General features: G+C 37.4%; 1 protein-coding gene across 3 annotated transcripts; it reads right to left on the reverse strand.

Moving 5' to 3' along the window:
• Positions 1–22866: 22866 nt before the first annotated feature.
• LOC128492135 (monocarboxylate transporter 2-like) lies at positions 22867–47750 on the reverse strand. Of its 3 annotated transcripts, none has more exons than XM_053464592.1 (5): positions 47646–47750; positions 32083–32315; positions 28484–28627; positions 24308–25099; positions 22867–23524 (listed from the first exon to the last, which is right to left on the reverse strand). In XM_053464592.1, the coding sequence occupies exons 2-5, from the start codon at positions 32294–32296 to the stop codon at positions 23265–23267; spliced, it is 1410 nt and encodes a 469-aa protein (XP_053320567.1). In that variant the 5' UTR covers positions 32297–32315; positions 47646–47750; the 3' UTR covers positions 22867–23264. The 3 variants fall into 3 exon arrangements, with proteins under 3 accessions (XP_053320567.1, XP_053320566.1, XP_053320568.1); XM_053464591.1 differs by lacking the exon at positions 47646–47750 and adding an exon at positions 40487–40608; XM_053464593.1 differs by lacking the exon at positions 47646–47750 and adding an exon at positions 40333–40414.
• Between the last annotated feature and the right edge of the window lie 24339 nt (positions 47751–72089).

Raw genomic sequence — 72089 nt, forward strand, 5'->3', positions numbered from 1 at the left:
CCTTTCACTTCTGAAGTGAATGTGATGTCGTCACAAGGTGGGACCTCGGACCTTGATCTGGGCACCAAGAACCCTAGTTATGGCTCTGCCAAACAGAGAATAAATGTTAAAAATAATATTGCATTCAGTAGCCAATCAAGTGTAAAATGTTTCATATTGTTTTTCTCCTTTACCTTTGTGACTCCATTGTACCAGGGTTAAAGGGATTTGCTATGCAATCTTCATTTTTCCAATACAAAAATAGCTACAAACTTCTGGTACCTATTGTAACGCATTAAACTTGTTTTACATTGGTATGCTTCCTATCTGTCTATATATTGTATTTGTACAATTGAAAGCTGTAAAAATGACTTTATTTACTACTGTATTATAAGAGATTGGAACTCAATGAACCATTAAATAATGTTTGGTTATTTTCACACTAGTTAAAATGACAAATATGTACCTTATATGCAGATTAATTTGTTCTATGAGCATAGTATCTACACTGCTCCTGTAATAAGATTAAACACATTAATCCATGATGTAATTTCACTCACCACCTGTCACCATTTATAACCATGGGATTTGGTGTTCAGATTTAACATTTGCACAGATACTGCACATACATTTTAGTCAAGATATGTTTTAATTGAGTGCATGTCATACCCTCTCCCTTAAGTTTACAAAGTGAATGGACCTTTCCTCAATTGCGCGAAAACCAACCAAGCCACTAATTAATCCAACCTTCTTTATGTTTAGGTATAATTAAAACTGTACTGTTAGGATTAACAATTAATGGAAAGAAATTTGAAAATGTGAATGGGTTTTTTAGCATTATTATATTTTATAAAATTATTACTATTGCAGCAGAATGTTGCAGCATGAATGCTAGCCCCTAACCTGGTAAAGAAGACTAGCGTACACATACTCCTTGACTTAACTTTGGGATTTACCAGTGATATCCCATGAATATTAATTACAGTTTCCAGTTTAGGATGGGTCATCTAAAGTATATAGTTCTAATCAAGAGTAGGAAGGTTAAGTAGAAGGGTTGAACTTGATGGATTTAGGTCTTTTTTCAACCTTATGTACTATGTAACTATATGTAACTATGTATGTATGTAACTATGATAACCAAGGTGAGGGTTTCCTTGACAAATCTAATAAAAAGGGGGTTACACAATCATAACACAATCACTAAATAGTAAAAGAAAATATTTTTATTACTAAAAATAAATAAAGGCGTGTAAAGTACTTACATGGATATATAAGAAAACATGAGAATGACAGGAAAGCAGAGACTGTAAGAGAGATCCCCTACATTTCAATCAAACTAGTCTTTATCAAGGGTGATCAGGGGGTTTCCTTGGCAGCAATAAGGCCCTAGGAAAGCATAGTTTGACCTTTTTGTCTAACTATAAGGTGTGGGTTATGTCACTGCAGCACTGCCATTTTGGGTTATGTCCGCAGAGATGCGAACGAAAAAAGAAGATTAAGGATTAAAGATTATAGAAAGAAGATAGAAGATGAAGAAGATGCAGAAGTGGTCAGCAGTAGCGGAAGTGGTATGCAGAGTAGGTAGGGAAACATTTAGAGAGCGTGAGAGAGTGAATGTGGACCCATATTTCTTCTTTTGCTCCCTATACAAGCCCATTGCCAAAAAAGACATCAATACTTTCTTGAAGGTTGATGTGTCCTGTAAAGCTTCCCCATGTGTCCTGAAGATATGACTGCTCTGATGAAACATATGTCTGTATTTAAATTAATGTGTTATGTTGTGATAATTAGTGTTTACACATTTCATGTTGGCTCCTTTTATAAACAAGGCATGCAACAATGTATATATATATAAAGTGAACATGACATGAAATGTACTATTTCACAACCAATGGGCATCAAATATATTCCTTTTAAATTCTCAGTTGTGTAACACCAAAGAAAATTCATATCTCCAAGATTGCCCCCAAATATTTTTATGAATATGCTTTGAACAGATTTCATTTTCAGATTACCAAGGTTTTCTGGAAGATAGCCAATGTTCAATTCAATCTGTCATTTTATATCCTATCAAACTGTCTCATATTCATTAACCTCTGATGCAGAACTTTGTCAAATGCTTTCACAAAATCTAATTACAACGTATGGTGTTCATGGCATCCCTCCTGAGCTCTGCGGCAGCAATATCCTTTTAGAAATACAAGTAACAGAATACAGAAATTAATATTACTGCCCTTTAATTAAATTGAGATTTGTTTGCATTAGGATCTGTAGGAAACATCCCCCATGTCATACTAACTATTTCATGCAATACTAAAAATATATCCTACTGTATGTCTAGGTACAAATGAGATCTGTGAAAGTCCCAAGGCAATCTATAGTCATGTTGTACTACTCTCTGATAAAGAATAATGCAACACAAGCATCAAATCAGTGAAAATAAAAGCATAGAAATATGAAAAAGGAAAACACTTTTGATGAATACCAATAAAATTGTGATATATTTGAGAATTGTTTGACCATTCAATGTCCTGCTAGACATAAAAACCCTGTGCATTTTATTTGACTGATGTTGCTGAACATCAACTGAGCCTAGGCTTTTCTCCTTTGTTTATACACATATACTTTTGTGGACAGCTTTGTAATCTCTGGGCACTAATAAGACTACTGTCCCAGCAAAACAAATTTGCAAAAAACAAATGCAGTTAGGATGCCTAGATATGTGACTTGCTTCCAAACATTTTTTTTCATTTGGTAAGTTTATGAGTTTTATTTATAAACATAGCTTCCATAAGCAGCCAAACTTGTACTGAGAAAACCAATATGTTATTTGTAGGTGTCCACTAAGTAAGAAAAATAGTAATTCGGGTCGAACAAAGATATAGAGAAAGCAAAACAACATAAGTCCTTGAGAAGTTAATGAGGTTATGTGCTAAAGTATACTACTAGTCAAACTTCACGTAGTACATGCTTATTATAATTAAAATATTATTTAAAACATTATAATGTTATTTTCATTATTAATAATTGCGTCTACAGTTGATTATGACATAGAAGCAGAAAGCTGTGACAGTGGCAGGTGTTTTCATCCCTGTTATTCCAAAAATCCCAAGCCTTTGCTAATCATTGCTGGATGACCCATTAAAGTTATTCTTCTTATTATTTTTATTATTATTAATATAATAAGCATATATTATTCATATAGAACTACGTTTACAGAGCACTTCTTACAGTACATACAGTAAAAAGGTATGACAGAACTAGCACTGACAGATGAAAGATGAACCAATACATTTGGTAAAAAAGGGTCCTTTTAGCAAGCTTACAATCTAGAATCCTCCCCCCCCATGTTTTCCTCCCTTTGAATGTTAAGGGGTAGATAGTGTTTTTCAAAACCCAAACTGCTTGGATAGACCTCATCGTCCCCTACCTGAGGGACTTAAATATTGAGAGTTAGGTAGGCGTTATTTAACCCCTTAATGACAAAGCCTGTACATGTACAGGCTCAAAATGCATTGTTTTCAATGGGTTTAGGGACCGCCCATTGTCCTTAAGGGGTTAAAATGTAACTTTTTTGTGTCACATTACTCACTTAATAACACAGAACATTGTTTGAAGGGAGGGAAGGCATGGGACGGGGCCTTTTTCTTCCTAGAAAGAGATTTTTACGGGCACTTTTCCCTTACAAAAAATTACTGCAGTTTTTCTGAAGTAATACTGCAGTTTTTTGGACATGAAAAAACTGCAATACTGCACTTTTACTGCAGTATTACTGCACATTTACTGCAGTTATACTGCATTTGTACTTCACTGTTCTGCAGTTTTACTGCACTTTTTTTTTATATTGCAAACCTACAGTTGTACTTCAATGTATTGCAGCTTTATTGCAATTGTACTTTCGTACAAAGATAACGGCAGTACAACTGCAGTACAGTGAAGTACAAATGCAGTAAAACTGCAGTAAATGTGCAGTAATGCTGCAGTAAAAGTGCAGTATTGCAGTTTTTTCATGTCCAAAAAACTGCAGCATTACTTCAGAAAAACTGCAGTAATTTTTTTGTAAGGGTTACCACAATAATGGGCAGAAATTGTTACACCAACCAAGGACAATGAGATAAGGAAGGCCCAGAATTAGTATGGGCCATGTACAATTCTTTGAGAATATTACTAGTTATAAATTCCTGGAGAGGAGAGAATTTTATTAAAAAAGGTAGGGCAAAATAAGATGAGACTGATATATGATTTAAAAACCTTAAAACCTAAAGGCCTTAATAGCAACTTTGAATTATAATTAGGGTGCTCCACTATGGAATAGTATAATATGCACTTTTTTATATATATTTTAGCTACCGCATACCAATTATGTGCAATCACTTCTGTAAGTGCTCTGGCATTTTTCCATATTGATATTGTGTACAGGGATAGGCGAAGTGTCTGTTCAAGGACACCAGTGTGGATGGCAAGGCTTGTGAAGGTCCATAAAACGTTATTGAATTGTCCACCACAGACCCCAGTAAATGTCCACCATGAACAATGTTGGTGCCTACCCATGATTGTAAAGATACTATGACATTGGTGTTCCTTTTGTTGTTTTTAGATATCATGGAAGTTATTAATATTGTAATTATCTTTTATTTATTAAGTGGTAACAAATTACACAGCTCTGTACAATTTAAATATGGCAGTTAACACACACATAACAAATTAATAATACATTAAAAAATACATTAATACATACACATATATCAGAAATTGAGAACCCCGCCCATAAGCTTGCCATCTAGCCTTGTGGTAATTTTACACAGAGTTCCAGTCTGGAATGGTGGGCTTTTGAGAGCTCTGCTTGTGAGCTTACAATCTAAGGGAGTAGTGTGGGTAATTGAAACAAAAGGAGGGGTGAAGAGAGGGAGTAGTATTTCTCTTGTAGCAGTAATTAGGGCTACGTGGTTTCAGGAAGCAGAGGAGGATGTATAAATAAAATAAACAGAGGTGTGGGTTGGTGAGTGCTGGGTTTTAGATGGGTTTTAGAAGTTGGCTAGCACACAGCTTGGGCTGTAAAGGCTTTTAAAGATGAATTTATTTGCACAAGTCTGTTTGTGCAATAATATACACATGTCACACTGCTGTTATATTGTTTGGCATTCTACATAGACTTGGGCTCATCTAACATTTTTGTTTGAGGAAATCCCATTCATCCATCTGGGCTGCCATGGAAAGAAGAAATAAACATGTAGAAGTTGAATTAAAATGGCGGCGAATCAATGAACGAAGATTTTCATATTTTGTCTAAAATGAGGTACCTAAGACTATGTAAGCATTTACATGTGTGTTATGCATTTACTATAGAAGGGAACTTACACCACCCCAAAATATTCTAGTATTCATAAAATCAATTGTATTCATAATATTATTTTCTTCCACGCTTCATGAACCAAATTGCCTTTAGTACATTAAAAAACCCTTTTTTTGCAAATCAGTATTTCTGTAGATTAGTGTATTACTCTTAAAGGTGAATAATTAACAAATCATACTTTCTTATAAGTGTGCACATTGTGTCTACTCTTGAAGCGTAAACAAACATTCTTTACTCAATATGTTGCAGTGGCTGATACATATTTATTGTATTTACTGTTTTATAAACCATTCTATATGTAAATTTAAGAAAAACACATTAGAAGGTTAAATACATGTGCTGGTTTTATTGTTCATGTCATAATTCTTATTACATAGAGCAGTTCTAATAACTGCTAAGGAAGGACATGACAGAAATGCAGCTGTGAGCAAATCAATAGTTCAGAATGAATATGCTTTACATGCCGCATATATTCTTTTTTTATCACTGCAGTATCAAATTGAATTTGCTGTGTGAATATGCATGGGTGCTGAAGCATAGTAAAAAGAAAGTACACAATTTATCAGATAAAAATATTGGACTTCCTTTTCTAAAACATTTATTCTATGTAATTAATATGCAGTTATTTTACTGCAACTATTTTGTTAAATATTGCTGTATGCTGTACAATTCCAAAATATGACCAATATAATGCATTTTTGTTTAACATCAAAAAACAAAAATGTCATAATTATGGTGTATTCAAATAAAAAACATTCACATTGTCTGAGACTGCTTGTCAAAAAATAAACAGACAAATAAGGATAAGCAAAACCTTCCTACTGCAGCACTTTTCGGAGGCGTAAGACCACCTTGTCTGTTTTATCTGTTTTTAGATCTTTCATGGAATAAAAATAGAACCTTAATTAGATGAGCCAATGCTGAAAAGGTTTCTTGTGAGTGCATATATACACATAAATTGTGTTTTCATTTTGTTGGCCCCCTCGGTACAAGCGCCCCATTGTGGATATATATATATATATATATATATATATATATATATATATGTGTGTCATATTTTTTTCCATTAGCTAAAATGGCAATTTCCTGCCATATGAATACAGTGTCTCATTGTAAAGAAAGTGTATGCCAAATTTAAAGACTAGTTGCATTAAAAATGGCATTAACTATATACAGTATGGATGGGCTACCCAAGGATGCCCTCGGATATCTTGAGGCCTTGCATTTTCTTCACCGACTATCCCTCCTCTGTTCCACTCACAGGCCCACCCCTGCTCTTCGTGGTGCGCTATGCTGGGGTGGAGTGTAATGTGCTATAGCCCAGGGTGCTCTGTGTGGTTATAAGATGTCTGTGTCACGACTTACCTGTCCTCCGAGGTATCTGCTTTTAGCCACCACTGCTCCCCCTCATGGCAAATCGCGAATCCCTGCTCCACGCCCCCCGACTCATGGCAGCGAGCAAATTACTCACAGGAAGGGGAGCACCTGTCCAGGAGACTGACAGGGGGCATCCCTATTTAATTACTGCTGGGTGGATCTGAGTCCTCCTCTAGGGTCGTGGCTTTGTGTGGCACCGGATTTAAAGGTCCAAAATTCCTGCCATCACTTACCCTAGTGTGGTCATCGTGTTCAGATGTTTTTTGTGCATATCTCTCCTATTCTGTGAATTCCTGTGTACCGACTCTGGCTTGTTGTAACTTCCCTCTTTGCGTTTGGACCTCCACTTGTATGACTACCTTCTCCGTGTACCGAATTTGGCTTTCCTCCGACACCTCATTTAGCAAATCCAACCCTACTATGATTATCCACGCTTTTACAATTGACAGTGCATCATGACATTATATATATATATATATATATATGTTACATCAAAATTAAGCAATTTAATCAGAAAGATGTCGTGCATATATCCTAATATAAATTTTATTTATATTTTAAAAAAATGAGAACTGTGTTGCCGACTGAACAGTTAAATAAACTTCACCAAGTCTTTTGCCATTGATGACTGCAATTAGAGGTTGCTGGATTCAGAATCAGATGAAAACTTTAAGTGTGAAGTTTTCTTGGTAATGCTGCAGTCTCTCTTCATTACAGCTTCATCACGTTGTGAAATTGATCCCATTTCATTCACCTTAATGAAGTGTTACAGAAAAGTCACAGTAGAATTCCAATGCTGTCCAATGTCTCTGCAGTTTACCTTTGTTAAGGACTTTTAAATAGAGGTTTGACACACACCTGTGACAGTGTCTATACCATCAACATTTTCTGCTTAACAAAGTTTGCAGGCCACTAAAATAGGTTTTCATAGATACATACATAGATATACATATACACACACATGTATATATACACACACATATATATACACATATATATATATATATATATATACACATATACACATATATGTGTATATGTATATATATATATATATATATATATATATATATACACACTCTCCCAATGATTTGCAGCAACCCAAAGTATTCCTCCAATACTTACTCCAAATGGAGTACTCCAAACATGTGGAGAAAAGAATAGAACCAAAAGCTTGATAATAAAGTTTGAAAAAACATGCAACATATAAGGGTATGTAATTGTATCCACTCACAATTTCTTTAATAATTCAGGCTCATCATGGTTAAAACTGTGTATTTCCACAATTTTGTAGAGACTAATGACACAATGTCACCATCCACCATTTATGATAAAAAGTAAACACACAAGAGTGCCGGTGCATCAACAGTTAATATACAAATTCACTTGTAATGATAACAGACAGATAAAAGAGTCCTGAAATATCCAAAGAAATCAGCATAAGAATTCCCTAGCTTCCTCAGGGGGTAGTTCTTTCCTCGTACTTCATTATGAAGTGTTCCAAAACTCCACCATCAAAACATGGTGTTTTGTTTGTGTCCAATTTGGAAGAATAAAAAAGTGTCAAAAAGTAATGTTAAGAAGTAAAAGAGAAAGGGTATACAAAAAGTTATTGCTTTTCATACTTTAAATCCCTAACAGAAGCTATTTTATATACTCAAAAGAAAGCAGTTATATATGAAAATGTATACATTGCATTAATTTAACATGACACTAATTGGTGTGCCTATCCAATAACACCCTTTATCAAGATACTTTGTAAAAAAAATAATTAACAAAACTGTTTTAGGCAGAAGAAGGAACTATTGGTAAATGAGTAATGGAAAAGAAACTACTGTGCAACACACCAAGAATACTACCATTTGTTAAATATTTTAATGTTTCACAAATACCATATAGTCAAATTTAGGTTTCCTCGGTATGATTTAATGAAATTAAGACTAAGACTACATTTTATCTTATTCTTATAAAATAGTTTGCTGATGTTAGGTATTTGGCAGTCGGCTTACAGCCAATCTCATATTGCAAACATTTGTATGCAGAAAGTGGCCAGTTTTGAAGAACAAGTTTAACAACAGTGTTGTATACCATTGTCTGGGATCAATAACATTATATTAATATTTATTATTATTACTACTGAAATCTGCTATGCTTTCTTATGTTGATTGATAAAGCTAGAACCTGTTTATTTGATACATTGAGGAAAGCAAATTGGTACAGCACAACTGTCTAGTAATGAAATCTATTTATAGACCTGATTCAATAGCCATTCCACCTTTGATATATCATAATCATAATAAATGTATGTTTGAACGTTACTACATTTTCAAGGGAAATGGCAACAGTTTCTCATTTAGCAGTGAGAATATAATATGGTCTCCTTATTTAAATGCTGCAACGTTGAGTGTAAATATTTTAGTAGACAAAATAATTTTTGTCATCTTGGCACTAGCGTTCCTGACGCCTTCCTGAAACATTAATCAGCTCCAGACGAAATAAAAATCAATAGATCCCTGAAGCACAGGCTTGCAAAATAAAAAAAACGTTAAAAAAAGACTTTGCAGTGTGTTCCTTTTTTTTTTTTTTTTTTTTACAAAATGTACTTACATTCTGTTTGTTTATGCAGAGATTTTGAAGTTATATACAGTTTAATATAGTTCAATGCTTGTGTTTTCTATTTTCCCCACACTTGCAAACATTCCATTTCAATTTATGAGAAAATAGTTTCTACTTATATTAAGGTTTGTCAACATATGGGACATGACTGAAAAAATAAAAGAGGAAGGTAGAATAAAGAATGAAAAGATTAGTGATTAAGATTACAATGTGCAGAAGTAGAAGCTAGAGTTTTGTATGTACACACATTTGGTATATACATTCATATATATATATATATATATATATATATATATATATATATATATATATATTCTTGTAGTTAGAAAGCATACCCTCTATTTATTTACATATATCATATGATTGATATTATTATCATCATTATTATTATGTAGTAAGTGACATTCTATTACAGTGGGCAAAAATACAAAATTAGCTATAACATTAAAAATATATTTAATACAAAATTAACATTAACATACATACATACAAATGTACAAAAGGAGAAGATGGTGCTACTCTTTCTGTCTTATAATTTATTAATCGATTATGGGGGAATTGTTGGTCTGCTTTGGCATACATTATTTGATTGTAGTAAAGGATACATACAAAAGTAATTGATTTCTAAGCTGGAGGATAGACTGTATGCATCTCTGAACAGGCAATCACATGATTTGGCAAGTGACTTGATGTGAGGGATGAGGGAGACACCAAAGTCAATTGGACCAAACCAGAAAATGTGGACTTTAGGTTAGGTAGTAGAGTTCTAAAAAGTGATGGAATAATGGATGGAATAGACAATAAATGATCAGTAGATTACACTTGGACATATTAAGCTTCAGGTAGTTGGATGCCATCAAAGATCCAATTCCAGAAACAGGCAGCTTGTGAGGAGAGTTACAAGAGAAGGCATGGGATCCTGATAGGAAATTAGTATGTTCTCAGCATAAAGGTGGTATTGGAATCTAAAACAAGTGATTACTTTACCAAGAATGTAAAGCGGAGAGTAAAGTCTTCTGCTTGATTATTTTCAAAAACTGCAAGAGTGTAAGCGTAGAAAGAGATAGAGTGGAGAATAGTACCAGACATTTGTCCAAAATTGAGTCATGCAATATGACAATGATCCCAAGCACACCAGCATATCTACAACAAAGTGCCTGAAAAAAAAGAATCAAGGTGTTGGAATGGCCCAGTCAAAGTCCAGACCTCAACCCGATTAAAATGCTGTGGTGGGACCTTAAGAGAGCTGTGCATAAGCAAATGCCTGTAAACCTCAATTAACTAAAGCAACATTGTAAAGAAGAGTGGGGGGAAATTCCTCCACAAAGATGCGAGAGACTGATAAAGTAATACAGAAAATTATTTCATCAAGTTATTGCTGCTAAAGGTGGTTCTACAAGATCTCTAAACACAGATATTAATATGTGGTTGGCCCCCCTTTGTACCTATACCAGCTTCCACTCTTCTGGGAAAGCTTACCACAAGATGTTGGAGTGTTTATGTGAGATTTTTTGCCCTTTCATCCAGTAGAGCATTTGTGAGGCCAGGCACTGATGTTGGAAGAGAAGGCCTGGCTTGCAATCTCCGTGCTAGTTCATCCCAAAAGTGTTCAATAGGGTTGAGGTCAGGGCTCTGTGAGGGCCAGTCAATTTATTTCACACCAAACTCATCCAACCTCGTCTTTATGGACCTCTCTTTGTGCACTGGGGCACAGTCATGCTGGAATAGAAAAGGGCCTTCCCCAAACCGTTACCATAAAATTGGAAGCATAACTTAGTAGCTTAGTTCAAAAAGTCTTGGTATGCTGAAAATGACTATATATATACATACATATACTAGACTTGTCCATTTGGATTTGAAAGAATTGCAAATTTACATACGTAGCATTGAAAATGAGGCCAGACCCCCCACGAATCAGACAAAAAGTAATGAAAAAGCTCAGAATTTTCATCCGCAATTCTCATTCACTGATTGAGAGAGAGTAAACGAGAAGGAGTGAATGTCAGAGAGTAAGAGTCAATTTGGGTAGGGGGCAACAAATTTTGTTCCCAAATTTAAAAAAATCATCCTGAATATTTGGCCGAACTGAATGGGCATGGAATGAAATTTGTTGCCCAAAACTGAATGGTCCAAAAGGATCTGAAAAATTCATCTGAATCGTTTTGGTCCATTTGCACATGTCTATATGTCTCACACACATACGCAAACTTAGTTGTACAACCCATAAGAAAATATTTTGATTTCTTTGAGTCTTCACAATGATGGGTCTTTTAAAGCCAATCTGCCAGTTCCAGTCATGGAACTATAGTGGGAAGAGCAACAAAAACATAACTTTCTGTTCACATAACTTGTATGCCTCCCTAGTAAGCAATATGTTATTACTAGACTTGCGCATTCGTCTTCGGGCGAACATAAAAACGAACACGAAGAGTGCGTTTTCTTGTTCGTTCCGAAGACATGAAGAAGAGAAGATAGCGGCGATAAAACGTAGACGAAGACGAAGACACACAACACGAAAAATCTTCGTGATCATCTTCGTCTACTAATCTCCCTGGTCCCTTCCCCATCTAGCCTACCTTATCTTCGCGGCATCGCAGGAGTTGACGGAAGCGGTTAAAGGGCAGTGCGAGTGAGCCTATTGGTCGCCTGGTTGATGCCAGAGGAAGACCCTGCAGGTGACCAATAGGCTCACTCGCACGGCCTTTTTAACTCCTTACAGTGAATCTACGGATTTCCGCAGGTTAAAGGGATGTGCAATAGGCTCACTCGCACGGCCCCTTAACTCCTTAAGGTGCAACCTGACCACTGGTCTCCCTGCTGCAACAGTTAGAAGTCCGTACGAATGACCAATAAAGTCGTTTGTACGGACATTTAACTGAGAGAGCAGGGAGACCAGTGGTCTCTGCCGGTCAAGTTACGGCACCAGTCTGTACGAGCGACTCTATTGATGGCAGACAAGCTCCCTGCTGGTGACCAATAGAGTTTCTCATAGAGAGATTTAAACTCCTGACACCGAAGAGAAGACAGGAACAGGCAAATATTTGCAGAACACGAAGACCCCCCTGGTGCCCAAGTCTAGTTATTACCATACCTGGGACCTTCCCAGGTTAGGCTACCCAGAGAACTTCCTCTTCTTAAAGGATCAGCTTTGTGAAGGTGTGTGGCTAACCACACAGACAGCCTTAAGTGGAAGGGAAGTCGATGGGAATAGGAGGGAAGCAAGTGAGTAGTCAGGTAGCGAGCATGGGCAAACAATGCTCCCCTGCCCAAGTATGTTATTATACTTTTATATGTTGCTTATTCATGTTAATTGGTTCAAGCAGACAAAGTTTAAGGTTAAGTTTAATTGCAAAAATACATTCTGTGGATATGTATATTAAGTATATAAAATGGATGGATGCAAATAAATGTAAATTATTGAAAATAAAAGTCAATGTATACCATCCATCTGTGTTTAATAACAAAAATGCATCATATCCAAAATAAAAAGGAATACAAACTATATAAATACAAATGTAAAAAGGTGATTGTAGAACACAAATATATTCATATCATTTTTTTCCTAGAAGCAATTGAAATTACAACCAATATGGTAAATTATTCTAAAATCAACCTGATGTATTTGCAAAGAGGTAGATTGGTTTGCAAGTCCTATTGAACAAGAGGGTTAAATGATTTATATAGTATTTATTCCATTTTAATGTGCTCCCATTAATCACCATTACTGGAATTAATTGAAAATGAAGGATTCTTCTCTAGCTTCCCTTGGGTAATAATTGTCAAACTGATATTTTTCATACATGACAGAAGTACAAAAATATATTGTCTGCATAGCACATGGAAAGAAAGAAGCACAATTTCATTGGTCTTCACTCTTCAACCATAAAACTGAAAATTAGATATGTCAGGACCGATAAAATATAGTAATTCATTTTAGAAGAAGACTCAAACTTCTTGTTTGTTATCTAGTCTTTGTTTGTGCCCTTGGCAATGTCAAGCTTCAATAATTTTTTTTACAATTCCCAGTGAGTTCATATCACTACAACTTATAGTAATATATGTTGTAATATACAAAAGGTTTATCCTTGACACACAATGCTTAGAAATTCAGCCACAATACTTATACTGAAGAGAATTTGTTATTACTGTTCTATGCCTTGGTTCGTAATTATTATTTTGAATAATGAAGAATTGAATATTGAACAAACCTCATACCTCGTTAGCAGAACTTTGGTTCACTCCCCGGTTTATCTATACTATACCTTTCATTCACTCTTCCCTTATCGCCCTATTCCGGACATGTTCTTGACATACTTGTTATGCATCAGACATGTCCCCTATGCCCACCATATCTGTTTAACTATGGCATTTGTGTGCTTGAAGTGTGTGGAACAGAGATTCATCAGTATTCTAGCTGCAAATATAAAAAGGTGGATATATACTATTCACTCTACAAATGTTGGGACTCTTGGTAAATATGAGCAAATAAAGCTGTGAAAATGTGTCTTTATCGTTTAGCCTTTTGATTTTTTGTTCAAACAATACAAATAAAAACTCTGCTTTTATGGATATCAGGTATATATAAATGAAATACAGCGCTTGTAAAAGAAGGGAGGAAGAAAGGAAGGGGCAGGGGGGAGGGGATCTCCAAACCAAATACTCAAGGTGGTCTCCCTTAAAACACCCAGAATTGAAGAATAGAAAACAAAAAAAAAAAAACATAGGTGAGCTATGGATATCAAACTATTGCAAACACAACACAGGTTTATCCCCAAAAATGAAAAAAAATGTAAATGTATGTGTACCACAATTATTAGCACCCTTTTAGTCAAGTATTTGTGCTATATTCCCTTTGCCAAGATAACAGCTCTGAGTCTTCTCCTATAATGTCTCCAGATCCTTCAGATTTCCAGGTTGATGCTGAGGTTTTATATGAGGTTCCAGTCAAGGGACTGAAATGGTCATCTTAGTCACCTTGGTCTTATGGTTAGTAAACTATTTTTGTGCCTGTTTTGATGTATGTTTTGGATCATTGCCTTGTTGGAAGATCCAACCATGGCCCATTTTAGGCTTTCTGGCAGAGGCAGCCAGGTGTTCATTTAATATCTGTTGATATTTGATAGAGCCCATGACGCCATGTATCCTAACAAAATGTCCAGGACCTCTGGACAATTTTTCACAGCTTTGTTTGCTCATATTTACCAAGGGTGCAAATATTTGTGGAGGGCACTATATAAGAGACATACATGTCATACATAACTATAGTAATAATATGACATTATTATTATGTAACTAATATAGACACTCACCTATCGAAATAACTTATATTTATCGTTATGCTTTATTTTTATATTTGAGGATTCAGCACCTCATCTTAACCATATGATTCAGTAAAGGTTACCTCCATAGGAGTTTTGTTTTCATTTTAATGAATTGTGTTCACAAACCTGTAATTGTTTTTACTACTATTAATGCTACTAATACTAATTAAAACATATTTGTTCAAAATGGGTAAGCAACTACTATTGTTGCTAAAAATAATAAATGTAATAAACATAGGCTCACTCTTTTTATGCCCCTCTGTATTCTTTCTGGTAGCAAAAATAAGTTTTGCTGCTCATTGCACCTGTAACGTGTTTCTTCTAGTATTTTAGAGGTAGGTAAAATAAAAACATAGTCTAAAAAAACAAAAACAACATTTCATACAAACATATATAGGTACATAAAGATAAATGTGTATATAATACAGGTTCTGTAGCTACAATGGCCTGAGGAGGTCAGCTTTGGAAAAATCTAAAAATGACCCAATGCAATCTAGCTACTTCGGGTACGAGTAGGGATAGCTGCACATAATGGTTGAGGAAACTAGATGGCATCAGGCAGAAAGTGGGTGGAGAGTAGGCATAATGTTGTCTGGGAGTAGGCATGTCCTAACACAACTAGAAATAGAACAAAGAAAACTAGAGACCCAGGTCTTCAACTGGAGACTCTTGGTGAAACCCAGAAAACAAACAGGTATGCTTGAAATATAGCCATAAACCGATACATAGCTTGCCAAGACATTGCCACATCTTCCTGTTGCTTCCCGTAGGGCTCAGGCTGACCAGGCCTAATCTGATCAATGTATTTACAGATCAGGTAGATATACAACTATATAGAGGTCAGGCAATGTGCTATATGACATAGGCAAAACATTAACAGAGTGTTTTAGCATGTTAACCAAAGTGGCCACAGGGCAGTGCGAGTGATGGAACTTTTTGGTAAAGGTTGCTATTAGCAGTATTGCATGTTTACGCCTTCTATAAAGTACAAAATACATTCAATGCTATGTTGTATTTATCTATCTCCATCCCAAGCTTGGACCTGTTAAAGTTCATATATTTGATACATTTTAGACTTTTATGGACCATCAATTGTCTCGGTATCACAATAATTCTTTGGGGTTTTTTTCCTTTTTAGATATATATACTATAGTATAGAGGACTTTCTTGTTGAATTTTGCTGTGTAAATGCACCATAGTCCATACATTAAGGGAGCAGCTGCTCAGTTTTATATTGTATCATGCTTTCTCTGATGTTACGCACATGTTCTCTTTGATTTATAAGGTGGCTCAATGCATGTTTTTGTCAGGCAGATAAGTAAGAAATGTATTACCTATTTCTGTGTCTTCCATATGTATAATATTGTTGTGTAAAAGCTAATGGTGCATTAGCTGGTTGTTTGATGTTGTAATGCATGGAAGTGAAAGTTTATATGAGACTAGTTGGATTGGTGACTAAAGCTTTGAGACTTTTAACTTGGTTTTTAAGTTTATTTTACATATCTTGGTTAAGCCAACTACATACCACCAAAATATGAACTCTAGCCAGAAAAATTCTTAAATCATTAATTTTTAGTAAACATCCATGGGATAAACAGCTTTTGGAATTCTATATAGTTCAGGATGAAATTGCATGTAATTTACAGTGTCCCATTTATTTTAGATTCACCTATAACAGCCCCAACATTTCAGGTGTCCATGCAAGACATCTTTAAAGGGGCATGGGCATGTAGGGCAGTGACATGGTTACAGGAGGCAGTGGGCACTAGACCATCAACCTGCCTTACATGTCCAGCCACATTGCAATGTATTGAAGGAGAACTATCATCTCATAATTAGGTACACTGTTTACAGAAACATCAGGTGAGGAGGGCCCTCCTCAAATATAATAGAACGTAAAATGGAAAAATATTTATTTAAGTATCCTAGTGAAGGGAGTATTACGCATGCAAAGTCTGAGTGGTGCTTTATACAATAATATTGACAATACACACTCAAACTCATAGTGTCTCGTAATTAGAATTTTCTTCAGTGCTCTGCAATTGTTTGAAGATAATACTCTAAAGAGTTAGAAAAAAAAAACTACTTTTGGAATTTTACAATCATATTCTATCCTCAGATGGAACGTTTTCTTTTTTTTTTTTAGCCACAGATGTTAAAATACCTTTGATCAGCTTGCATTCAATTGTTACTGAGATCAAAGGGAATCGCTAAAATGCTTTCAGGCAACCAACACAAGTTTATACTTCCATATGATGAAAACAATGGTATACACGCCAAATCAACATTTTACTTGAAGATGATAGCATTATGCAGACAATTCCAAGCAGAAACGAAAAAACACATTTTACTTTTATAATTCATTTTTACAAGGTGATTGATAAGACTTTTGTCATCCAAGAAACAAATCAACATCACAGTTCAACACATTTACATTTAGGCTAAATTATTGGTGAAGTACACAGAAATGCAGATTTTAATCTTAGTAACCACTCACACCAAGAGGTTGCCCCCAAGGTTACTATGGCCATAAGCAAAGGACTGTCAGATGTAATTAGTAGTCATTGTATTGCAAAGCACAAGAATCTATTAATGCCAATTTATTTTATATATTTTTTACTTGAACACTTCATGTTTTTGAAAAAAAAATGCTTTCCCATGATATATGTAGGAAATAATTAGGATTTATTCACATATTATAGGCACTAGAATGATTAAAGCTAAGGAGTTTCATGCAGTATGGTATTGGTTTAGTTACATTTTCAGTTTCTAAGTTTATACTTGGTAAAGGGGCGAAATATCATGAGCCAAAGCTGAGCTGGGACTAGACCCATCTAAAGAATGTCTTCATCCTCAGGGATTGACTGAGTTGTGGTTCAGTTCTTGCAGTGCAGTCCTGCCTTGGAGAATGCTCTTTTTTTCTGCAAAGTACTAAACAAATCATATAAGAGATTATCTGTTTAAAACCCCAAACACTCCATATGAACAAAAAAGGTATTCATGTAAAATAAAATGTGTAACACAGCATCATCCTAAAAGATTTACCCAAACACAAAGGTTGCTCTGGCTATAATGGCAACCTATATGATTTGTGCCATTTTGAAGATAAACTGAAACAAAAATCTGTAAGATCCATAGAAACACCTTAAAGTATATATATATATATATATATATATATATATTTGCTAACATGCTGACAATCCAAAAGATGGCAGTATAGCTAAAGAATAATTGAAGCTACAGGAAGAAAACGCTGTAGTCTAGCATGTGTGTGGACCTGAATACAGAAAGGCGCCAAGGTAGGCTTTCCAGCCTCAGGTACTGCACAGGCCGAGTATTTATTCGATAAGTGACATGACTTTCAGCCAATAGTAAGTGTATGTTTTCCTGGGGTGCTTGGTAGGAGCTGGTAGGGAAGAGGTGGAGTTGAGACAGAAGTGGACAAATGAGGGAATGTACGTTGTCCCTGCCAGAAGACACAGGAAGGTAGAACTTTATGTTCCCAGCGTATTAACTGCTGCAGATCCCACAGGTCTCAGCTACCAGTAGCTGATACCAATAAGTGACAATAAAGCCTTGGAAAGACCCTAAGATTGTGTTTATTTGAAGTAAATATCACTACTCTTTTTTGTATATACATTTTCTTTATTAAAAGTTGTATTTTCAGTACACATTGCACTATTATGTGTTTTATATCTTTTTCCAAATATGATTCAGGGCTTCTCCATATTTGACCACTTTTTAAAAGTATTTCTCCCTTCCCAATTACTTCTATTTTTTCTTGACACATTTAAGTATTTGAGATCATCCAACTAATTTTAATATAAGACAACTATAAAATACAGCTTTTAAATGATAATTTCATTTATTGCAGGTAAAGATTTTATCAAAAACTATATCACAATGTGAAAAAGTAATTGCCCCCTTAAATCCAATAATTGACTGTGCCACCTTGGCGCCAACAACTTCAACAGTTTACAATAACTAGCAATAAGTAATTTACATTGCTGTGGAGAAATTGTGCCCTACTCTTGTTGACAGCATTGTTTTAATTCAGCCACGTTGGAAGGGTTTTTCAGCATGAATTGTCTTTTTTTAAGGTCATGCCACTGCACCTCAAGCAGATTCAATTCAGGACTTTGACTCGGCCACTCCAAAACCTTCATTTTTGTTTCTTTTGAGCCATTCATAGGTTGACTTATTTGTGTGTGTTGGATCATCGCCTTGCTGTATAACCTAACAGTGCTTGAGCTTTAGCCCACAACACAAGGGAGTGTTGTGGGCAAGGGTGTGGGTCACAGCTTTATTAACGCCTCATGCCAGAGTAACCACATAAAACTAACATATAAACAACCTGCCAGCGACTAGGCGCAATCTGTAAACCAAGTCAACACACACCGGACGCCGCCTGTCTGGTTTCCTTCCTGTTTTCCAACCTTTAAAGTTTCTATGAATAGTAAACTATGATGTAACATCACACTGTGCCCTGAACCAGTAAGATATTGCCCTAAGTTATGCTCAGCCATAACCCCAAATACAGTGCAACATATAACTCCACAGGGGATAGCTCATATGTCGTCACCAGTGCTATCGCGGGAGAAAGGAAAGGGGCACGCCGGGCAATGAACTGCCTAGTACCTCACCTGTACCAAAAAACCCTACTACTGCTCCTCAAACCTCCAAAATATCCCCTCACCATCTGCCATCTAAACCTTGCTCCCCTGGCCCCTCCAAACCCACAACTCACCTGCTGACACGATGGAACTGAGACTGAGACTATATCCTCTTGATTAACTTGGGCTTCAGGATCATCCTCCTGACAAGACAGCTAACCAGGCATTAAATCCTCCTCCTGGTGAGCTCCAGCCATCCAGCATATAGGGCATATTGCTGTCCCCGCTGTCAGGCCTGTTGATAGTGGTGCTGGCTCTTCTTTGCTACTGGAAGACATCAGGCCTACACCACACTGCATAGGGGCCCTTCCACATCCGGCTTCCAGCTGCTTCCAGAAGCAAGAGCATGTGCGCCACTTCTCCAGAAGTACTCACTGACTCCTTAAGCGCCCTGCTGGCTCCTCCTCAGACCTGGCAGCTTGGCACCAGGTACCGTTCACCGCTGGATCCTAGCTGGCCGCCGAAGCACTGGATCCACATCCTCTTCCTCCCTGTAAGCTTCTTCTAGCACTGGCGTTCGCATGGCCTGCTCATGTATCCCCAGATCCGCAATTTTCTGCATCCTACGTGCGCCTTTGTCTTCTTCCTTGTGTCTCACAGACCGGGACTAAGCCTGGAAGGAAGCCTAGATCTGTTGGCCCTTCCACTGCCTCTTCTTCCAGCTCCTTCCACCAGCTCCTCTCCTGATGTATTGTCACTGGAGGTGGTACCTCCCCAAAGATCCATCAGAGAGGCACATCCACACTTGGTTTATGTAGTCTTTCCTAAATAGATCCAATTGCACAGATTTAGCCATTTACACATTTTTTGCTTCTTTTTCTTGCAGTACCTGTGAAGTCCCTGTTCTTGAGATCCAGCCTGAAAAAACAGGTAGGAGGGACCCTTCCCTCACCTTAAGACCCACTTGCCTGCAACATTGTTGCGTGTATCCATCCAATAGGGGAACTGCTGGCATGCCCACGCTGTGGCCTAGGCTATCAGTCATATTTCTCTTCCCCTAACAGACCAGGGGCCCTTTCTTGTTCAAGATTTTCTGGTAGAGGGCAGAATTCAAGGTTCTATCAATTACGGCAAGTTGCACAGCACCTAAAGCAGCCCTTAACCATGACACTACCACTACACGGTGTGATGTTCCTATTGTGAAATGCGGTGCTAGCTTTATGCTAGACGAAACAGGACCCATGTCTTCCAAAAAAAGTTCCACTTTTGACTCACGCGTCCACAGAAAATGATCACTAAAGTGTATATATTGAAACTAAACCCAATTAGCAATTACATTTGGGTAATTGGTTAATTTAGTAACTAAGAGGGCAATTCTTTTTCACATAGGGCCATCATCATGTAAAAACTGCATTTTGAGTTTCCTTGGGTTATCTTTGCCCAATATTAAAACTAGTTTGATGATCTGAAACATTTGTGTGACAAATATGTAAAAACAGAAGAAACCTGGAAGGGGGTAAATATTTTTTCACAGCATTGTAGGAGGGTGTATACGGAAAACATATATACTGGAAACATACATTTTTGTTTAAATCATTTGTTCCCTAATGATATCTCTGTTATGTATTGCACACTGCAACCTAAATGAAAAAATAAAGGGCCATTTCATATTGTCACCCTTAAATTACATTTTCATTATGGTAGAACAGTCTATATAGGTATGCATTTGAAAGTAAGTGTAATGATAAAACAATAAGGAAAAAATTATTGCTGTTAATATTATATGCAGCCTTTTTAATGTTTTTATTCAGAATTCACGGTGCAGTGTAAAAGGTTTTAGATCAGGTAAAGAAAATTTTTGTTATCAAGGCACTGCATGATGAATACTATTTTATAAATGAACTTCAATTCTACTTTCTTTTTTTTGAAATAATATGAAAACAAGATTAACAGGTATATAAAACCATGTACACGTATTATATATGGAATATCCTGAATTAATTTTGATTTGAATGTGTCTTTGGTCAGTAAAAATTATATATGTGTGGTTAAATCTGCTTATTTTGAAACTGTATGAAATGTATTTGTTAGTATGACAATGCAGATTGCACTAATGATTTTACAGTAACAGGCTTACATATGAACTACATAGTGGTTGGCCCTACATAGTGTATAGTAATGTTTGTGAATAAACCTATGTGTATAAAAAATGACCTGTCTGATCAAAATATGAAAAGTTTTTCATACATATTTCATAAAGTAATGATCAATAAAGCCATACCGAGATGTAATATATTTATATAAATGAGTGACAATTCATTCTTATGTAAGCAGTGTACAAAAACAGTTTGAAAAATATATATATTTTTTCAGAAATAAGTTTTTGAATCCATAACACTTATTCATGTTTTATGCACCCATACAGTGTTTGCTCTTTAAAACGCTAGGGTTTCACAAACACTGCACTTGACTACAAGATAAAAGATATTACAATGCACATAACACATTTAATTACTATACATTATGCATTATGATGATCAGACTTTGGTGGTCATACACCGATTAGTAAATCCATGAGAACTAAAATAGATCAAGTCCAAATTAATCACAGTTTAGAAAGTCACAGAGGTATTATATATAATCATTAAAAGCATATGTCTGAACCAGGGTTGTCTTCAGCATGGTGAGAAGCAGGGCAAGCCTCTCCAGTGCAACCCCTGGCCTGATCATACTTGCTGGTGGTTTAGTGAAGTGGAGGTTTGCACATCTTTTAGCATGGACCTCTACACTATTGATATGCTGGATATGATGTCATAGATCATGGCACGTGACAATATGAGGTGCGGAAACGAGGAATTGATATTTGAGGTTTGTGCTGGTGGCTATACATGCATCTCTTATGCTTTCCATGCCTCCAGTGGGTCCAGAGTTCAGTTTCTGTGTGTCCTTATGGTAGCCCAACTCATTTGCCCTGCACCAAAATACATACAAATCCACTGTTCCTAATAGGGTGGTACATAGGTAGCCATGTAGTATTTGAAATTTGGATAGGAACATTTATTATTGTATAATGAACGATACCTAGCCTATTGAAAGGGAAACACCTTATTGCACATTTGTTCTTGGATTCCTTAATCAGAAAATCTTAAAATCTCAACATTGTTTAACTTCATTTTTGATGTGTAATTAATAATGTATATGGGACCTAACAGACCACAGAACATTTACCCTATGTACCCTATGGCCAGGCCTAAACTCCTAAGTATTTTAAGAAGCCGCTTCACCTGTCCTTCTATATTCAGCATTAGAAGCACAATTTCCACTACTGAATACCCAAACTGCTCCCGGGAATAATTATTCAAATCCTGTAAATGTTTGTGTTAGCATGAGTGTGCATGTGTAGCTGTGTGTATATATAGGCACACATGTGCAATTGTGTGCAAGTATCTAAGTATGAGAGTGTATCTAAATATGTGTGCCAGTGTGTATGTTAGTTACCGGAAGGTGGGCAGGGTGCCAATGGGGCTGCTTGGCTTTACCTGCCCACCTGGGCCAGAAGGTGCCAGCCCTCCCCTGGATTAAACCTTCAGTGGAAAACATAATATCAGACCTACTAAAGTTTATTTTCTTAGCATACTGTAGAGTGCACTTTTTGGTAGAACAATGCTTAACATTGTTTCGCACTTATTAATATGTCTAGAACATGTTTGATCCAATATACATGGATTAATTTTGTTTATAACACAAATGTAGGCATTATTTGTAGAGTTTTATAAATAGGAGACATTTGATATATGTTTCACCTATACAAAAAATCTGGATACATTTTAACTAAGGTATATGTACCTATAAAAGCATTCCCTTTGATGAACTCGTCAGCATTCTGGTGATGTGGTGTGAAACCCTGATTACAATTTAACCATAGATTTAACATACTCAGCCTAATAGTTGTTCAAGTTTCAAATGCTACAAACATACTTCTACATAAAATAAATACATTTTAACTTAAATACTTGTTTCTTTATCTGATGTGTAGACATCAGAGGGCTTTGGGGTGACATCAACATTTCCTGGGTTATTCAGGGGTTCTTTAGTTTCTAGACTTTTCTCCATTGTGTCTTTTCCATCCCTAGACATATTTTCTTTCGCTAACATTCTGTAATTGATGGCATTGCCAATAAATAAATAAATACTTGATACAATAACTATCAAACCACATACAAAGTACATGTATTTATAACTTCCAGTTATATCCACCAACCAACCTGAAAGACAAAAAGAACACAACATGTTAGATATTACATATTATTTCATAAGAGTTAGTTATGTTAAGTGACAAATGTTACATCAGGGCAAGGATGATATATATTTAATGTGTGGCTATAAAAAGTCTACACACCCCTGTTAAAATGCCAGGTTCTTGTGACGTTATAGGTCACATTAAAAGGTGGAAAAAGTTCTGACATGATTTATCTTTCATGCTCATTCTCATTCACAACAACCTGGCATTTCTACCTGGGTGTGTAGACTTTTTATATCCACTGTACACACAGATATATACTACTGTTGAAACGTTTGGGGTCTAGCTGTGTAACAGAATTGCAAAAGGCATTTCTAATGATCAATTAGCATTTTAAACTGAAACGTTTATTAGCCAACACAACGTGCCATTGGAACACAGGAGTGATGGTTGCTGATAAAGGGCCTCTGTACGCCTATGAAGATTTAGTATTAAATCTGCACTGTATTTCTGTATGTGCAAAATTAGCTTTTCTTTCAAAAACATGTACAAGTGACCCCAAACTTTGGTTGTTATTTTATATACATACACACATATATAATAGCAGTATGAATGTCATTAATTATGCACCTTTGTAGATATCAGTTGCTAAGGAAGATATGACAGCATGGTGCACTAATTTATTACTTTGTCAACAATTTGTAGGTAAAATAAAGGTTAATTTTTGAGAAACAATCCCAGTTTTCATTACATTTGTACTTCAATATCAACAAAGAAAGTTTCACTAAGTTATTAAAGACAATCTTACCTCCCATTGGTGGACCAAGTAGTACTGGGCAACATTCCACAATTGTAACAAGTCCTACAGCGCTTGAGAATCTAGCTGCTCCAACAAGATCCATCAGGGTTTCAAATAACACACTGCTTACCATTCCAAAGGCAAATCCAAAAAATACTGCATATACCACCAGACCGGTGTAATCATTAGCAAATGGGCATAAAACATGGCATATTCCATTATACAGGATAGCAAAACAGAAAAAATATTGTATCCTTGGACGGACGTATTTTGAGTTTGCAACCATTCCCATGGTAGGTCTTGCAACCATATCTACAAATGCTAGGATAGATAGCAAAAACGCAGCTGAATATTCATCAATACCCATATGCTTAGCATAGGGAGCTAGGAAAACAATAGGTGCAAAAAATCCAAGGAACATGATGACATTTCCAGACAAGTAAATTAAGAATCCTCTGTGTTTAAAAAGTGATAAATCTAAATATTTATTAATATTTTGCCATGCAGTCAGCTTCTTCTCATTGCTTATATTTGCCTTTTCAACATCTTTCTTTGGTGGCTGGTTACCAATAGGTCTCATGAGAGATCCAGCCACGCAGCAGTTTAACAGAAGCCCCCCTAATATCAGGAAGCTCCCTCTCCATCCGAACTGATTGAAGAGAAACTGGTTAAGTGGAGCCAATGTGCTTAAAAATACTGGACTTCCAGCCATGGCCAGCCCATTAGCTATTGGACGCTTTTTGAAGAAATATTTCCCAATGATGGTTAAAGATGGCTGTAGATTAAATGCTAATCCAAAACCTAAAAAAAAAAAAAATGTTCAAGAAAAACCATATAACTAATAGGTTAAACAAGATTAAAATAGCAAGGAAGTGCTAGTACAACGAATAAGAGATAAAAAATACAAAATTATAAATGTAATACTAAGATATGGCTTGCTTGTTGATATATTACATATCTGTTAAACATGTCTTTAATATGTTTTCATATTTCCATTTTATGTTAATGTGAACAATTTTGAGTATAATATATAAAACAAAATCAAATTAACAGCAGGATTAATTAATGAGACATAAAGAGTAGTTGGCAGGAATAAAATGTCCACTAGTCTGGTTCTTTGGGAGGAGGTAAAAAATCTAACAGACAAGCATTGCATGAACTAGCACCAGAAAAAAATAATTCACGTTCGAGTTGTGAATTGTCACGTTGCAACGGAGTTGGAGACACCGGAGTCAGGTAGAACCTAAGGGTACTTGAAAGTTCAACAAGCTGAGGTCAGGATTCTAGAAGACAGGATAAACGGGTAAACACGCCAAGTTCAGGATGCCAGAGAACAACGTAGTCAAGGAACAAGCCGAGGTCAAACATGAAGGACAGCATTATATGAACGCACTCTGAGGACTAGCACCCTGTCAAAGGCCTTTTCTGAGTCTGTGGAGAGTAGCGCCATCGGGACATTCCATACTTTAGACCAGTGAATGACATTAAGTATTTTTGTGGTGTAATCACTGGCCCTACCTGATCCCTATTCACCGTCTCAGGGAGCAGGGTGCTCAATCTTAGCGGCAACACCTTAGCCAGGATTTTTATCTCTACATTTAACAGGGAAATCGAGCGATGGCTAGAACAAATCTGCGGGTCTTTACGGGGTTTGGAAGGATCACAATGTAAGCCTCCTGCACCTGCGGGATAAGTTTGGACCCTCGGGCCAAGGAGTTAAACATCTTAGTAAGGTGTGGGATTAGAAGCTGCCGGAAAGATTTATAATAAGTGATGGTGAGGCCGTCAAGACCCGGACTCTTGCCTGTCGGGGAAGATTTAATGACCTCCTGTGTCTCTTCCTGGATTATTTCCCTGTCCAAAAATTCTATTGTGTCCTCTCCGAGGCGGGTGCCCACATATTTGGAAAAGTAATCTTCTAGTCGATCAAAAGCCCCTTGCGGGGAATCCCCACCTTGATGACCTATATATAGGGAGTGATAGAATTTAGGAAAACATTCGGCAATGATATTGTTCCGAAATACAAGTTAACCCCTAGCATTCCTGATTTTAGGGACAAACAAAAGACTTTGCCTTTTTCTCAGTGCCCTCGCTAGGGCCCTACCCGTCTTGTTACGGTGTTCATAGTACTTGGATTGTGTAAGGGAAAGTGCCCTACGGATGTGTTTTGCCAGCTAGTCCGCTAATTTAGACCAGGCCGCTAGACGCTTAGATAGAACCTGTGACTCGGAATTGGATGTACGTAGAGACTCTAGGCGTGTTATTTTCCCACATAGTTTCCATACTAATAAACTGGCCCCTCAACACCACCTTATGGGCTTCCCAGATGACCGTATGATCAATATCATCAGTAGCATTAAGGGTGAAGTATTCCCGAACGTGGTCTTCTATCTGTGCTTTATGTAGGGAAACAGATAGCAGGGATTCCTTCAATCTCCACAACTTGGGGCGTGATGCCCTTGAGGGGTTGGCCAAATGTATAAACACGGGAGCATGATCGCTCCACACTATAGAGCCCACCGATACCTTACGGTCAGATGGAGATATCTATGAGATAGGAAAATCATGTCTACCCTGGAATATCTATTACGAAGCATCGAGAAGTATGAAAAATATTTGCCTCCGGATTGAAAGCACGCCATGTATCTATTTGTTGTGTCTTCAAAAGCCCCTCCTTTATTCTCCTGAGATGAGAGAGCCGAGTACGAATAGTACCCGTAGAGTGCAGGGTCCATGGTCACATTAAAGTCACCGCCTAATATTACCATGCCTTCTGCAAGCGCCTCCAGCTGCCCCAAGATCATTTTAATGAACGCCTGCTGTCTAGAGTTCGGGGAATATATATATTAGCCAATGTCATTTTTTCATTACCAAAGTAACCTTTTAGGATGAGTGCCCTGCCTTTACTGTCTCACCAGTCTCCAGGATTGTGTATAAAAATCACTACACCCTTGTTTTTACGAAAAGGCAAGTGGGAGAAAACATATGGGGGTATCTGCGAATAGCGAACCTTGGAACCCTGTGACGCTTGAAGTGCTATATAAACTTATAGACTTATACAAATCAATGACCAGCATGGAACGCTTTTGAGACGAGTTTAATCCCCTCACATTAAAAGGACATGACTCACACCCGAGAAGGGTGTATCTGTGCACCTTACCTAGCCATTTGGGAGTGGTACGCCCGATGCAAAGGGCCTGGACACACTAGCGGGTAATCCCCCAGAACAATGTGAAAAAACTTAAAACACAAAACGTTGAAGCAATGAGGCACTGTCATTTCAGTACCTAGGCCTTAGGTGCTGAAGACAGGTCGGGGTCCTACAAATGATGACGGTCTCACCTGAACCTGATCTCTGAGTGGCCCCAGGCCCAAAAGGGGCAAAATGTGGTTTTAAATAATCTAAAATAATGTAATTCAAACAGAAAATAATCTGGTCGTCTGTGTCGGGTCCCCATCCGGCCCCGAGTGACATAGCACCCCTACCCTTACACGAGATTGGGGCCCAGTCCTCTGAGTCACCCATCTCCTCCACCTATCTCAACCTGAACCACGGCACAGGTTCACCGAGGCTGAAGATCCCACAAAGCCTTAGTGAAAGTGTTCCCAACCCCGGAACAAGGGTTAGGGGGGGAGCCGGGCATACTCCATGGTTATATCCCAATGGGGGCAAATGTGCATAACTGGGGGGGGGGCAGGTTGGCAAATAAAAGGAATTTAAACAAAAAAAAAATATTTTTCTCAATCACAGCTTTTATAGTTTACATGAATTAATAAAGAAATAAAAGTTTCTTAGAAGAATATTGTGAAGAATAATGCGATCACTGTTTTGTTCCACTGAATAAAATGGAACTGCAAAAATGTTTGCAGTAGCAAATGTTTTGATTCCATTAAGTCTAATTTATTTAATTTATTAGGGCCTTCTAACACTTGTGCATTCTGGAATTTTAATACAAATAATGTGATAAAAAGAATGTATTTGGCAAATAGTGTGACTCGGGTATGTATAAGGTGTGCGTGTGGGTATAAGAGCTCGACCGCGAGATAAACTATATGGGGCTGGTCTCCAAATGCTTCCAGGGCTGCTTTTCAGGCCCTGGATGTAATTATGTTGTAATGAATAGTGCTGCTCTTTTTGGTGTCTTTTGTACAAGAACAGGAGAAAGCATTAATTATGACACTTACCCCCAATAACACCAACACAGATGTATAGCTGAAGGACACTGTTGCAGAAAGAGGCAGCTATCATTCCTGAGGAGCATAATAAACCACCAGCCAATACTACCGGACGGCTTCCATATCGGTTTACAAGGATACTGCTTATAGGGCCTAAAGTTGAACAAAAAAGAAAACATTGTAAGTATATATTTGCAAGCAGGCATGTTATTAGAGGCAAACACATATACATACATATATTTATAGAATGTATCCGCTACAATGGAAGGAATTTGTGTGGCTCATTATGTTGTAATTCTTTCAAAGATTATGAAATATCACGATAGACATATATATAACACATATGTGTAAGATATATTGATGTATATATTCATATGTTTTATACAAATGCTTTTATTTGACATTCTAATACTAATTTGCAAAGTATGGTAAAGTTTTGCATAAAGTCTGAAAAGAATTCTCTCGGCATTCTAAGGACTTGATACACATGACAAATGCGCAACACTATTACAGAGAAGGCATATGATGAATGGATTCTCTTACTGTGGAAAGAGTATTAGAACAGAATGCAGTAACATGACAGGAGAATTCTGACAAATGTGACAATAAGGAAGAGGAAAACGCATAAACAACATAGATAACAGAAATGATCTGCTTAAATGGAGATGGATGCATGGAAAACTCGATTTGGCTCCTAGAAAGTAAGTTGCAAGCACTACATTATCAAACATATTATAATTGGAATACCAATACAGTTTTCAAGTATGCAGTGAACAATGCTGAAACTGAAATAAAAAAATAAAATCATATGAGCTAATGTTCATGTTGAAGATTACAATGTTTGTAGTGTTTTAAGTAAAAAAACAAAAAAAACAAACAAGTATTACAGTATATACGCTTTTACATATGTGACCAAGGGGCTAATTAAAAATAGGGAGCAAATAGAAATGAAATGTAATCTTATTTGTGACAGAATATGTTAAATACTTGTGCACAACAAATATTTGTTTGCCTAGTCCATAATTTATGATTAAAATCTAAGCTAAGACCTTTTCACAAAAATAAGCTTCAGCAGTTTTTCTTTTGTAAAACAGGCTCGGTATGTCTTGCAAATAGTTTTTCTTACTGCAAATAATAGATGACTTTAAACATTACACCCCTGGGTAAACAGACGTACCCAACATATGGATATGAAATAGTTCTTAGTCCAACATCCTGGACTGTATCTTATTTTGTACAGTCTGCATCCGTGTAAAGTGTTTATCTACTAGTAGTCACAGAGAACATTTTATTACAGCTCATTACATCATAATTTCCAAGAGCATTAAAAAAAAAATTAACAAAAACCAAGGAATCACAGCTTTGTGAAAATTACATATTTCTACTAAAGAGAGTGTTACCTGGTCAGTTCCCTGGGAAGCATGTATCATTGGACCTCCTTGTCAGAACTAAACATTTCAGCACAAAAAGAAAAAAATATAGGTTTGTGGATTTAAGAGATTCATTTTTTTCTAATCAATTCTCCAAACTTCCCCTAAAAATGAAAGTGCGGGAGAATTCTGGGAGCAGAGATTAGGTGGCACTCAAACACTAGTCTCCTCTAATTATAAAATCAGTAGGAAAAAACAATAATTAACAGACTAGTCAAGACATGAGATAATAAGTGCATACATAAGAGCTTTGGTTGCAGCTTGCAGGAAGGGGTGAATGTAGGCAATGTGAGGCTGGAGTCATGGTAACGCTGAGGCAATAAGCATGTAGAGTAGGTATGATGGTTTTATCATGGTCTGTCAAAGGAACATTGGCATTGGAGGGAAGTTCAGCTTTTGAGAATGATGCAGATGTCCAGTTCGAAACACAGGCAAACCAATTAGTGACACAATCAAAGAGGGAAGAAGAGATATTAATAGTGGAAAAGTAGATTTGTATACTGGTGGGACTGTGAGCCAAATGAAAAATTAGGTAGTGTGAAGTGTGAACAGATCCTAGGATGGAGCTCCCAGTGGGAAGTTAGACCAGGGAGGTGGGATATCAACCAGGAAAAAACAGTGTCACAGAGAGCACGATTGTGAAAGATTTGAAGAAAAAGAAAAGTCTGGTCCACAGAGTCCAAAAGACAAAATGGTTCAAATTGATTAGCAACACAGATTCTTGGAATTAGGATTCAGTAAATCATTGGTCACTTTAACAAGAACCGTCTCAACAGAGTGAAGATCAAGTTGAAATTGAGAAAGTTGGTAGTCAGGCATATATAAGGCAATCAAGACGTTTAGCGGTGAGAGAAAGCAGAGAGACAGGATAGTAAATTTAACAGACTGGTGGGGTCCAAGGAGGGCTTCTTTAAGATGGGAGTTATGATTGCATGTTTGAAGTATGGATGGGAAGGATCCAGTGGAGAGGGAAAGAGTTAACATGTTAGGGTAAGGACAACATTACATTATATTGATTTATATAGTGGCAGCAGATTCCGTAGTACTCTTACGGTCAGAGTCAGTAAAAATAATATAAATCGCACACAATGGTACAAAAGGAGAAGAGGGCCCTGCTCTTGCGAGCTTACAATCTAGTTGATGGTTGAGGATGAGTTGATTGGAGTCAGGATGATCTTTAGAGGTTGTTGGTTATTCAGATGGCTTTATTAGGATGCTGACTGAGTGTTCAGAAGAAAGGTTGCATGTGTCTCAAAAAAAGTGGGTTTTATAAGAACTTTTGAATTTTGTGTTCAAAAAGGAGAAAGTCTGAGAGAGCAGAGGGAGGGATTTCCAGAAAAGGGGCACATCACGTATATATAGCAAGGGTGCTATATAGGTTGTCCAAAGGCAAGTCTCCACTTATATGGCTCAGGAGGTCAACTTAAAACTCTTGACTTTTCATCTTCTCTTTAAGTTAACCTCAGTAGTGTCAAAGCTGCCACCTATGGAGTTGAGCTCCAGAGTTTTGCCCAGCAGGGACTGGGTAAATGTTAGCGACTACCCAAGGTTATATATTTCAGGTTCCTACTTGACCATCATATCTAAGATCCACTCAGAACAATACAGAACGAGAGAATATGTTAGGGTTATGAAACTACTAGGCAATTATGGAGGTATAGTAGGTTAGCTTAGGAGAAGACAGGGCATACTGTCTTTGAATATTGATTCTTTCTTTAAATAATCTATACATGGGATTTATCGGTCATGCTGGGCAGGGCATAAGGGGAGGGTTTAACTACGATGGGATGTGTGTGGTAAACTTTGCTCCATGTGATTCGCAATTGTGATGTGTTTTATATTGTTGCATCTGTTTGGTATGGTGGGGTCTTTCTATAGGCAAAATGAGAAAAATAGGAAGAGAGAAACAAATGTGAAAGAACAGTGTTCAGAGGCTGTCTGCAACATTTGTTTTTTATGTTTTAAGTGTATTATGTTCTCCCGTTGAAAAGAAAGGTATAAAAATCATATAAAACCTTGTCAGAGAGACATTACTGAGTAAGAGAGTACAAAAATGCTGGAAAAAATTAAATTGAGTTTTTTGGCACTTCATTTTAATGACAGACATTTTATATTTACATATTTTATCATTAAGTTTAATAAGCAAATTGTAAAGAGATAAAAAATGGGCTGACTTACCTCCTGCATACATAACAGCAAGCATAATAGAAGATATCCATGCAATTTCACTATATGAGGTATTAAATATTTCCTGAATTTCTTTGAAAAACACTGTAATGGCTTTGGGAAATGCATAGGAGAATCCAATGGAAATGAAAGCACCCAAAACTACAACCCAACCCCATTCTCCGTCTGGAGGGGTATGCTGTAGAGTCACTGGCATTTCTGGCATTTCTTGGGATGTAAATAGTCTGTAAAATACAACATAGAATGTGTTAAACAAATAATATACATATTATTGTGCCCCTGCACATGCCATCTGAGCCATCTGCCATTACAGCAAGTAAAATAACTATCTGTGCTTTTTCAAGACATAAAAACAATAGAGAGCCATCTTTAAATTGCATTAAAATCTCATTGGTGTTTATTCACCAAAGGGAAAACATAAGGGTGAGGGAATGAAATAAATTAAAAAAAATTAATTGGTTGCCCAGTGATGTTCCCATGACGCACTGACATAAAAAATACATAAGAGATCCCCAGGTATCTCCAGCCATACTGCACTGGGAAAATATATATATTTTTTATTATTAAAAAAAAGTGGCCTTTAGCCCTTTCACTAGCAAAAAACTATTTTTTCACTAGCAAAAAAATATTTAAAACAAATCACTACACTCAAACCCCTTAAGTCAATAGTGTTAAAAATATGTAATATAGGGCAGTATGTGAAGCATACAAGTGACCCTCTGAAACATAAAATATATATATGACTGTACTCAGATGCTGCTGAACATAAATTAGGTTATTGTTCAGCTGTGGCACTTATAGTATAGAAGACAATTTCCGCAAGATTGCAAAAAACATTTTCTATTTTAGTGTAGGTTTTTAAATCTATCATCACTAATAATTATGTTGTATGTATTTTAAAGAAGGCCCTACTTCCCCTGAACAAAAACGATGTATAATGTGTGGGCTCATCATGTATTCAGCTTCCATGCTCTAATACATGGAAGCTGAAGAGGAAGGTAGTATTTTCTATCTAAAATATACATAATCACACATTTTTGGGTACAAGAAATACTAAGATTGCTTTCTATTTTTTTACATTTAATTAAGAACTGCACCACCAAATAATCAATAAACATGCATTGTTATCTTAGCATTCACTTAGATGCAGTTCCTTTAACACAGTAATCACAGTCTCAATAGAATGACATAAACCAATAATAGCATAGAGGTACATAACAGAACGAATGGAAAGTAAAATTTCTCTGTAATACAAGGAGTTAAATCGAGATACCCTCTCCATTTTTAGCTAAGCAAAGGCTCATAATGTCCGGCGACTCGTCAAGCTGTTCAAATGAAATGCATGTGACCGAGTTTTACATATGCAATGTCACGACTTACGGTTTTGTTAAGTGCGGGCCTCATAGTTCTATATACTGTGAAAGTCAGACGTGTCACATTGGTGATTAATCATTAGTGGCATTAAAGGATATTTTCGAAACATAATATTTACTTATTTTATCTAAATATGCAGGTTTATCAAAATAATTAACATTTAGCTCTGTTAATTCTTAGTTGTAGATGGATCTCAATAACACACACACACATGTGAAGGTCATACATTATGTCTTTGCTTTACTAATGTGCCAGGACATGTGCTTTCATGAGAAAAGACACTGAACTTCAGAACACATGTTTTTGTTATGGCACAATATCTTGGATATTTAAATTAAAGGTTGCATAACAAACCAATTATGCAGATCGCTATCCTGTGAAGCCAGTTACACAAGCAACAAAATAACTAAAGGACAATAATAGAGAAGTAGCACCTGACTGTATGTGCAGGCTATGGGGCTATAAGCGAGCTGGTCTGGGCAGTTGTAACCTCCGCAATGGCTATGGATCGATGGCCATGACAATTTCCGCACCTTGTCACTTAGTGAGCCTAAGGTCTGAAGGGGGGGGGGGTTTATAATGAACAATGACACAATGAATGTAATATAAACCTAAATTTAATATTATTTTCATGAATACCCATTTACTTCTCAGTACAGCCCTCCACAAACACTGTTGTGTTCACTGTTTTTAGTTAAGCATTTTTAAATCTATACGCTGACTAAAGGGGCAAGAAAGTTCAATAGATCTATATGCCAGAGGGCATGTTTGGAGTTCCAGTTTAAGTATAGTAGGCCATAGGTTAAATATGTTATCAATGAAGCTTCGTCATGAGCTACTATCACAGGTAACACTGCAGAAGTGTACGATTAGCAAGAAGCTTGCTAGCAGACATAAAGCATGGGAAGTGGAAAAGAATGGAAATGGTGGTACTTGGAAGACATAAGAAAAACCATAAAGATAAAGATTAGCTAAAATAAATAAAAATGGCAAAGATAATTTGCAAACCAAAACCGAACATGTATCTCACATAGATCCTTCAAAACTCACATTAAAAAATAAATTTCACTGTATATTACGTTTTACAAATTTTGACATTTTAATTTCACGTCAGAAAAAGTGGCTTCTGCAAAGCATGAACTAGGGCAGATATTTTAGTAAAAATATTTCAAGGGAAGAAGTTCATAACACAAGATTTTTGACAGAAACATGGTAAAAAGGTAGAAATACCCCCTAGGCAATACAACACAGTTCTGTTCTCTTTTATAAGTCTCCGGGGTTTAAATTAACTAAAACAGTGTTGTTTCCTAATACTATAACCACATTTCCTTCTCTGTTTGTTCAGTTAAATGCTGATTTTAACCGTATCCTTCTGAGAGTCAGCAGTCTGCATTTTCTATCAGCATCAGATGATCATCATAGACTCAGGGCCACATCAATGCAGGTCAAAGTTATAGAATTGCTTTAATTAATATATAACCACATAATTTGCTTTCCATATCATCGGCCATCATTAAATCCAGATGTATTTTGTCCCTCCAGGAGTAGTATTTGACACTTCTGTGGTACTACATACCAACAAGTAATATTTACATCAAAAACCCTTAGCCTTAAAGGTTAACTTACATGAGTGAATAATTTATTTTACCATAAAAATGAATCATTTTACCCAAGCTACCATTCTAGAATCTATGAAAAAAGGAATAGAATAAGGATATATTTGTCGTTTTTTTTTAAAAAAGTCAGTATGGGTTTTTTTTTTAATTTTTATAAACCGGCTACAAACATACCGTATTGGCTCGAATATAGGCCGCACTTTTTTCCCCCACTTTAAGTTTTTAAAGTGGGGGTGCGGCCTATATTCGGGGTCTAGCGCCCGACGCCCGGGACATGCAGTCCCGGGCGCCGGGCAGGCAGCGGGGTTAAGATACAGATCCCCCGCAGCGGTGCAGGGGACCTGCATCCTTCTCCCCGATACGCTCAGACAGCCTCCCCTGCCAGCACTTCCCACGGGGGGGGGGGGGTGCCGGCACGGGAGGTTATCTAAGCGTTTTACCTCTGTCCACCCCCGACTTACCGGAGCAGACTCCCGGGTGTCTTGCGGGGCCGGCGGGAGACATTTACGCAATACGCAAATGCAACTTCCGGTAACGGTACCGGAAGTTGCATACGCGTATTGCGTAGATGTCCCTCGCCGGCCCTGAAGACACCCGGGAGTCTGCTCCGGTAAGTCGAGGAGGGGGGCAGAGGAGGACAGCGGCAGCGTATCGCGGGGAGGGAGGACAGCGGCAGCGTATCGCGGGGAGGGAGGACAGCGGCAGCGTATCGCGGGGAGGGAGGACAGCGGATCTCGGGGAGGGAGGGCAGCGGATCTCGGGGAGGGAGGGCAGCGGATCGCGGGGAGGGAGGGCAGCGGATCGCGGGGAGGGAGGGCAGCGGATCGCGGGGAGGGAGGGCAGCGTATCGCGGGGAGGGAGGACAGTGGCAGCGTATCGCGGGGAGGGAGGACAGTGGCAGCATATCTCGGGGGGGAGGACAGTGGCAGCATATCTCGGGGGGGAGGACAGTGGCAGCATGTTTTTTTTGGTGCTTTTTTAAAGAAAAAAAACTTTTTCTTTAAAAAAGCACCAAACTTTTAGGGTGCGGCCTATATACGGGGGCGGCCTATATCCGAGCCAATACGGTATTTAGATTTATTGCATTTATAAAAGATTCATTGTCTTCCACTACAGGTTGCCATAAAGTATGTGCCATATCTTCATGATATTTATTTTACATTTAAAAAATAGAATTATGTTCTGCTAACCTAAATCAATGAGAAGTGTGAGTATGAAACTCTAAGCAGTCGCTTAACGAGACATACACCACATTATAATAAAACAGCATATTGCTTTTCTTGCTAAATTTAAGAAAATACAGTGAATCACAAAATACTTTTTCTAACCTTTAACACAGCATTTTTTAAAGCTTTCAGGAAAGCAGTTTGTAACGTAGATATTTAGGTAAAGTGTCAACCAACTAGTTTTCCCATCTGGAGCTATGCTGTCTAACTAAATTATTTTTGTTTTTAACCAAAAAAAGCTGGAGGGGTTGACTTTTAAAAAATAAAAATCAAAATGATTAAATGTGGTAACATCCAAACGTAGCCTGTGGGTTATTTGCATACCCTAATAGTTAAGCATTTTAAAAATCCAACCTAGAGCTATTATTTTACTAGGTAAAATGTTATATCAGACACGGAGTTTTGCTGGTTACTGCTTGATCTAAGTTTAAGATAAAATAATAAAACGTATTTTGGTCATTTCATAGGGGTAGTGCATTGAGCAAAATATTAAGTTAAGCGTGAGCATAGGCACAGTAGACACTACCATAAAGCCATTGTGCCCCTAAAAGACTGCAGTTCTTGGCAAATGCCCATATTGCTACCAGTGTTAGGCCCCATTTATATGTGGGTAGTTTCTTAGGATGCATACATATGTGAAGCATATCAAATATCTCAAAATTCTTCACCTTATTTAAACTTTATATAATAGCAAAGCATTTGGTAGTTATCTAAGAGTCCCATCTGGTGTATTTTTGGCAAGTTATAGGAGATACCCCAGATATTGTTTGTGATGTCACATCCATACATGAAGCGTGCAAACAAAAAATAAAAACATGAGCAGTACGATTCTCTGGTTACTATAGCCAGTAACTAGATCCCTTAATATATTCAAGCGTGTGATCCGCTGTAGACCACGGAGCAATGAAAGAAGGTGGCCTGGTCTGATGAGTCACATTTTCTTTTACATCACGTGGATGGTCCGGTGCATTGCTTGCCTGGAGAACACATGGCACCAGGATGCACCCATGGAGGCCCCACCTCACAACTTACAGGACTTAAAGGTCCGGAGCTAATGTCTTGGTGTATATGCTTTATAACTGGTCTTTGGTAGAGGATTTTACCTCCATGTTTTCTACCCATAAGACACATCTACATTGAAAGACAAAAGGGCTTAGTATGGACATATCTGTAGGATACTGCAGATTTGTATTAAATGTGGAAATTATGGTCTGACTTAAAAAAAATGCGATGGACTTATATGACTACATATTGTTGGTAAGAATGATCCGTTCGTCCCTTCCCCAAACCATAAAGGCATAATATTTTCATTTTGACCTGTGCCAATAATCATCAAAATTATAACTGTTACAGTTTTGCCTGAAATGGTTGTTTAACGCAACACAAGTTTCAATTTGTCAACCTACTAGCTAAATTTCATATTGCAGACATGCATTTTATTTGTATTATGGTTAAAAGGGTACTTTTAAGGGAATCTATAACTTGCACTGGGCTTATTTGTAATGGATAGCCTTATTTCATTACTATATGATATATTATTGAAGAGCTGGTTGTTTTGTGTTTGTTATCTATAGCCGCTTGTAGTATTTTATACATAAAAACCTCCTACAAATACACAATCCTGGCTGGATAAAAGAAGATGCATTTAATTGTATTTGCTTTAAGCCTTTTACCTTCCCATTCGTGTCAGTGTTCACCCGCCCCTCTGGTCATGCCACAATCAGACCATTTCTGAGAGGCCAGCCCTTTATTTTCAGCCTAAATGAATAGTTTGACCTCTATTGCACAGAACACCAAGATAATTGTATCTCACAATTTGTGTTTTAACCCCTTAAGGACAATGGGCGGTCCCTAAACCCATTGAAAACAATGCATTTCGAGCCCGTACATGTACGGGCTTTGTCATAAAATACACCTATGGGTTAAATTAGTATTGCTGTATTTCAGATTAGACATATAAAACAGGTTGCCAGTGTTTACTGCTTGTATATATTTCTATATCGAATAATCAGTATCTTACAAATATTGCAAAAATATTCTGAAATATATTCTGTACAGGTTTTATATTTTTAAACATATCTTTCGCTCATGAAGTGCTCATCCAGCATGTAATTCTATACTCGGCCATAAAACCGTGGATATGATACACACCTATCTATTAAATATTAAAATGCATGCAAAATTAGGCCTGATCCACATAATAAATATTTGTGCAAGTGTATAAAATACTGTCTAACTAACCCAAAATAAGGAAAACAATGCATGCAGGATTGTATAGTATAGTTAATTTATACTTGCACTGTTTCTTTAAATATCTATAGGACCAAGAGCCATATGATATCCACAAAATCTAATTTGTATTGGCATGCCACCAGTGCTTATCATTTAAATGACACAGAACGTACAACAAAGAAAGCTTACTCTTGGGCAAAGTACACACTGGATTCTATGCAAATGTAAATTTTTAAAACACAAGAACTGTGTACCTTTTATTGTGTCGTATAATATCCTCAATGAATTGCCTTCTGCCAATGACATAAAATGATTTTTATTAGAGAAGTGCAGTTTAAGTTAAGCATCCTAAATCTTTTTACCGTACTCTATAATGTTCAGTAAATAAACTCCCATTGATTAAATATGAAAGTGCCAGTTCTTTCTATAGTCTCTACCAACAACGAAAAGTTTTACAAATGTTCAGAAATGCATGGTATGACATTACTCTTACTCTAGAATTGGAATGATGGAGTGAACACAGCTAAGTCCACATGACATTGACAGTCTACAGCTAGCTTTCCAGCTATTACTGATTCACAAAACGTCTGTGCCGAACACAAATTTGAGTCCAGCATTCTGGATGGAAATTGAAGAAATAGTTGCACACCACCTGGAGAGGTAACTGTTGACTACACCTCATTTAGTCTCAATTAATGCCATTGTATGTTCTCTTAGGATACCTGATTTTGAATATTTCCAGGTTGGCGTTGCCAAATGGTTTATAGGATACTAGACTTTAAAAAAAGGTACCAATTCAAAAACATTGCTTATACAATGAATTCCGATAATTCTAGCCCTAGATTGTAAGCATCCAGTGCATCCCTATACACAGGCACTTTCCTGCATGTATGGGGGATTGTGCAACCCCCCATATATTTGCAAGGGAGACACCATGAAAATTTAAAGGGACCATGCAGTATTAAAAGCACATGTGATGGATGATTGTTTCTTTAATGGCTTGACTACATAGTCACTGAAAAAAATCTCAGCAAAGTTGCCCTTAGCTATGCCTCTAACCACATCTCTTTAAACAAATGTCCAGCATTTGAACTGCTAACAGATATTCCAATGCCCATCTACAGTAATTGAAATGGCAGGTATACCAATGCCCATCCACAACATTTAGAATGCATATGTGCACACTAAAAATCATACTCACAACCCTAAAAAGTACATTATGTGCATATTTTGTAGAGTTCACTTTAAACAATGTAAATGTTTACTTTTGGTCATCCTCTAACTTGCTCTATTTATACTGTTAAGTATGCAACATATAGTGCAGTCAAGCATTTTTTTTCACAATGACTTTACTCCTGATTTAAGAGACATTTTGGAGCCTGTAATGCTATTTTATGCCATGTGTGTATACTTTGGTCACTATTTGTAATCCAACATGCAATTTTAGATACCCTAAATCAGTGTCTGGAAGCACCACAGCAGTACACTTTCATATAACCACTGATGGTTCATTAATATGCTTATCTGAAATGGCTGTCCTACATGCCCTCATCTAAAGAGATACTGAAAACCTAAATTGTTGGGGGAACTTAAGAATTAACATTGAAAAAATTGGTCATTAATCACAGAATGAAGGTCATAGACCGGTACACTAATTAATAGTAATTCAATGTGTACATAAAAATATACTTGCAATCGTTTCAATTCAAAGTTTTGACAAACTTAAAGGTTTCTATAAACAAAGCTATAGAAAATGATATCAATGTATTTAAAACAAGACAACACAGACTTACATTTTGCTCTAAACACAGATCATGGTAGCATGTCAATTCATGATAAAACATAAAAGTATTGAATGCCAGAACACAGATAAAAACAAATCATTTTACTGTATATGTTGTACTGACAGCATATATTACAAAACAAAACAAAAAAACTATACAACACCTGTTAATCCAGAATGCACCTTGGCTATTCCTGCTGCTATGAATGGTGAGCTTGATTTACTTTTGTTCTTACAACTACACACTGGTGTGTTCATTTCAGTTCATATAATTAGCTCCTTGCTGATTGGCTGACGTGAGCCATACCTCCTTTTTGTTTGCTAAAACACTGCCAGTTCAACAGCAGATATCAAACATTAAAGGTGTGACAAGTAGATGTTAACAGGTAGATTGAACCTTATTTTAATATGTTAATATTATGTCACATTTATGGCAATCTGGTCACAATATTTTTATCTTAAAGTAGTTCTAAGAAACCTTTCAGCACGGTATGTTATGTGCAATTTCTGAGGCACAATATAGGTTAATGCAGGACATGCAATAGTATATTGTGGGGTTGCATTGATCTGAGTACAATTTGACCACTGTGCATGACCAGCAGCCACAATAAGCATAACAATTGTCCTGAAAGCTGGCAATCTGTATATAATCAAAGTAGCTGTAACTGAAAAAATATATTACGTTTATTTATAGAGCACTGTCCGATTAACCTGTAGTGGTAAAAGTTTGTGTTTTATTTTTTTTTTTTAACAGTATTTCCACAAGGGGGAAGCAGTTACTTTAGTTGCATATTGTTAACATGACTTTTATTAATGGTTGTTAATGCATTGGGGTTGCACCTCATTAGTTGTGATTCATTTTCAGACTAACAACCTTTAGATAGATTCATAAAAGTGTGAAAGATGTTTTTTTTTTTTTTTTTAATATAGATTTTGCCCAAATGTCCATTGAATGTATCTAAATCTATTTAAACAGTTTTTTTTTTAAATGGCCACTTAAACAGGTGAATTTCTTGAAATGCTCTGATTTAATTTACTATGACGTTAAAAGTAAAAGAAATACTTAAGATATATGCTTCTTTGGTTTGCATTTTTATTGTACTTGTACAGGTAAATATTAAATATTAGGTGTTTGGTACCTTCGGTTATCTCATGGGTTATTTCCCAAGATGGGCCATTTTACAACATAATAGCTCGGTTTTTAGTCTGCTGTTCTCTGGGCAGAGCGCTGGGCAGTGGTTGTGTCACATAGTTTGCTGTCTGGCTGATATATATTGCTACTTTGATGTATATGGGAATGACAGAAAAAAAAACAGACTGCAGCTGATTGCATGTATTGTTCAGCAACATGTGACATGTATATATGTTCTCGAAGAAATGCTCTATGTGCTCATCCTATATCCAGTGTTTGTATCTAATACCTAAAATATCAGGTCTCCTTCTAGCACCATGCAAACTAGTTACCAGTTTCATGACACAGTAAGATCAGCAGGTGAAATAAATCATTTTCTTAACAAAATGGATCTTAACAAAAACGATCGTAGATGGGGGATGTAGAGGGAACCAGTGGTGGACTGTGATCCCTGACTGTCTCTGCTTCATTCCTGTGAGCTGGTTACAAGTAGGTAGCCGCTCCAGCTCTCAGGGTATTGCACTCCCAAAAAACATGACAAACCGTGGCTGAAGAATCGTTTATTTCGTGCGCCCGGATTTTCAATACCATAACCCCCAACCAAATAAACACACGGAAACAAACTGTTTGGATAAAAAAATTGGCCACAGATTTTAATATGGACGGTACACAAATCCACAACAAATTATTAACACAATAAAGTCATTGACAGAATTGCCAACAAAAATAATAGAGTGCATACATTCCCCCATTGTTTTCCAATCATCCCCCTGACAACGACACCCCCCTTGCCATACATATAACACCACCATTAACCCCAGCAACAAAACCAATCGGGAAAGAGCATACTGACGAGAAGAAGTTTGGTCACCCTACTAATAACAGGGAGGGAGGGGAGATTCAGGTAAGAAAAACTGATTAAAAAGTGACAGTTACAAAATAGAGGGACCTATTTACACAGGACATCCCAAAGTCCCTTGACTCTATTATCCTAAGGTCCCTTTCGCTTAGCTACACTGTTCCATGGGCTACAGTCAGGATGCAAAAGAACAAGTAACTCTTTATTGTGGAGAAACATAGGGTTTTTAAGGACACATGCCAGAGGTGACTTAGTTGTTAAGTTTAACTGTTGCTGAATCCAGCTTAACAGAGCTTTAAGGGAGGCTTAATAATTTCAAAGTGATTAACATGTCATTGTGTTGCTTGTTACTTAATTGGCAAGTTGCTGTGGAAGTTTGAGTTATCAGTCGCTGATGATTTAAGTCAGTTGAGTTACCTGTGTAACCTTTTTGTGGGGAGTAGCTTCACTTGGGGTGGAGTTTAGCCAGGTAAGGGGACAGTGGCTATCCACATGTGTAAGCGGGGCTAGCCCTGAACACCTTAAGTTTGTATGGGGTGGGAGGGGAGTAGGATGGGGAGTGTGCATAAGTGGGTAAAAACTCACACTTTAGTGAACACAATTGCCAAGAAATGCCTGCAGCTTTTCATTCCATGCTCTCCACTGGATTGTTTTATCCATAGGTTTTTATCTGGTAAAAAACATTTGTGATTCACCTTAACTTTTTTTTTCCATATCTATCTTTAGTGCTTAATAACAATACATTTTTGTACCAAAAAAGGGGAATCTCTTTGGAATCCAATATACCTGGTTTAATAATATAGACTTATATAAGCCATACGTAAAAAAAATCTCTGTTTTGACATACTGATATGACATTGCTCCATAAACCTTTGTGTTCAGGAAGGGAAGAAAAACATTTACAGCTGGCTGCATAATTAGGTTTATATATTTATATAAAGTAAAGGGAAATTGTGCTTTAACACCACACCAGCGAAGAAACCTCAAAGGTACAGTGCTGAAGATCCAAAAGTGATTTATTCTAGTCTAATTCTGACACAGTTGGTATCAGTTGGTGGGACCAGAGACATATGTGCCTGCAACACCTCCCTCGCGGCCGCCATCCTTAATGCTGAGCGCATTTTGTAGTAGAGGATCTATTTTAAACAGAATATGTTGCTAGGCAGGTTGACAATGCCTTTGACTTAGTAACCTGTTATCCTGAACTTATCAAGATCGTACCGGTAATATGGAGCAGATGTCACTTAACCTGACCACCTTGTGGCCACAAGTGAACGGTTTTCAGAACCTAATTAGCTGACATGTTCTTATCTGAACACGTTTGATGCAAGCATTGGATAATTGTGCCCTGAATCTAGGATCTTCCATGGAAGTAGCATGACAGTGTTTTACATTAAGCAATGCTCAATGTAGCTCCCACAATATATCTAAAGCATCTAGGACTGGAATGTATAAAATTTTAAGATGATCTAAGCAGGATAGTAAATGTTTCAATTACAGTGACCTATGTTTATTTTGAAACACTTATGTAAGTTGTCCCCATACAAAAGCAATAATTAACTTGCTGCGCATGTGTAAGAATTGCTAAATAGAATGGAGATCCACAGACAGTTCTACTAGTGACTTAATTACTGTTGGAAAGCATGGAGTAAAAACCAAATGAAATATTTTGATGGCTTGAAATATCTGCCTCCACCGATTAGTTAAAGGGTTCTAATTTAAAATGTTATGTAATAATAACAAGCAATGTTGGGGGTTGATTGAGTGCACACATATATAAGACACTAAACTGGCAATATTCTAACCGTTGCGTAATTAGTTTGAATGCTTCATTGGTTTCTATAGTGATTACTAAGCTAGTACAAATGGATCAAAAAGTTTGGGACAAATGTTTAGTTTAGTTTTATGTGCATTCATTTGTGCAACAAATTCCATTGTCTGCCCATTTGATTCTTCTCTTGCATCTTCTTGTTTTTCTTTCTTCTGTCTCCTTTCTTCATCCTCTGCTCCTTGTGTCTGCTTTCTTGGTCCCCTTCTCTGTTCGCATGGACTTTAGTTAACTTATGCAAAGAGCCTCAGGGCACACCCTCTCACTGACTGGCATGAAAACACAAGTCTAGTGATTATTCCACTTACTCTAGATATTTGCCCCAGAATCATACTACAACTACCGCAATAATAGAATAATAGTGCGATCCCCTTAATTTATTTTTTCTACCTAGTCAAATCTACATTGCCATCTACTTGTGATACAATAAGTATAATACTCTAATGTTAACAAGTGAACTGATTACAGAACCTAATTATTTTGCTTGTTCTTATGAGTACTGCAAACTTTGATCCTTCTAAACGGAATGTTACATAAAAGCAGTACTAAGAAAAACACACATTAGGATTTACATTTTACAAATATTTCTTGATTAGAAAACAAGACCCTTTTAAAAATATTATTCATGTAATTGTTGATGTAATCACTGGGGAATTCAAAATCAGCTTTATTTTAGAGTAGCCTACAATAAATGTACTGCATCACCAAGACATCTTGAAAATATAATTTTAGCTGACATTTTGTACAAGAAAATATTGTTTCACCGCATGCACCTTTTTATAAAATATGCCAGTTTGACTATTATTGTAAACTTGGCTCTTAAGCGTACAGTTAAGGTAGGATTAGCTGCTTTTATTCACTCATCAGTGAGTATTGGATGTTCTTTTGGATAACATGGTTAATCCGGCAATTGCCAATGATTTGCTGACTGAAAGCGCCCCATACTCACTCTGTAGTATATGGTCCTCAGCTACAAATGTCCGGTCACATACTACGTACGGATAAAAATGTAACGTGCAGCCTGTTGTATCCAGCTGTTGTCTGCACCTGGGTCATTATGCTCAGTCTGGCCCCGAAAGTACACATCCAGCTTGGTGGGGGTACACATCACATTTTTATAAATGTTATATCTTTGTCCCCTTGGGAATTGTTGCTCACACACACTGGATGGGACTTAAACATACGTACACTATGAGTAGACCTTTTCAGTAAGCCCTACCCAGCATAATTGAGAATTTCCACTAACAAGCCTCTGATGTGTGGGGAGGAGAAGGGCTGCTGGATAATGTTATGTGGATGGGAGTAACTGGCTGTTGGATAATTTAATGTAAAGAGGGATGGGGGCTAATGGATAGTCTTGAGGGGGGGTTGTTGGATAGTCTTGCGATGGGAGTTGTAGTGAAAGAAACAAAAAAAATCAAGAAAGATCACGTTAATCATAGCTATATCGTATTGCTCATAAACTAAAGTATCTCCTGAAATAGATGAAGAAAAAAACATTAATTGCGATGTAACAGCTAAACCAGACCTCCGTGACACTTGTGAAACTGATTTTACACAAAGACTATGGTTTGTATGTTTGATTCTAAACGTTCTACGGTTTGTGGTGTAATATGTGCTTTTTAGTGACCTAAATCAAGTGCAAGATCATATATTTCAAAATTATTTTTGTTTTTTATATACTAGCTACAATTTACTCAACATGGGGTAAGACATACTAAAACAGTAAAAGGCAAACTAATTCATAAGGTAATAAGGATCCTTCTTTCAAGTTTCCAAGCAATCTTAGTCACTTTGTACTTTTTTTACATTTAACATGCAAAACACATTTCCACCAGATATGCTGAAAAAACGTAAAGGCTTCTGTGCCAATTATCACTTTAAAGGACTGATTTTGCAGCTAAGCAAATCAAATGCAAATATAGCCGCTTAGAATGGTGACCTTCTGGGCATATTCACAAAATTATTGTATAATGCACACAAAGGGTAGGCAAAATATATATAGTTAACATAGGGCACAAGTAATCAACTCTGCTAGGAAAAGTGTAACTCCCCAGCTCTGTTCATCAAAACCGTTTGTACCTGGTTTCTGATGCACAGAACATGGCCAGATTTACATCCCAAACATCACTATGCGCTTCTTAATTTATCTAGCTTTCTTAATTAAATCAAAGCCTCGGAGAATCGTCAGTCCGGATCTGGCAATGCTAGTGATGTGTGTTTAGTCAAATACATAAAAAGCAATCTAAGCATAAACTTTCTCAACACAAATATAGTCATGCCTGCAAAACACAAACTATGAGGTAGAGGTTTGGAATATTTAATAGGTACATTAATATACAGTAATCTTAGAAATATTCGATACAATTATAATCTTCATTCTAGGTGTACGAACCTTTACTACGGCAGCACATACTGGCAGATTAGTGGTACTGAACATGCATACGCATGGTTAGAATTCCCGATGGAAACAAAGTAAAAGTTATGTTAATTCCTAGAATCTACATAGACGTTTGTTGTCATAATAATTCCATATAATCATTTAGATTCAATTCTAAATTAGACTGGAACCCATCAAAACTTGGTCTACAGAATATTGCTGATGCTATATTGGTACTACTAGTATACAGTATCATAGGATAATATGATATTGTGCAATATATCCGTCATCTTCTGTTTCTCTGTCGGAAAAAGAAACTTTCCTCTTTGTTTTCATTGTACAGGAAGCAAATTCATGGCAATTTTAAGAGCTTGTTTATACAACACAACAGTACTTCATGTTCATGCCATATGAAATCTGTATCTGATTATCTTACGAAATAATATGATTAATGAAGCAATGCTGGACCAAACTTTCCACTAATGTTCTGCCTCAATTAGTGCAGCATTACCAGACAGATAATACAGTCAGTCAGTACAGTAGTTCCAACGGCACCATATGGTCACAATTTTTTTTCTCGAAAATTAGAGCAAGAGAACAAAGCGCGTACAGCATGTTATTAAAAAAATGTTCCTTAGCCGTCAGCAGTGATTTTGTTTCTATTTGAATACAACATAACACCATATATATATATAATGTTTGGGATTCCAGCACAAATATCCTAAAATACAGACGTGACTGCTATGTCCTCAAAACAGGAGTATTTTGCGGAGGTGTAAGTCACTGTACGTCACGATGCTACAGTCATTCTCTCCACTGGCAACAGAGGATAACAAAAAGGCAACGCCCCTTGAAATCTAGGCCAGCAATAACATGAAATCACAAATTGGGATGGTCTGCCTCCCTATAGCAAAGCATCCCTAGAATAAGTCACAGTTTCAAATCACAGAGCGCCTCTGGTCCATGTGTAGGAAAACATGGGAGAATTGAAAATGGTCAGTAGGGGTATGTTTTTATTTGCTCAGATTTTACAATCTTTTTCTAATAAGAATATTACATTACAAAATTGGAGCAATCTTAAATAATTCTACACAAAGCATAAACATAGAACTCAAGCTTTTTACCTTGTCACTGGTAGTGAACCCCTCTTACTGATGTCCTTTGCTATTTTTTTCCTCTTTAGAGTATGAATGGGTACATTGGAGTTTTGTGACGTTACAGATGCTTTAGTAGGAGGGGGAGGCTAAGAATGCTCTTGCTGTTGCTGAAGGAAAAAAGGGAGGGGAGAGGAGGGCGGTTTGCGCTGGCCCTGCTGATACTGGCTCTCTGTCACGGTTTCCTAACCAGCCTGAACAAAGCAGAAATGCCTTGGGACAGCCCTACCCAAACATTTCCATAACTGCCAATTCACTATTAAGAAGATCGTACCTACATGGCTCAGTGAAATGTGTGAAGATCATGCATATTTACTCATCTCCATCTTTATAAAAGTCCATTTACATACACCGATCAGCCATAATATTATGACCACTAACGGGTGAAGTGAATAACACTAATAATCTTATTATTATGGCACCTGTCAGATGGTGGTATATATTAGGCAGAAAGTAAATATATTTCATCCTCACAGTTGACCTGTTAGAATGAGAAAAAATGAGCCAGCTTCAGAATCTGTGCAACATTGACAATGGCCAAATTGTGATGGGTAGCCGACTGGGTCGGGACATCTCCAAAACTGTGTGGGGTTTTCTGGGTCTGCAGGAAAGTGGTCCAAAAAAAGGAAAAGCAATGAACCGCTAACATAATCATGAAGGCAGGAGGCAGGCCCATATGTTAGAAAGGCATCAGAACACACAGTGACCCCTGTCCGCTGCCAAAAGCACCTACAATGGGCACGTGAGCAAAAGAACTGGACCACAGAGCAATGGAAAAAGGTGACCTGGTCTGATGAATAAAGTTTTTTTTTTTTCTCCTCACTTCTATGGCCGGATGCATGTGACTTATCTGGAGAGCACATGGCACCATGATGCACTATGGGAAGAAATTAAGCCGGGGAGGCAGTGTGGTGCTTTGGGCAATTCATGTGGATGTTACTTTGACACGTACCACCTACCCTAAGTATTGTTGCAGACTATGTACATCCTTTCATGGACACGGTACTCCCTGATGACATTGGCCTCCTTCAGCAGGATAATGTGCAAATATGGTTCAGGAATGGTTTGAGGTACACAACAAGTTCAAGGTGTTGACTTGGCCTCCAATCCAATTGAGTATCTGTGGGTTGTGCTAGAAAACAAGTCCAATCCATGGAGGCCCCACCTTGCAACTTACAGGACTTAAAGGATCTGCTGCTAACATCTAGGTGCCAGATAAAAAAGTGCACCTTCAGAGGTCCAGTGGTATGGGAAACTAGGGCAGTGTAGGGTTACCATGGGTGGTTCTTCAGATGGGGGGCTTTAAAACTACGGGCTTGTTCCAGATATTTAAAAATCAGTTCACTTTAGTTAAGACTGGTATTATTTTGAAGACTTACTGACTTCTTTGAGTGGGTAGTTGTTGCTCCACTACCTAAACAACTTCCTGTTGAGATCAGAAGTGTGTTATGTCTTCTTGTTCATGGGGTAGCACAGGGCTTAAGCTTTCCCTTGGCAGAGTAAAAAATGAGAGTTTGTGCTTTTTTTTTTTGTACTTTTTGGTATAGAGATTGAAACCAATGCTATGTTCTACCATTTGCCTAGGGCCAAGCTGAAAGCACTTATGTTATAGCTATGTAAGGAAAGGTTGCTGTGAAAAGTGCAGCTGCAGCAGGCCCAGTACTCTCTCAGCTGACATTTTCTAGTTCAGTCATAACAAGGAGCAGAGACGTTTGCCAATGGTTGATTTGTTGTTTCTTGCACTTCATCTGTTATCTGTCAGATCAAGAGTGCTTCTGGAAAGTTGTATCAGATGCTTCTAAAATCATTATGGATTCATTATTTTCCAACTCTCTGTTACGAGTGGCAGCAGGGCCTCAAGTGCCAAGCTGGTGGGGAGTGATACAGCTTGGGAAGGTGGACAAGGAAAGAGAAGCATCTCTTGCATTCCTGTGTCACTCTGTCCTAGCCTTTACATGCCACTCACAAGGCCACATGCTACATGCACTGGTGACATCCCAAACAATGTCACAAGTGCACAAATGCTTGGCCAGCACTGAAGGCTGGAGGGATCCACAGCAACCAGGGATGAGCATACAATAACCAATGTCCTGGATGTTATCGATAATGACTTATTATTGATAATGGCTGCTGCTGATGACACCACTGAAGTCTGCTTCCTTTCTGTCCACAATGGCCGCTTTGTCTGGGTGGTTTTGATTAACATTATGATGCTGATGTGGTGTACTAGTTTCTATGTTTCATGGTTGTTTCCCTTGCCTCATTATATGGGAGCCTTTCATTTTGTTGGCCAAGCAGGTTCATTGGATTGCTGCACACTACTTTCATTTTTTTAGGTGGCTCATGAAGTAAGGGTATTAGATAAGACAGAGGGATCTGCAGATGGGTTGTCATTTGTGGTATAGAGATTGATACCCATACAATTGTTTCTTTACTTTCTTAGGTAGCTGAGCTGATAGATTAAAATGGCGATCATGGCTGAAAAAGATAACACTTATGTAGCTTTGGTCATTATTGGGTAGCTTGGGATTAGTATATAAAGTGATGCCTATAGGTGATGCATTCTGTAGAAGAATGTCTCTTGGTATGGTGCGGGTGTTTCTGCTGCCTCTCTTTATCAGGTGGCGCTCTAGTCTTATTTGGCAGGTTTACTCCATTTTGATATATATTTTCAAGGTCATTGATACTCTGGCTGACGGCTGGATTTGTGGGTAGCCGAGAGTTGTGTTAAAAATTTGATATTGTTTGACTACCTTTTGGAACATTGTTTGTTCTTGGTTTATTTGGCTTGAGGGGGCTCGTGGGTTCTTTCCTGGCAGTGAGCACATGGGTTAACTGTCTATGGAAGGAATTATTTTGTGGCAAAGCAAGTAGGGGTACTCAGGGGAGTGTCAATCAACGTTGTGTTTTTGGCCGTGTTTCTTTTCTGTGCAGATCGATTTGTTAACAGGATGTTGGACCAGATTTTATAGGTGTCATTCGGTTTCAATGAAGTTCACAACACAATCTTTTTTTCATTTGTGTAGCAACAGAAGCAACAGCCCAAAGTCTGCTGGAACTGGTTATTAAGCAGATTTGAAGATGAGAGTCAGATGTGTATACATTTTACATACATCTTCACTGTTCCAATAAGAATCCCGGGGCACTTATATAGGGCTGCTTGTTGCAGAACCTTGGTTTTGATTGGCTTTGAGGGGGGCAGGATAAGTTAGCGGGCATCCCACTATTCCTGGAATGTATGGAAAGTATTTCTCAACTATGGTTTAGTGTATCAAGCAGGCAGTAGCAGTCTTAGGATCCATCAGGACAGTGGAGCTTATAAATCTCATAAAGCAGGATCTAGTAACAATCTTCCTTTGATGAATTACTGTTGGTTTGGTTGGAGTTGATTCTGCAAGCATGGAAGTATAGGTCCAGGAATCAAGTGGCACTGGGGAGATGCTGGAAAAAAAATCAGTGTGAAAATCTGCCCGATGGATAGGTGGAACAGCACATGGAGCTGGGGGTAGATAATAAAGATTTTAAAGGTGTACCTGAATTATATGAGCCTAGATATGCTGGTTGTATGGTGCTGTGTCGCAGGCTTTGGCTGCGGTGGGGGTGTGGTGTCGGTGGGCGTATGATGTTGCTAGGTGGCAGCAATATTTCTCTCTAGCCTAGTCCATTATGCCACTAGCAAGATTGGTCCTGATATGCCTGCCAGGATGTTGGAGGTTCTGGTGCATTGGGGATTACACACACATACATACATACATACATATTGTGTTGAGTTTTTGGAATGCCTTCTGCATGTTGAGGATGAATGTCTTACCTGCCACAATTATGCAGCCATAAAGGGAAGGTATGGGCAAGGAGAGCTTAGAGCAAGAGATTTCCTTTTCTTGGTAGGGAACTTCTGTTGTGATGGGGTTATTTATATCACATAGGGAGATTGGAGCTTTCTCTTCCAAAGTGCCTAAGCTGTAAATGGAATTTGGCTTGCCAGGGGTGTTGTGTGCTCAGGGTTGTCAAACACACACCATGGTAGATGCAGTAGGCTGGGATACTGCTATTGTTATCCGTTTTTTGGTGTACAGTAATGCTGGTAAGAATTTGAATAAAGCTATGGCCACATCACCTGCAGATGGCATCTGGCATTTTTGGGAGATGGGGTGCTTTTTATCGCTATCCATGGCTTAGGTCAGCTCTTTTAAGCAATTGCAGAAAACAGTTTGTCTTTTATGTATTTCCTACTTAAACCAGTAAAGGAAAAGTATATTTGTATTATTTTGAAATATAATTCGCCTTTAGGCTCAAGGGCTTTCAGGAGTCATTTCTGGGACAAAAGTAACGGTGGACAGAAGTGTCAATCAGGGAACTGTCCACTGAAAATTGGGACATCTAGTCATCGAAGTATATAGGGAATTGCTTCTCTAATACTTATATATTGAGAATTAACTTTACTTATTGGGTTTAAATAGCCATTTTTATGTTTCAGTATTGTTTCTTTAAAGATATTAATGATAAAGCATCCATAAATACCCATTCACTAACTTCTTGAGTCTGAAAGCTGCTAGGATACTTATATGCAGAGGACTTTAAAAAATAAACATGTCCTCCAAGGTCATTGAGATCAGGTTATATCATATGACTCCCATTTCTTATCCATTTGCACAATGTGAAACTTGGAGCCAGATAGAATACAAGAAATGCTGGCACCATGCCAGGAACATGTAGCAGCGGTATTCGGAAATACAGTTTTATGATAAGTGAATTCAGTTTATTTTGTTGGTATTCACAAAGGCTGCTTCTCGCTAGAATTTAAAATCAGCCTTTAGCTGGGATTGTCTATTAAAAATACTTACGCAATATAGGAGGATTATTGGAACCACTTTTTAAAGTGTCTGTGTTGCTATCATAGCACATGATTTATAAAAAATGAAAAAAACCTAAAAAACAAATTGACTTTTTTATTTGGCAAATCGGGAACATTTTATTTCCCACTGGAAGACTTTGATTTATGAGCCTCCAAGGTTGAGATACTGCTGGTAAAAGGCTTTTCTATTAATGTGCTACAGTAATTATACTTTGGCTGCCTGCCTAATTCCTGCTGCTGAAAATGACCAGTGTATACTGAGTGGGATACAGGGCTGTTAGATAGTTTCAGGAGGGCAGAAAGATTAGTGCAATTTGGCAAGCATATTAATGAACTAACATTAATAGTAACCATAAGGGTAAAAAGTTCAAAACCAGTAACAGGGTGAAAAGAGAGAAAAAAAAGACAGTTTCCCAACTATGGAGGAATGCATATCAAAGTAACGTGTGTAATTTAATATGCATTCTTAAAAAACTGAGCAGTTACCTGACACAAAAGTAACACTTACCTCCTTCAGGGTCCTTAGCATTAGTGAGATGATGAGTACAGAAATGCACAATACATTTTGTAATATATAAAATCTCTTTGTTCCTAGGACATGAATTGACTGATAAGGCATCAACCATAAAGTCCTGGCAAGGGTTGCATCAGTCTTTTTGATTCAGCAGTGACTGGAGCAGTGGCATCTCCAGCTATTTAGGGGGGAGAGGCACACAAGGTACAGGGACCAAAGTAGGGGGGGCAATTATAAAACGCTACACTACGTATACAATATATGTGTGTGTGTGTGTATATATATATATATATATATATATATTTATATGTATCTGTGTTAGACATGCGTTTTTCACTACATAATATGTACTTTATCTCTTTGAAGTAAAGACCATGATTGAAATATGTTTTCAAACTAACAGCTGAACTGGCAGTTATTTTTCATCCTTTAATATTAGACCCTGCTGCAGATATATTTTATATTGACAAAAATTGGACCCTACGCAACCATTTCTTTGGGCCCCGCTCCACGCACCCTAGCATGCAATCACTCCCTCCTACCACACCAAAAAAATATTTGCCACACTGACTGCAGATTAGGGAAAGACTATGAGAATCAGTGCAATCTTCTTTCCTTCTAACCCCACCGTGACATGCAGAGGTCTTCTCCTCTGTAATCATCCCCAGAATCCCTTTGTCCCCTCATTCACTAAGTGATACCTCTCTTTTACTTATTCCCAATAGTTCAGGTATAGAGCAAATAAACAAGACATAAAACAGCACTTGCATGTATAGATCAACAGAACAAACCCAATATTTGCAGGTATACATAAATAATGTATGTAAACATAGCATTGCAGGTAAAGTTCAACACATTAACACACAAACCCAGCTTTGAATGTACAGATCAATTGAAATTCACATGTGAGCTAAGTACTGAAGGTATAGATCAAATAAACAGAGTCAGACATACAAATCCTGTATTTGCAGGTATACAATAATAATGTATGGAAACATAGCATAGCAGATATAGATCAAAATAATAACACAAAAACCCAGCTTTGTAGGTATAGATCAACTGGAATTCACATAAAAACTCAGCATTAAAGGTATAGATAAAACCCCCTAAATTACAGGCATTGATCACTGGTTGCACACCCCAAAGGCCAGCCCCGGCATCCACACTGCTCACATAGAACCTGACTGGCACCCAAATTACACACATATGACTTGCTATCTTTGTCCCCAAAACAGCCCAGCATGAGTCATCTTTGTCCCCAAATACCCTGCCTTGTGCCATCTTGGTCCCCAAGGCTCAAACACCCTGCTTGTGCCATCTTTGCCTTTACAAAAATCAATTACACATCAATGATACATGCAAACACTCAATATTTTACACTTTCATTCACACAATTATTTATTCTCTCACTCATTCACATAAGTTATGTACACATATTCATTAATGCATGCTCGCAAATTCATTAATTCTCTCACTCATTCACACAATTCATCTACACTAATTCATTCTTTCACTCATTTACACAATTCATATACACTTTTTATTTCAGTATTCTTACTACACCAACCCTCTACCCCCTCTCTCCTTTCTTACTATCTACCCCCTCTCCCCTTTCTCACTATCTACCCCCTCTCCCCTTTCTCACTATCTACCCCCTCTCCCCTTTCTCACTATCCTATCCCCCCTTTCTTACTATCTACCCTCCCCTTTCTCACTTTCTACCCTCTTTCCCCATTCCTCACCATCTACCCCCCTTTCTCATTGTCTACCCTCTCTCCCCTTTGTAGTTCACTTACCTTGCAGAAGTCCAGTGCTGCCTCGCAGATGCACAAAAAAAAAAAAAGATGCCATTTCAATGCCGATGCCACTGTACTGGAGCTCTTTGCCATTTTTACAACATTTCTTGAATCCCCCAGAAGTCTGTCCTTCAGGTAAAAAGTAGCGACTGTAAACAAGATAACTTGTTAATTATTGACAATACACCGGGCTAATCTGGTTACCTTAAAATGTAGACCTCCGCATCAAGCTTTTTTCATGTGTTCACATCTTCAGCGATTCAGCCTATGATCAGGGGATTGAGTATGTTTGAGAATATTTGCACAGGTTGCTGCCTTGATATCATTTGAAAAAGTAGATCCTAACATTGAACACAGAAAGATGATCAACATCTTGGGGGATGCTTCTCTTGCCACAAGCAATTTCAAAACAGGAAAAATATTGAATAATAAAGTATATGAGTTCTTACTTTGTTAGGGGTTAGCCGTATGTTTGTATCACTGGGGAAATGGTGTAAAAAGAGCTTTACACTGTTACATATTCTATACAAGGCTGGACTGGGCATAGTGAGATAGCTCTGGTGCTTTAAGGCCTGTGGCCGCTCCAATGATGTAAATGCAGCTGTCAGCTGGATATGCGTGGCCACACATTACATTTTTATGTTCATGTAGTGTCAGCTGGGCATATCCAGCCGGCAGCCACACACTGCATCACCCGATCTCCTGGGTAAGCATGGAGTATTGCCACCATTTTTTTCCATTTAAAAAAATCAGACTGTTGGTTAGGAACATAATTCCTTTACTTTGGTTTCTTTTTTTTATACTGATTACATTACAATATTTATTGTTCTTGGAATCTAACCTGTTGTAGGCGTGCTATTTGTACAATATTTGTTTCATGCTAAACTATGGAATTTTAGAACTGGTTCGCTGGCTAAGTAATGGTTCATAGCTATTGTAAAAATCGTGTGAATTTCCAGATTGTAGGTGTATGGAAAAATTCCTTCGCCACAAGTATTTGTAAACAGCATCTGTGTCCTTTGAGATCCTTTAACGTATGCACATATATAACACAATGGTATAACAGCAATAATTAATTACTTCCCCACAGCATTATTTAGCATCTGTTTAAATTTATTGCAATAGATAATGAGGCATAATATGGCAACACTTATGCAAACTTAATTGCATGCAATCTGTTATTTGTTAGCACAATTGCGACGTTGAATGAAGTACCATTTTAAACTGAAACTGAATACAACAGTGGGGAGTCTACAAAATTAGTTCAATAACTAGAAGTATCTTAAAAAACGGTTGTACATACCCCATACAGACGTGACTAAGAAACCTCCTATTTTTATTTTTATTATTTCTTTGCTTAGGTATTTTCAAATTGTTTTTCTTATTCCATAAAATTCAGATTCATGAAGTTAGTTATTTTGTTGCCGCTCTTTTTTAAAGTTTAAATAATACAAAGGGGGTAAGGATCCTCGGGAGTAGAGTGCAGCTAGGCGGATAAGAGCCATGTGTGAGTGTTCGGGAGTGTAGACAATGGGTGGGAGGAGGTACCCAGGGATAGGTTGTACAGTCAGGGGCTGAACGTTGGGGACATCAGGGAATATAAGGGTATTCTACCCACCTCCTTCTTTTCAGCGACTTTGAAGTCAATGGCTTGGTGACAGCTTCCCTCCCTACCCTCTTTGTAATAAGTATTATGTTTTTTGTATACAAACTTTATTTCTTGTCACAGCAGCCAGGGATGTCCTTGCCAATAGGGGATGGTTTTAGAAGTTGGTGGTTTATGAAGTGATGATGGCAATGAATTATGACCATGCCAATTTAGCTAAAAGCAGGGTAGTGGTTTGCACTATTTAGAGGTAAGGCCGAGGACAAAGGGTGAGGTGATGTACCCAAAAGAGTTTTTATGTTATTGTTAATAAAAGTAGGGAAGGACAAGTTATTTGAGATTTTATTATATAGTTCAGGGTAATCAATGTATCAAAGCTGAGGTCAGAAAGCCAGAGTTCAAGGTAATAAAGGTCAGGATACCCTATGACAGGCACAGGTAGGACCATCTGAGGACAAGGTGTAGTAGGTTACGGGGGTTTATATAGGGCTAGGAATTGGAAAAGGCCAAATTCAGTTTTGGCGCCAAAATGACGTCATTCCGTACAGGACGTCTGTGCGCGAGCCGCACATCACTAAGGGCATCAGAATGAGGTGCAGAAGAAAATCTTTTTATGTCTAATTTATGTTTTTAATTGTTTTACCTCTTTTTTTTTTCTAATAAACTTCCTTTATCTGCAGATATTTTGGGTGATTTTCCCTGCTGAAACACCTCACCAAGCCAAATCTTTGTGGTATTGCTACTGAAGTCCTCTTCCTCCAGAGTGTCTGGCTGGGTGATTCACAATGAGCCATTCTATTTGCCAAAGGTAGCATGATAAGGGGCAGTGTGTTTGTCCAATAGATTAGGCTAAAATAACAGAGCTAGAACATATACAAATGGCTCTGAATTAACAGATTTCATGCTGTCAAGATAGTAATCAAAAGTTCAAACTCTTCTGGGCGCCATTTCAATGACACTTTTTGGAAAATCATCTTTTCTAAGATTAATTTTTTTTTTGTGGTACAAAACACACCTCTTCTTGATAGTAAATAACACTGAATAGGGATTGCTAAAGCTGTTTACTGTCTGTGTGTGTTTGAATCCATATTTTGGTAAAGGCTGAAGATACAAAGTGAGGTTGCCACAATCTCAGCAAGCAAAGATTTTATGTTTCAAACCAGGTTTATAAAATCAGTAATTTAATATCTTCTGATGTCTGTCACCTTTTAGGTGATATATTATCTTTCTCCCTATGACACAAAACACTAGAATATATATTAAATATGTGGGGATCTGGCAAACATGACATAAGTGTTGTCTGACACATTTCCTTTAATAAAAAATATTGTGTGTTTTATTTCCAACTGTGATAGATATAATTTTAAGCAAGGGACCACTGGAATAAACATAAGATCATGGCATACTTTGTCATTTCCGCCTTGAAGAAAAGAGTTCTACGTGTAAAAAGAATACGAAAGGGGCTTTAATAGTCAAACTCTCTTCCGTACAATACTTTTTTTTCTTGTATGTGTCCATTGGGTCTAATAACTGTTTTGAAGAATTAAAATAACTATCAAACTCTTTTTTTTTTACTACCCAAGAAATTGTGTATCTGCAAATTGAAATGATCCCTTACAGATGAAACAAAAACTTGAGATGTAATCTCTGCTAAGCCAATAGATGTGTGTGCATGTTCTAGTTAGTGGGAAATATATTATCGCTGTAAAATGTGATCAGTGTACCCATTTTGTCAGATACCAACAGAGACAAAACCAAATATCTGGTCCCCACAATAGTAGATGACCTTGTTCATCATAAAAGATTACAATTACCAAATTATTCTGGATTACTCTTAAGTAAAATACAAGAAATTGCTTGTTGATTTCATCAATATATAGAATGTATACCTACTTTGTGTGGAATATTTTACCTTCTAGTTTATTATAATTGATACATTATTTAATGAGAAATTCTAATACAAATAATCTGAACAGAAAGTTAAATGGCTGACCTGTGTGCGGGTGTGGCAAGCCTGGGGGCAGATATGCATAACTGGGGTGGGGCAGGTTGGCAAATAAAAGGAAATAAAAACTAAATATTTTTCTCAATCATAGCTTTTATTAAATATGACAAAATAGTTTTACATGAATTAATATTTACTAGTAAAACTTTTTTCTTATAGGGTAGTCAGGCTTTTTCTTTTTTTCATAAAATAATCAAATTTGGGGGGTCGTCTTATAATCGAGCAAATACGGTATTTGTCATTGATGAAATTTTAGAATTTACTCAGTTGTGTGCTTCTTTGTGGAACTCTGTAAACTTGTAGGTTAATCAATATGCCGTTTTATATCTCTTCACTTTGTGCTGCATTTTCCTACTCATTTTCTTGATTTATTTCACCTAAATCATCTTTTCTTCATAACTGACTATTTAGGTTATTATGTACTGCAAAAATTATACTATTTTTGAGAAACCATGAAAATAACAAAATTCTATTTACTTAAGCTTAAAAGCAACTCATATCCTTATGTTTGAATTGCCTGAATGAGCATGCAGTCGGAACCCAATCAATTCTCTCAAAAAAATGTAATAGCTGCATCCCATTGTTAGTAACGTAAGCTAGTGACTGCCTCGATAAATGAGCAAATCATTCACCACGATGGAGCACTGAAACAGGAACAGACCTCGCACTCTTACCACAAGAATTAAGAAAGGCAAGAGATTGGAAGAGAGCTGGTGACAGTGGCAGCAGCACGTGGTTCAACCGGAGAAGCCTGCAGGATGGGTGCAAGGTGCTTGGTGGCTTCTCAGGTGGAACCCATGTGCTGCTGACACTACCCTTTTTTAATGCAGATAATTCAAATTCAAATTGCTGCATTTACCCCCCAACAAAATTGTGTGTGTATGTATATGTAATATATATATATATATATATATATATATATATATATATATATATATATAATGTAATATGTATATATATATCTATCTATCTATATCTGTCCCCTGGGCAAGAAGGTGCCAGCTCTCCCATGGTACAATTTCTGCTTAGATGCTGTTCCACTTATCAATCACCCTCTCAGTAAAGTAAAACTCCCTTACATGTAAGACTCTGATCTTCTAGTTTGGATTATGACCACTTATCCTCCTTTGAAGTAAATGTTCCTTTTCTACTTTGTAAATAACGCATTCATTTTAAACTTAAAAAAAAAAAAATCCAATATAAATCATTAGAGAAGAATGAAAAATGAAATCAGAGGAAGGGGTGGGTGTGAAATCACACATTTAAAAGTGACAAAATCAATAATAATAATAATTTGTTTATTAATATAATTATGAATTGATTTCTTAATCTAAAACAGGCATATGATTATCGTTATAAACAAAATCTACATATTTACAACGAGCAGCAGCATTTTGGTATCATTTTGATATATTTAATGGTAAAGCTTTCGACATCGCACTATTGTCATACCTGGGAACTTTTAGGCTCTGGCTACCCGGAGCCTATCCATGAGGGACGTGGCCAAGACTACTCATTGATGTCAGTGGGTGGCTCAATGATGTTGGTGGGTGGTCCCTGTTTCCGCAACATGTAGAATTCGAGTGTCGACCTGGAGAACCAAAGTAGCTGTGATTCTCCCTGAGTCTCCTGTCAAAACCTGGATAGTTCCCAGGTTTTACTATTATTACAGCAGATGTCTTTTTGGGTAAGCAGTAACTTTAGGTTAAGGCAATAACTTTAACCTTCTGAAACCGGTCAATCCACACAACCTGATGTTGTTAAAAGGTTAAAAAATGTGTTGATTAAACTGGTTATTTCTGTTTAATGTAAATTGCGATGATCTAATTAGATTGACTGTTCTAAATGATATTATTACTACTGATTACATAATTTTGTTTATCAACAAGTTCACACTACCTGTATACAAACATACATTTTTCTGCTTGCCTTTTCAGTATTTATCTACAGATTTTTTTCAGAAGTGTTTAAATAATGCCTGCTGTAAAATACACAAAAGTCCAAGCAAAATGTACTCCAATATGTATTTACTTGAAAAATAGGATTGGAGTTGATATTTAAAGACGTGAGCGAAAATTATCCCACCATTTTATTTTGGTCATTTTTTATGTCATTATGATGGAACCCTCCATCACTGGGGCCCCTGGAGAGGCCCGAGGGCCAGCCTCCTCCCTATTGACTATGGGCCCTGGCCTTCTAAAGACTTCTGTGTGTGGGTACAGGGGGTCAGTTTCTACTGATTTTCCCTCTGGTACAGGTTTAACCATATTTCCTAAATATTGGAGACTCTGAGGACTGTGGAGAGCTGATATTGATTTATAATTGGTCCCATACTTTGCCAACACAGAGGATGTTTTGCAATAAATTATTGTATATTATAACTTTTCCCTGTGTCTCTCCATGTTTTCCGCTACCCCCAGGACTATATTGTCTCATCAGCAACCAGGGAGTGACAAGCCATTGTTTCAGTTACTCTGTTTAATATCTGACCCCCCCCCATAGTTCACTAAGATGTTGTATTGTATTCCACTATATTGAAAATTCATTTCTGTCTGTATTAAAAACCCTGTGTGTGACTCTGAATAAACAGTTCTTGCACTTCACCCTGCATTAAGCTTCGGCTAGTGATCTGGGTGACTGGAGAATCATTGATTTGGCATGTGCCCCGTATATAGTTCTTGTAAGCGGTAGGAAGCAGCTATTGGCGAAGGCACCCAGTTGGAGTACAGGGCATCCCATCACCGTCATTGTCAAATGTTTCTTTTTCTCTATTAGTGTAAATGGCGTCTTTAGTTATAGGTGATACCTTTTATCAGGCCAACATAGAAAAAGGTGTAGTAGAGACAAAAAATCTTATGTGACTTTTTTCCATGTTGGATTAAAAAAGTTATCACCTAAGACTAAAAACTCCATCATAAAGTCAATCTATTTAGGCATGTGAAACAGGAATAGAACATTATAGGAAGACCTCTTACGATCACTTTCTTCGCTTAAACGGCGTTACTGTAATGCCTCGATGTCGAGGCATTCAGCAAGGCCGAGATCGGCATCGGGGGCCATGTCTGGCCCCTCCCCGGGGCGTCAACAGCCGCCATACATTGTATGGCGGCGGACGCCCGTTTTTAAAAGCGTTTAGTCCTAAACTTAAATGGTGTCGCTGGAATGCCTCGATCAGGAGGCATCCAGCGACACCAAACACTTACCTCTGGGTGGGCTGTGACCGCTCTGGAGAGCGGTCACAGCCGCAGCTGCCGGTGTTCTTCGCCATCAGCAAGATGGCGGCCGCCCTGTAAAAGAAACAAACAAGTTTTAAAAGTTCGCTAGACGGTCTCCAGACCCTCTAGAGAACTCTGGCTCCACTTGCAGGTTGAATACAGGTACTGCATTCAACCATGCAAGTCAATGGAGCCTAGCTTTCTAATCACAATGTGATTAGTAAAATATTAAAAAAAATAAAAAAAAATGGAAAAAAAAGTGCTAACATTTAAAAATAATTATGCAGTGATGTCACTAGATGAACCATCCAGTACCAGCAAAATGTGTAAAAAAAAAAATATATAAAAAAAATAAAAAAAAGTATTAAAAAAATAAAATAAAAAAATAAAGTTTATTATTTTGAGCAAGTGCTAAAATTTCTCAAAAATCTCAACAAAGAGTTAAAATAAAAGCACTTCAAATACCCAAGGGGTGTCTAATATATAAAAAAAATGGCTGATGGGGTAAATTGGAGTGGCTGAGCTCAAAGATAGGGCATAGGTACAGACTTTCCAAAATGGACAAAAAAAGCGCACTTCCCAAATGTGGCATTTTAAATCTCAAACAACACGACAAACCCATGCATGTCGGGTATCTCTGCACTCAGGAGATGTTCCTGAACACACATTGGGGTGTTGTTTGACAGTGGCATATACCAGGACCTGTATATCTATAACTAAAGTACAATTTGTGTGGGAAAAAAAAATAAAAAAAAATACTATTACAAAGTTTGGCAAAGTGTAGTTGTATAATTAGTGCATGGAAAGGGTTAAAAAAACAGCATTTGGAATACCCTGGGGTGTCTAGTTTTCAAAAATATATCGTTTGAATGGGTTAAATTGAGTTAACCGGCTTCAAAGATGTTTCAAAGAGGAGATGGAGGCAGACTGACCAGATTTGTTAAAAAAGATTTGGAAATCATAAAACGCTGCTTGTACTTATTGCCCTATAACTTACAAAAAAACAGCAAAAAAACATAACATTGGGTATTTCTAAACTCAGGACAAGTAGTAGAATCTATTTAGCTAGTTTTTTTACTTGCTTTTTTAGGTGAGTAAAAGATTTTTCAAATAAAAGTCATAAAATGTGTTTTTTTTCCATTTTTCACCATGTTTTTATTTTTTTTTTATAGTAAATAAGATGATACGATCAAAATAATGGTATCTGAAGAAAGCCCATCTTGTCCTGAAAAAAACAATATATAACTTATGTGGGTACACTAAATGGGTGAGGAGAAAATGACAGCTGAACACAAGCACCACAAAAGTGTCAAAACAGCCTCGGTCCCACAGGGTACAAAACGAAAAATGAGCCCGGTCCTTAAGGGGTTAAGTACAATATTTAGATATATAAGATATATAAGAATGTACATGTGTTCTTTCCCTTATCACTTTGTCTGCAATCTCTTCCTTTAATCTTGTTCATTATCTGATCACTCAATCAGAAGATCACTTTAACTTGCTAAACAAGGGCTGTCCAACCAGTTCTACAAGTACTGCTTACGAAGGTTTAAGATTTTTAGTTTGGATTCTCTTCAATAATAAATCACTGATCACCAACAAATGTTTTCTTTTGAAGTTTGTTTTATGTTAAATATAATTTTCTTAAGGTGAACTGATATACCATACCAAGGTCGTACTTGTGATTTAGACAAAATACAATATACATATTATTGATCGTGTTATTGGGTAAGATTTCATTCTTTCAACACTTTTGTTTATTTTTTTAAGATTTGCTTCTCATTTTGCAGCTTTATAACCCTGTAATGCATTTTGTAACTTACAAAGAAATCATGAAAGAGAACGGTATTATATTTATAATGAATGTGAGAGACTATAAAATACCTATAGACCAAGATAAGTAAAAATAAAATATCAATCATAGGCTTTTATATATGCGACTCAACTGCTCAAAGCTTCGAACTGTTTCGTGCCGTTGGCCCCCCCCTCTCTTGTCCTTCTCTAGAAATTGTTACAATTGATTTTCTCTCATAAAAGCAAATCTAACTGTACTGTAGTTTATTATATTGAAACATGATAAAAAATCTTTTCACAATCCTGTGATTGTCTGTCTACACTTGTAGGATAAGTGGTGAAAACACATTTTGATGGCCACGACTGACCATCCACAAAATTCAGAGCCAAGGTACAGTATACATGATATATATTAAAGGTTTAATATTTAAATTATACTTATATACTATATTGGATTGTTTTAATTTAATGTAATACACAATATATTCACTGTCAATCAACAACATATTCAAGGAAAATTGCATTGTTATTATTTATCTTGTGTATTTTTATGCACCTATGGGAGAAAAAACATTTTAATCTCTTTGATAATTAAATATTATATACCGTATTTGCTCGATTATAAGACGAGGTTTTTTCCAGAGCAAATGCTCTGAAAAATACCCCTCGTCTTATAATCGGGGTCGTCTTCTAATCAGACCCCAAAAAAATGCTGGCGCCATGCTGCTTACCGGTCGCGAGCAGCGTCTCTTCTGTTAGAAGCAGGGCAGGAAGCTTGCAGCGTCCTCACAGAACTCTATCTCCCCCCTCCCTCCTCTGAGGGCGGGGCCAGAGAAGTTGCTACAGCCGGTCCCCTGCAGAAGTCTGCGAGTGGGAGATCTGCAGTTCAGGTGAGGGGGTGGGGGAGGGTTTTTGAGTATGTGTGAAGTGTGTGTGATTAAGGGAATGAATGAGTATTTAAATGTTTGTGAATGAGTGTGAGTGTGTGTGTGATAGCATGGATGTGTAAGGGGGGTGGGGGTTGTAGCATGGCATATGGAGGCTGTAATCCCACTGCTATCATCCCCAGGTTCCAGCATGTACTGGCTGCCTTGGCTTGATAGGAGTGTGATTGCTGTTAGCAGTTTGATATATATATATATCAAACTGCTAACAGCAATCACACTCCTATCAAGCCAAGGCAGCCAGTACATGCTGGGTTAAAAGGCATATCATGGGGCTGAGTGGCATATAGGGGGTTAAAATGCATTTCTGGACCTCCAGAAATGCATTTTAACCCCCTATATGCCACTCAGCCCCATGATATGCCTATATACCTCCAGAAATGCTTTATACCCCCCTATATGCCACTCAGCCCCATGATATGCCTTTTAACCCCCTATATGCCAGAGTGGCATACAGGGGTATAAGGCATATCATGGGGCAGAGTGGCAAATAGGGGGGTATAAAGCATTTCTGGGGGCAGAGTGGCATAACTGGGGGGGGCAGGTTGGCAAATAAAAGGAAATTTAAAAAATATATTTTTCTCAATCATAGCTTTTATTAAACATGAAAATAATTTACATTAATTAATATTTACTGGTAAAACTTTTTCCCTATAGGGTAGTCTTATATTCAGGCTTTTTGTTTTTTTCCTAAATTAATATTTTGATTTTGGGGGGTCGTCTTATAATCGGGGTCGTCTTATAATCGAGCAAATACGGTAATTTAACATTTTAATAAACTAATTTTAAAATCTATACATTCCTTCACGTTATATGCAGTAATACTGTAAGTGTAATGTTCATAGATGATACTGCAAGTGCATTCATTAAAATATACATCATTAAATAATTTCATTAGGATGTCTGTCTTTTTTTAGAATGTAATAGATTCCCTAAGAGTAGACTTCATAAACTTTCTCTTCTAAACAATGTAAATACTTTCTTTTCTGTAGATTTCAAGCATTTGATTTCTGAGATTAGAATGTAATGATAACCTGTAGCACAAAGTCACCCTGAGCTTTGTTTGGAAATAAAACACGGGTTCCCTCTAGAGCTATCTCAGCTTGATGTCACAAAAGAGGATAAGACAAAAAAACTACATGAAAGTTGTTCAACAATGCTTTAGGGGTTATGGGCAACCTTTTCCTAATTTCCTTTTACTCTTTTTCACTCTGAAAGTTCAGTTCAATCTTGAAGCTACAGGCAAAAAAAAGACTCTGAATTATGGATAATAAGCGAAAAAAAACCTAAAGAACTGACAATTTTCTTGCATAAAATATGGGCTGACTTGTATTGACAATGACCTGTTCCATAGTAGCATTGATCTATGTGGTTATTGAGCATGGTTGTATGTAAACTATTCTAGAAAAAGGTGCCTAAATATTAGTTAAAGGAACAATATTATCTTAATATGTAGTATCATTTGATAATGTAGAAATAAATTATGATTTTTTTTTATATTGCTGGGCTGAGTGACGACCATGCACCATTTTTAAGGAAAAAGCAACAACCATGTGAATTTTACCCCTTGATGACAATTGACGGTCCGAGCACGTCACGTGAAAAGAAACGGTTAACGACAATTTACGTGCCAGGACTATCATGACTTCAAACGTTTTCTTTCTCCACCCGAACGGTGTTGCCGTAATGCCTCGATGTCGAGGCATTCAAGAACACTGAGATCGGCATCAGGGGCCATCTCTGGCCCCTCCCCATTTTAAAAGAGTTTAGGAGGCAATCGTTGGTGTCGCTGAAGTTCCTTGATATCAAGGCATTCAGCGACACTGAACACCCATCCCAGGACGCGCTGTGCCACTCCAGAGAGCAGTCACAACCGCCACTGTGAGTGATTTTACCACTCGCAAGATGGCGGAGTGTCCTGTAAACAAAAAAAAAAGTTGAACAGAGTTATCAGGAGGGTCTTTCCAGACCCCCCTGGAAACAGTGGCTCCACTTGCAGGTTGAATACAGGTACTGCATTCAACCATGCAAGTCAATGGAGCCCAGCTTTCTTATCACAGTGTAATTAATAAAAATAAATGTAAAACCTGGTAACATGGTAGCCTTCCAGTTCCCAGAAATGTTTTTTTTAAAAGATTATATATAACATACATATAAATATTACGTATGGTTTTTCACAAGTTTAATGTTGGTAGACCAGAAAATTAAACTCATCTTCATTTATCAGCATGCTTTATTTCAGAATATACAGTTGACTTCTATGACAAAGTACCAGATGGTTAAATCAATTGTTGATAAATCAACCAGTGGTTGTATACAGATTGTCACATGTACTGTTTAGGTACCAAAACAGCTCTGTTCATTTTTAAATGTAGCTGGAAAATAAGATTTCTGCTTAAATGAACGAAAGCATACTGCGCATGTATGGATATTAACTACATTGGGAGATCAATATGTATACCTGTGTAATTAGTGACTGGAATGTCCTTTTTACCAATATCCAGTAACCTACCTAAAGAGGATTAATGTTTAGCATGTCTCAACCTAACAATTTAATAACTTAATATTACTTTTCTTTGGACTGTTCTCCTTACGTCAACTAGGACAAGCGGTAGGTGTGTCATATACCCAAGACTATTGATAAATGTACATGTAAAACAAAAGGCTTGTCATAAACAACTTGGTGTGACTATATTAAAACTTGACTAACACGTATACCTGCCTGCCGTGTCCAGCTGAAAAAACACACACAACAAGATATGTATAAAGGTCCCAAAATACCTGGCCAAGGTAAGCTAATTCCAAAACACCACTTATCACGTTAATTGTATAACTACAGACTTAACTGCTATATAAGCAACATGTCTAGCTCATACTTTAAGCAGCCAACTACAATACCTCCCAACATTTCAAATGGCCAGAAGGGCACTTTTGTGAAAGGGAGTGTCGTTAGACTAATGGCTGGGGAAGGGCTTCATAGCAACTTTTTATGTGACTTTGTGACCCGTTGATAGTTGTTAGTAGACTGAGATGTTTAACACATTTTATTTGCAGATGGGCTTTCTTCAATTTACATACAGATTATTGTGACCTTTAAGTGTGTAGTACATTCATACTTACCAAGTATTCTGAGACCTTAGAAAAAAAGAAAGGTAGCAATCTGGGTCCCAAAAAGGTAGTGTTGTTTTTAAAGAGGGACACTATGCAGTAGATGAGGGCTGGCAACGTTCAGTACTGGTGGCAAGTCTGTCTGGTAAAAAGCAAAAAAAAAAATTTTGAGAAACAACACATTCAATGTGCACTGGTCCTGTCCAAAATTAACTTGCAGGAATGTCATGTATGGAAAAAAAACATTAAGTGTGAACAGAAAGGGTCCAACTGTCATGTAAATACTGTCTAATGTCCCATTGGCTTTATATGGAGTTGCAAGTAAAACATGAGAAAAAAAAAAAACTAATGCAGTGCTCCAAAATCTTTGCAATAAGAGTAGCCCAGGGAAAATTGCTTCTCCTCTGCTTAGAAGGTATGACTGACCTTTGTAGCCTATTTCTCCCCTTGGTGGATACATAGTGTCTCTCATCCATTAACCTTTCCCTTTTACAACATGTTCTGTACAGGCAAAACCTTCATCTTCTTGTCTGCTGGCTGCATCAACATCAGTTCCTGTCTCAAATCTGCAGAGGCTGCTAGCACACAGCAAAGAACCATTTCTTTGGTAAACAGCGTAAGTTGACTTGTTTGCTTATACATTTATATTAATAACTCATGTAATTATTGTTTTATTATAGAAATGTAAGCAAACATGATTTTAATTGTATTTTTATCTGCAATACTAAAATGCTACAATGCCGTTTCATATTGTTACATATGAAATATCACATTGCCCATTGTGGTTATGATACTAATGCATAATCTGACAATGTCATAATTCATTGTAAAATACAATTATCACCATAGGTGATCATCGCTGAATAAATCATATGTATCTTTGAAAACATCTGTTTAGTTAGGAAATGTTTGCCACAAACACCCTAAAGTGTTATTAAATCTAAATAAAGCTGATCTCTGTAGTCTTGTCTGCAGATTGTTTTACTACTTTGTTCAACAAATATCTCATGGGTGCAATCAACAAATTTATAAAATGCTGTATCAGAGGTTCTAGCCAATCCCATAATGATTGCCAGTCTAAAAAAGGTTTTATGACGTATATGCTTCAAAATGTGTGCTCTTAACTAGCTGTTCTCACAGCTTGAATCGACCCTTCCAAAAGGATGCCATCAACAAATATTAACTGATATTTTCACACATTATTGGCTGTATTATTTTTTTTAACCCCTTAAGGACAATGGGTGGTCCCTAAACCCATAGAAAACAATGCATTTGTCACTAAGGGGTTAAAGAAAATCAATAATATACAAATATATTGTGATTGTAGTACAAGCATAAAATAAAGTATACTGTTGGAATTTTCTTCTGAAAATGCTCAAGTTTCTTAATTTACACCCTGTGAAGTCCTCAAAAAAAGAATGCTTAAAATCAGGGCCGGCCGAAGACTTAACGCTGCCTGGGGCCAAGTTTAAACTTCACCGACGCCATTATCAACCCCCCCCCCGGTACTTACCTTTAAACAGTCCTGCGGCGAGTCTCCCTGCTCTGCCACGGTGCCGGCTTGTAATGCTGAGCGCCGGAAATTGACGTCACTTCCGGCGCTCTGCATTACAAGCCGGCACCGAGACTGAACAGGGAGACTCGCCGCAGAGGAGAGAGAGAGGGGCGCCGAGCGGGTAAGCGAAAACCACTCGGCACCCCTCTCTCTCTCTCTCTCCTCCGCTTCAAAAAAAAAACGACTTGCCCCAGTCGGCTCCATTGTAGGGCCGGCCCTGCTTAAAATGTATTTCACAGTTCAAGTAAAGTAAATATTTAAATGGGAAAACTATGCTGGATCCTCCATTTTCCTGATATAGGTACTCTAGACTATGTTACCCCTTTTGTTCTAGGTTCCAAGCATAAAAGGCTTCCAACCAAAGATATGGGCAGTCTGCAGCTGGGCCAGTTTCCAGTCCAACCACCAGATGAGGCAGCATTTCTGCTTCCACAGTCGCAATCTCTGTTTGCCATATGTACATTATATATAATATATAATGTTCCATATGAAGTTATTACTGTGAATATCTTAAAATGTACACATCATTAAGTAAATTAGATCATATAAAAGATGTTAAGCCTCACAATGATCAATAGCGAATAGCATTTTTTTTTTTTTACGTTCATTTTTTTCTTTTCCATTATTTCCAAAGAACTGTTATAAGCAACTTTGCAACCATGGACAATTATGAAAACCAGAGGAAGTGGAAAGTGCAGCTTCTTTACATATTTTTACTCACCGCTATTGTTTTAAGCAACATAGTATCCCAAGGAGAGAAATTATACAAGGACTTAAAAAGAGAATTATTCACTTTTTTGTACAAATGTGGGTGTTTTCATTGGAATTTCAGCAGGAGGCAACTATTCCCCTCAATTTAAATAAACAAATATGGTAATTGACAATACACAATAGCATGTTTTGCCTGGCAATCTCCAAAAGATCCGGGACCAGAGCCCATTGCGGATCTGATAGCAGTGAAGTAAAGAAAATCACACCCTTGTGTGGGCATACATATGTACATATAATAAATGTGTATGTATGTATATATACAGGATATATATTGTTACAAACTGTCTTTCAGGTCAACTGCTTTAGTTAAATCTAGATTTTTTTTTGGAGCATTTTATGGAACACCTCTGTTGTGCTGAATAAAGTTTGGAACATAAAAAGACAAAAGGAGTTCAAAACTTGTGTTAACCCCTTAAGGATCAGTCTGTTTTTTATTTTTGTAAGGCTGTTTTAACACTCTTGCGGTGCTCCTGTAATTTTCTCCTCTTCCATTAAGTGTACCCACAGAAGTTATATATTGGGGGGTTTTATTCAGGACAAGAAGGGCTTTCTTCAGATATCATTTTTGTTAATCATATCTAATTTCCGTAAAAAAAAAGGAAAAATTAAAAAGCAAAAAGCTAAAAAACTGCTACAATAGATTCTACTATTTGTCCTGAGTTTAGAAATACCCAATGTTTTTATGGTTTGTTTTTTTTTTTGCAAGTTATAGGGCAATAAGTACCATTTTGCTATTTCAAAACCATTTTTTCCAAATCTGGTCATTCTGCCCCTTGTGCTATTTCGGACATCTTTAAAGCCGGCCCATGCAATCTATCCCATCAAACCATATATTTTTGAAAACTAGACACCCCAAGGTATTTTAAATTTATTTTGTGTTTTTTTATCACACAAATTGTACTTAAGGTATGAATTTATAGCTCCTTGTATATGTCACTGCCAAACAACACTCCAATATGTCTTCAGCAACATCTTCTGAGGATAGTGATACCCCATATGCTTGGGTTTGTAAGGTTGTTTGAGAGGTAGAATGCCACATTTGGGTAGTGCACATTTTTCAACTTGGAACTTTAACATCTGGTCCTACTGCCCCTATGTCCATCTTTGAAGCTGGCTAATTTAGTTTACCCCATCAAACCATATATTTTTGAAAACTAGACACCCCAAGTTATTTCAAATGCTGATATTTTAACCATTTCTTTGCATGAGATTCTACCACCAGCCTTTGCCAAAGTTTGTGGTAGTAATTTGTTTTGTATTTTTTTCACACAAATTGTACTTCAGGTATGAATTCATAACTCCTGGTATGTCACTGTCATACACCCCAATATGTGTTCAGAGTACAGTGTGTGGGTTTGTCGAGTTTGGGGGATAAAAGGCCACAATTGTGAGGTGCTCCTTTTCCCATTTTGGTCAGTCTGTGTCTATGCCCTATTTGGGAGATCTTTAAAGCCGACCACTCCAATTTAGCCCTTATACACCCTTTTGGTATTTGAAATGCTAGTATTTTAACTTTTTCCATGTCAGGATTTTTGGGAAGATACAGAGCTAATTTTAGCACTTGCTCATAAAAGTACACTTTATTTATTTTATATTTTGTTGGATCTGGATGGTTCCCTTGAGGGTGACATCACTGCATAATTATTTTTAAATGTTACCACATTGTGATTAGAGTGCCTGTATTCAATCCGCAGGGGGAGTTCTCAGGAGGGTCTGGAGAAACCCTCTTGGAAACGTGTTTATTTTCTTAAAGAACGCCGCCATCTTTCAAGAGGCAAAATCTCTTGCAGTGACGCTTGTGCAGAGTACACACACTAAAAGACAAACACATACTAACATACAAACTTACTAACACTGCTATGCCCAGTCAGCCCCTATCACGTCTCCACACCAGCACTTGCCATGCTCCCAATCAGCCCCTGTATTTTCCCCATCAGTCCTTGTGTTGTCCCCACCAGCCCCTGCCATACCCTCCATCGGTCCTTGGCATGTTTCCCCTCAGCCCTTGCTGTGTCTCGATAACCCCCCAGTTGTGTCCCCACCTGCCCCTGCCATGCCCCCTACTACCCCCTGTCAGGTCCACACCAGCCCCTGTCAAATCCACACCAACCCCTGTCAGGACCACACCAACCCCTGCCAGGTCCCCACCAGCCCCTCCAAGTTACCACCTCAGCCCTTGCCATACTCTCCCACAGCCACTGCCATGCTTCCCTTCCAATTCCTGTCAGGTCTCCGCAAGCCCCTTGCACGC

Source organism: Spea bombifrons, chromosome 4, assembly GCF_027358695.1.
Source record: "Spea bombifrons isolate aSpeBom1 chromosome 4, aSpeBom1.2.pri, whole genome shotgun sequence".
NCBI lineage: Eukaryota > Metazoa > Chordata > Amphibia > Anura > Pelobatidae > Spea > Spea bombifrons.

Excerpts from the sequence above, each read along its gene's own strand:
- LOC128492135 (XM_053464592.1), bottom strand. The coding sequence starts at position 32,296 with ATGCCAGAAATGCCAGTGACTCTACAGCATACCCCTCCAGACGGAGAA. Across the intron at positions 25,100-28,483 it reads CTGTGTTGGTGTTATTGGGG|GTTTTGGATTAGCATTTAAT; the intron begins GTAAGTGTCATA and ends TTTTTTTTTTAG. Across the intron at positions 23,525-24,307 it reads ACTTGGTCCACCAATGGGAG|GTTGGTTGGTGGATATAACT; the intron begins GTAAGATTGTCT and ends TTTGTCTTTCAG.